This window comes from Ctenopharyngodon idella, chromosome 6 (genome assembly GCF_019924925.1).
Source record: "Ctenopharyngodon idella isolate HZGC_01 chromosome 6, HZGC01, whole genome shotgun sequence".
NCBI classification, from domain to species: Eukaryota; Metazoa; Chordata; class Actinopteri; order Cypriniformes; family Xenocyprididae; genus Ctenopharyngodon; species Ctenopharyngodon idella.
Window position 1 is genome coordinate 5,251,570 of NC_067225.1, and position 72,089 is coordinate 5,323,658.

The 72,089-nt window shown below is 37.9% G+C and overlaps 1 long non-coding RNA gene across 3 annotated transcripts; it reads left to right on the forward strand.

The window, feature by feature from the left end:
• The first annotated feature begins 17,978 nt into the window (after positions 1 to 17,978).
• On the forward strand, positions 17,979 to 32,313 carry LOC127514524 (uncharacterized). 3 transcript variants are annotated; one of them, XR_007930666.1, is made up of 3 exons: positions 17,979 to 18,117; positions 29,588 to 29,759; positions 31,445 to 32,313. It is a non-coding gene; the product is annotated as an uncharacterized LOC127514524 (long non-coding RNA). The 3 variants fall into 3 exon arrangements; XR_007930665.1 differs by having other exon boundaries at positions 31,442 to 32,312; XR_007930664.1 differs by lacking the exon at positions 31,445 to 32,313 and adding an exon at positions 30,008 to 31,024.
• The last annotated feature ends 39,776 nt before the right edge of the window (positions 32,314 to 72,089 follow it).

Genomic DNA, 72,089 nt, shown 5'->3' on the forward strand with positions numbered 1-72,089 from the left:
GCACCATGGCTTGTCAACAGTGGGTCTTTGCGAAGGGTCAATTCTGTGTGGTGCCAGTAAGGGTGCAGAAATAACACACTTCACTTTTAATTGTATAAACATCTGAGTAAATACACAGTTATCTATTACTCTTGACTCCAACCATGTCTCGACATCATGAACACAATGCCAAAAGATAAGCAATCAGTAAACATTTAACAGTGACATTAATCAATGCTTCTCAAATGGTTTTGCTTCAGGATGGAGATATGGGATGCAATCTCCAATTTATTTTTGTCCTCCAACCATGTATGATTATATGCAGAACGGTTGAGAACCACTGATGTAAATGACAAGTGTGCTTCTCCTATTGACAGAAAAGTAATTACACATATATAGGAGAAAATGATTTTGTAAAGTTACCATCTAAAAGTATTTTTATAAGTAAAATGGCCATCATTTTTTTTCTGATGTTCTTTCATTTTAATGCTCTTTTTTTTTTGTCCTTTGGAGATTGTGAACATTCAATTAAAATCAAGACTTTTGAAAAAAAAAAAAAATGCTTTTTTTTACAAGCTTCTTACAGCACACATATGTCATAAAGACATTGATACATTCTTGCATATAGTGCTGTCACTACAACAACAACAACGCATATAAATTAAAGTAATAGCTACAGCTTTAGGGCTCCTACCGATGAGAGTTTATGATGAAGCATCGACAGGGTCTGCGTCACAAATTTCAAATGCATCTTCATCCTTGTGCTGACACTGGTCCGATAACCCTATAACTTCATTGATTTCAATGGGGATGGAACTTACTCAGAATTTGAGACAGGCAGGTCCGGTTGTGCTTCCCAATACAATATGTTGTATTCCCACTTGATTTCAAACTGACCCGGCTGCTACCACACCATCTAAGCACGTCTTAAGCAGTCCTATCCATCAGACTCTCCATCAAAGCTTTCTTTAGTGTGTAAACACCCTGAGGGTGTGTAAGACAACAGAGAGTGAAATCGCTTAAATGAGTAGTGGGTGACGGTTTGCTTCTTTGTAATGGACATGTGCCATTTTCTGCCTCACAAGAAGTCATGACCTGATTCTTTTTCATCCCACCAGTTTCTCCTCTGAGCAAAGTCAAAAATGTGACCTCAGAGTGCTATCTGGGCTTGTAACTTGTGTCCACCCACTAATCCGACACAATCTACACTGTCCGTTTCCAAAGAAGTCAAACTTTTGATAAATGGGCGGATGTACATATCATCTATGTTGACATTTTAAGTGCTTTGGTAGTGTCTGTCAAAAACAAACTTACAAACTGTCTGCCAGAAAAGCTGACACCAGATATCTGCAATGGACACCCGTATGGAATTAAAACATGACCTTCTCATTTATCACACCCATAAAATGTACATGAAGGGCTGTCGGATTGAATTGATATTTTTCACTGGCTGATATTTTTATTTTGCCCTACTTGGCTTTCTCTAGTGCAATTTGTTGCATTATTAATTGACTGAAACATTCGTGTTCACTGCCATCTTTCTGGCTGACATGCCCACTTTGTCACACAGAACTCAGGAAGTCTGGATAATGGGACAAACAAGTGGATACGGACACAGACACACACACACACACAGAAGCAGACACAGTAAAATGGTTGAGCGATTCCGAAAACAAACACACAGACTCTCCTGGCTCAGTTTGATATCCCACTGTCCGGTGCTCTGCCACAGTCTTTCCTGCTAATCAGTGCAGGAATATGTGGCTACGTGGCGCACGGGTGTCAGGTGATTTATTGGCTCCTTCTAAGGTGCTGCTGAAACGGCTCAGAAAAATTACTTCACAAACTGATCTCGGACCAGCTTTTACTCTCACAAGAAGGTTAGTCCAGGATATTTTTAGGCGAAGGAGTCAGGAATTGATTTTGTGTCGTGCACCGAGAGTTTGGGCCTTCTTCATAATCAGAACTAGAGGTATTGTGTTTGGCAAGTATAATTATATGCTCCTTATTATTTGGTTAAAGGAATAAAGGAATAGTTCACTCAAAATTAAAATGTCATTTACTCACACTCACTTACTCACACTCATACTTACTTATTGCTCCATACTTGTATACATACATGTATACATTTTTTATTTTTTATTTTTTATTTTTTATTTTTTTTATGAAACCAAAAAGCAGGTGTTTTGCAATGATGTTTTACACACATTATTTCACATAATTTTGTAATTTACACAATAATTTAAATAATAAATGGATTCAAACTACACGTTTAAGTATTTCTTTAAAAATGGCTTTTATGCTCACCAAGGCTGCATTTATTTGATCAAAAAATACAAAACAGTAATGTTGTAGAGTACTGTTGTTACCATTTAAAATAACTGTTTTCTATAATATAAAATGCTATTTATTCCTGTACCGGCAAAGCAAAATTTCAAGCATCATTACATGTCATCATTCTAATATGGTGATGTGGTGCTCAAGAAACTTTTCTTATTATTATCAACGTTGAAAACAGTTGTGCTGCTTAATCTTTTTCTGGAAACTGTGATACTTTCAAAAGAAACACAATTTTGCTATCTGTATTTCCTTCTCCTTCCATTCCAATTCAAATTCCAATCTGGTAAAATGTGGCCAATTCAAATTCACACTCATGAATAGAAAGGAAGCAAGTTAAAATGATTCAGATTTTCCCATGGCATTTAGAAGTGTAGACTTGTTATGTATGTAATAACATTAGACTATACAAATATAAACTTAGGAACAGTGTAATATAAGGTAATGGAATAGAACAGAAGTAGTTGGGCAGGATTGAAAGGGCGAAACTGGCAGATGGTTTGATGCTTGATTGAAATCTGAGTGGAGAGCAGTACTTGTTCAGAACCATCACAAGTTGTCTGTAAAAACCAACCAAGACAATCAGACCACCTATGATTTTGTCTACAGGCTTGATACTTTGCTGTAGTTAGCCATAGGCTACTCGTCACTAACATTATTTCCGGACCAAAAATTGTACTGCAAATCATTTATGGCAATCATAAATAAATAAAACCATAACATACCATTTTTCCTCCACACAGAGTTACTGAATTGGCTTATGCCATAGAAAGATTCATGTCACAATGCATGTATAAATATATAATATTGGCAATATAATAAATATATAAGTATATATAATGGCAACATGGTTAGAGTCATATACTTTTTTCTGTTTACCTGCCAAAGTTCACTTAACAGCTAGTCATAGTTGTTGAAAGGAGGCTTGCTTATTGATTGATTGATCGATCGATTGATTGATTGATTGAATAATTGATTGCCACAGACTATAGTCCCTTTGGCTTGCTCACTTTGTAAGGCACCATTATATTGCCTTTAAAGCTGCGTTGGAATGATTTATATTATGAAAAGCGCTATACAAATACATTTGAATGGAATTGAATATTTACGATTTTAATCTGGACAGATCAACAGTGAGAGACTATTTTGAATTCTTTATTTTTTTATTTTTTTTATGTTAAGCAGGTATTATAACTGAAAATTCACAATTCATTTTCCAGGAATCGAAATTGGATTAATTTTGTAGCCGTACTACATAATGACACCTGAAGGTAATTGAATTATTCTGACCTTTGCTGGGAGAGAGGCTGGACCACTTACAATCCTGTGTAGTGTGTTGTTGTTAATTGTATTACTCATATATTAATGGTCTTACTCATATGGAATGGGCAGTTTTGACATGCATAATGAAACTATTCACATGGCAATCAACCTTTCAACGAGTGAAAATGTACTGAACAGTGTGTCATTAATCCATACCATCAACTTTTATAGAAACCTGAGTCCTTGTTGCTGCACGTGGCACAGCTTCGCTCTCTTTTTTGACATGTACAAGGACGCAGAGTTTTGCAGCTAAAACCCATTACAGCACTCACCATTGTAAAACTTGCATGATCCTGTAAATCTTTTAGCAATGCTAGTTTGAATTTCTCCTTGTGAAGGAGAGGGGGGAAAAAAGGTTAGGCACTGGTAAGCAAGTGTTAGTGCTCTGAAAGGTGCATATGTGATAGGACCTAACATTTTATTAAAGCTGAAGAACATGAGAAAACATCATCCTCAGAGGCCTTGTTATTCTATCCTCTGCTCACTTCAAAAACTCCCTGAATGAATCCATTTTTTAACACTGAGAGAAGATAATCCGATGTCAACGTTGAAATATTTAGAGGTGTTCACCTCTGTATTTGCATGGAATAGGAGTCCATGGCTTCCCAAGTGGTGTTGTAAGCTAAATTTGTTTTAGAAGTGGAGATGCGTTGGAGAAGCATGTTGCCCTCTGCGGGAGCCTCATCGAAAGATGTTACGATCACTGCCCACATGTTGCTCGAATTCAATTTACAATGCTGTATATACTGTATGTCCTTCATGATGCATTTAACATGAGCAAGTATTGCTTTTTTTCTCTTACACTTTTATAAAAGTGGTGGTAGAGTCGGCACAGAATTTATTGATTCAAAGTATAACTTGTGTTTCAGTGTTTTCTTTTAAAACACATAATTGTTACCAAGGATACAAATGGTTCTATCTAACAGAGAATACTTTTGCTTCTTGGCTGACAATAGAAATTAAAGTTTAAAGTGAAGGGAGAATGGATAGGAAAAGAAATTTGGTATGAAATGATAGGGAAAGAAGGGGTGAGAGAGCGACCAGAAACAGAGAAAAGGCAAATCCAATCTGTCTCTGGTGGGACAGTTCCTGCAAGGTGAAATGCATCAAGTGACCTAACCAGTTAATTGATAAGAACATTCTATCTTTAACTGAGGACAAAACTGTGATCATGGGATCAAATCCATTTGATGCTGTAGAGATGCTGCAATTTGCCTTGGTAAATCAGGGGAGTATTTTCATGTCTCCTATAATAAATAGCGACTACAATAGTGGACGATAATGCTCTGTTTATTCTAAGCGTGTGCTGCAGTTTTGTTGTCTGTCACTTTAAATGCTCAAGCTTTTTAAAGCAGGATGGATTCTGATTGGCTGTCAATGTGTTTATCATTCATCGGCTGGAAAAAAAAAAACAGTTCCGAATGTGATTCCAAAAAAAACCTGTTGTGTTGCCATAGTTGTGAACTCCACTATTCTCAGATAGAATTATATTGATTATTATTAAAACTTTATAGTTCTGATTAGAGCCCGAGCACCGTTGATTGCTCAGTCAATTATTCCTCTTCTCCGAAATTAATCGCATTTTTGAGGGCCTAAACATGCTCGAAAACTCATTAAACTTTGCACACGCATCAGCAGTGGTGAAAATTTACGTCTGATATGTGTTTCTGAATTAGTTGTGGCAAAATGGCAAGATAGCGCCACCTACAAAATTTCAGTTAAGCACCTTTCGCGCTACGTTTCACGTACAGGTATGAAATTCAGTAGACACATGTAACAGCCCAATACCTACAAAAAGTCCTTGGGTGCGAAATCTGAAAACCCAACAGGAAGTGAGATATTTTGAATTTTCTCTGCAAAATTTTTGCAGTTTTTGCCATTTCCAGATGTTGTACTTTAACAAACTCCTCCTAGAGATTTTATCAACATCATATTTGGTCAGTCTAAATCATGCAACACTTGGCTATAAGTGCTAATGTATGCGATTAACACCATGAAACATTAAGTTGTTGTAACTCAGGCATACGATCTGCTCCAAACTTCACATGTTTGATAATAGTCCTGGCCTGAAGACATCTACATGGCAATATTCAGTAATAGTCGAAGCGCGACCTGTTGGCAGCAGGAAGTGTGGCACGTCAAAATGACTTTGCCATATTTCTCTTTTATTTACTCGCTTACATGCATGTCACCCACTGCTCACTGTTTTCCTAAAGCCACGGGTGCGAGGGCCCTTTTATCGATGTTTGCAGCTTTAATTATAGTTATCATCCTTGATGTGAACAGGCCTTTAACCAGCCTTTGACAAAATCTTGCTTTATGTAGGCTACAAGTGTCTTGGCTAAGTGCACTTTAATGTGTTTACTCCTATTGTGACAATTAAATGAACAATTAATACAAATTGGCATGTGTTCAAATTCCAAACATGCATTTTTCCTAAAACCGATTTCAACTCTTAAATTAAAATGTATTTTCAGAGGACTTGGAATATAGAACTTTTGTGAATAAATAAGTCCTAATTTTTGGCAAGGCTTCATAAATTGGTGAAAAAGAAAGCATGTAGCATTTGAGCTGCTAAGGAGCAAATAAAGAGATAAGGCATAAGCTAGAAACATAAGACCAACAGGTTTTATTTTATTTATATTGCATAAATAAGAATGGAATGCATTGATAATATTTAAAAATGATGTTTCCAAAAAAAGAAATGAAGCTCTAGCGCAAGTTCTGCCGGGATGACTCAAATGTTACGTCACTCCCCACCACCACCAGGATGGTCCCTGTCCATACTTCCCGGGGGTCGACTACGCCCCTGCCTTCAGCTTCAGGCAGGAAACGCAAAGTCTGCAACCCTCAGGACGTGAGCCACGGACGGGGCCTACGCCAAAGAACGTTAACCTTTATATTCTGCTTGCTGTTTGGTAATAAATATCATTGTTACGTTATCTTGCCTCCCGAGTCTTTCTGGTAGAATTATGTATCATATTGAGTGTAACCAAATTTTATTGGTTAGATGGTTGGCTCATGTTTATCATTGGGTGCAAGTCATGCATATTCTTACAAGTCCACCTGTACAATACGATATGAGTCCACTCATTTTGCCAACTATATAACTTGTATTAATTATTCTTTCTCAAAATTAAGTTTTATAAACTTATATAAATTGCAAAGTAATTATTTACACCTGACTTGACAAACAACCAGATATGTCTCATTTGCTTTGACATTAACCCAAAGGAGTCTGAATTTGCTAGGGAATCATGTGTTTTATGCATATCAAAGTGCTGACTTTATGTTACTGCATACTTTGTCTAACCTCTACCTTCAAAGCGCAGGCGGACATCACTGTTGACAAAAGTTGACACTCTCTGGCATCACCTTACAATACCTGTTCGATCTTTTTAAGCATTAGGCACAACGCGAGTTTGAACTCTCTGCACGCAGGAATCCCCCCAACAAGTTTGATATTCTTTGACAACCCACTCATTGTGTGTGAGGAGTTACAAAATGAGACAAGGCAGCCGAGAAGTTTTTCGCTGCACTTAGTGAACCATCTTCCAAATCCATTTTATACACTTCACCCAACGTTCATGTCCTCTAATGGAATTGCCGTCTGAAGGCAGGGTGTCCTTATACTTTTTGGCCACTTCCATTTGTCAGGCTATGCAAAGAAAGCGAGCAGACACGTTCTGTAATGGCCGATGCATGTACTCGTCAGTGTGATCACCGTGACTTGGGCAGAACGGCTCCGATCATGAACTGTTACATTCTCCGTCAACAACAGTTAGAGAGAAACAATGTCTCACAATAATGGAACCAAATGGAAACAAGAGAGTCAATGCATTGCCTTTTTAATTTTTTAAGCTCTTATGAAAGAACACTGACTGCAGACACAGCAGCAAATGATCAACATCCAAAGGGTCCATGGAGCTTTTAAGGATTCAAGCTTGAGCGCAGAGAGTTGCTAAAGTAATGTTTTGCAAATCAAGAAAAAAAAAGGCTTATTTGTATGAGTAATGTCTCTGTTTCTTTGTACCGCTTAGGGACAGGTAGGAAGAGGGCAGACAGCTGAGTTGAGAAATGCTTTTACTCCAATGGTTTGTGAACACTACACATTTTACAGGTCTGCAGTATAATGTGCAGATCTAGTACACCTGATAAAAAAGCACTTATTGGGAACTGCATCTAAATAATTCAAAGCATTTTGTCAAGTTAGTTACAGTAGATAATGTACAGTTGAGTTCAAAAGTCCAAGACCACATTAAAAATGTTTTGATTGATTGATTGATTTATTCTAGAAAAAAAGTTTAAAAAATGCTTGAGAAGATCACCACCAGGTTTTGTTCATTTCAGCTTAAGTGCTGTTGTCATTAAAGCAAAAGGTGGACATGTATATTCTAATGTATAATATTACATGACATCACTTCAAATTCTTCAAATTTCATCCTTATTGTGAAAAGTGAATCAATATCCATTAGAAAGGGATCAATGTCTTTAAAAGATATACAATTGACCTAATCATTTTTTTTTTTTTATTCCATCAATTATTAATGTATTTGTCCAAATAGATTTAGAGAGTTAGTTTCCCTGAAACCATCTGAGGTTAAATCAAGGTCATGCAAGGTCACAAAGGCCAGTCCCTTAATGGGAGATTGAACCTTCATCGTTCAGCTTTCCACTTCTTTAATGACTGCACAACCACCACAATGTTAAGTGAAGGATAGCTGCCTTTGAATCGATATTTTACACAGCATGCTTGTAAGAGCATACAGGGAGCATTGTGAGTAAAGCTCTAATAAACAACATCTAAATTAAAAATAAATAAATAAATAAAAAACAACCCCTAAATGCTTTATGGTGACACATGAATGAATGAAAATATGGATGGATGGATGCATGATGGATGATAGATGCTCAAGCGTAGAGAAAGACAAACAATAGATAATGATACAATATAATTGTAAAATAATTGAAAAGCCTGCATGACTGAAAGGCAGGAACATTAACTATACAGCCAAGCATGACAGCAGAGTGACAGAAAGACCCAAAATAACATGATCCAGGTCAGTTCCCCATAAAATGTCCTCTAAGCACAAATCCAAGGGGACTTTGAATAAATTACTACAGGAAGAGCTTAGCGGGAGATGAGATGTGTGTGTGTACATGTGTTTGTATGCGTGTCTCCTTATGATCCCTGAGCCAAACGACTGAGGTTTCTTGCGAAGGGATTGGCCAAACAGGTTAATTCTTCGGTAGTCAAGTAATTCACATGAGACTGACAGTTTGAGGCCTCTAACCCTCTGATAGGCAGATTCCATACACTGTCAGGTGGAGACACACAGCCTCCGAGCTCATACTGCTGAGGAGTGAGAGATCACAAGGGAACAAGAGAGACAAAGATTGCCTCTTCCGAAAGTGAATTGAAAGAACAGAAAAAGGCTGAGGGAGGGAGAGGGAATTTCTGGGCCTCTTGAGACAAACAAAACACCCGGGTTGCCAATCAGAAGACGGTCCCCAAGTGATGCTCTAAATCTGGTAGAGAGCTCAGTGTGTGCTTGCATGTGTCAGTGTGAACAGTTGCATCTTATTGCACTCATCAGATGATGACTCAACTTCCAGGTCTGTAAACAACGTAAGAAACAACATTCTAGTATTTTCCTTTAGCGTTCATTCATGCAGAATGAATTAATGTCTTATTTGGTGAGTGATTTTACAATAAGACCAGCAGGGTCATTCTAAAACAGGTGTAAAAGATTTGAAACATTATATGTTTGGAAACGACTAAGTCATCTGAAAGCAGTCTGAATAGGGCTAAAGATTTTTCTAGTCGACTATTAGAGTATTTCTTTTAGATTTGAATTGGTTCGTTTAAAAGTAGACAAGTTTTCTATAGATACATTTCTCATGTCTGTGAGGCAAGTAGACTTTACTCTGAGTTTCCAGTTCAGGTAGACTGAAACAGCAGAAAGCACATCCTGTTTGTTTTCTTTATTTTACAAAGGCACAACGCTTTCTTGTTAACGTGAGTTTATGCAAATAAAAGACCCTTTACTGTTTTGAATGATGTATTACTCTTATCTGTATATGATGAAGTATTTTAAGTTGTTTCCACTGTTGTCAGAAAAAAAAATGCAAGTTATCACGCTGGCGCCTCCATGTCATGCAGTAAGCACTCTATACTTTAGTTTCCACACTCCACACAAGCACTTTTATGTGCCTAATAATAGCACACATTTATCTAGGTTAACGTAAGAGCAAGTAGCCATGTACCAAGTTGCTACTACTTGCATGTTTCAAATGAAAAGCCTTATTTGAGGTCGATGGATGGTAGGCGAACGTTTGGATTTCCTGCACGACATACGGTAGATACCACAAGGACCCGCTATTAATGATCGGTCTCTCACGGACTGCGTGACTTCGCCATAAGTTTTTTTTTTTTTCTGCGACTAACCGACTAATAAACTTTTGGTCAACTAAGCCTGTTCTAGTCGACTATTAGGGGGAGATATAGTGGATATTTCTACGTTTTTTTTTGTTTTTTTTTTTAAGCTGATATTTTGATATTTTCAAACTAACATGAACAACATGGATAGTTTTACAATAAAGTTGGAAAAAAATAATTAAATAATAAAATCAATTATATATATATATATATATATATGTGTGTGTGTGTGTGTGTGTTTTGGTGTTTTGGTAAAAAAAAAAAGAAAGAAGAAGAAGAAGAACATTTTGGTGCATCACTAAATAGCACATATAGCAAAAGTCAGCATTTGCTATTAATTTTTAATGTCACCTGATTGCAGAATCACCCACCATATTTTTAGGGTGAATAAAACAACAACAACAATAACTGAATGTTGTAAAACTGTGTTTTGTGTTTTGTACTCTAATTCAAGTGTCTTGCCACAACAACATGCTGTGCTTTACCCAGATGTCACTGTAGAGCTTAGAGAGAAACCAAAACGACCTTGTTTTGATATTTTCCTATTTTCATCTTTGTGAAAAAGCAAAGACAAATGTGCTTGCCTGCTTGTGCCTAATAGTTCTGCATATAATTTTTGGGAGATTTTGCATTTCTGCCCACAAAATAAGAGTACAATATGGCACAAAACAAATGTGGTTTCCCTCTTTGCAAACAAATTTGTTCTCCTCTCTCTCTCTTTCTCTCTCTCAGTTGTTTTTCCTGCCTGTCTGATGTAATACTGGAGAAGGTGCAGTGCAGTGCGAGCCTAGCATTACGGGAGACAGGGGTGATTTCCTCTGGGTCATGGCATTGATTTAGAGCGACCCTGGAGGCCAGGCAAGCAGCAGGTGGCACACTGACCTGAATTAGGTGATATGGAGCAGTGGTAATCAGACAAGTTCTACAGCATTTCTCTCAGTCCTAAAACAGACACTGAGATGTGAACATCACTATATAACCCTTGCTTTGCTGGCTGTTCACACCTGCTCAGATAATAACAAACCTCAGCTTACAAGCAGCCATCAGACGCCCTATTTGGAGGTTCATTATCAGGGTTATTATAGTTATTTTTATTTAAATGAGGAAAATTGTGACGTGTATGTTCCCAGAAGAAAAGTCCAACTACAATTGAGGCGTTTCAGGGAGTTCAGAATCAGTGGACACTGATATAGAGAATAATTCCCTTTGGAGTGACTTTGTGCTTTGTAACTTTGCAGACCTTTTTTATGCTCAAACAGCAACATTACACGCTAAAAAGAGTTGAAAAGCATATAAGACCTTGAAGAAATAGTTCACCCACAAATTACAATTCAGTCTCCATTTACTCACCCTAGGTCTTTAACTAGCAGGAAGAATTGCACAATTTACATTTCCCCATTTTAGAATGAAAGCTGTTCCACTGAAGTATCATGTCACTGAAAGCATTTATGATTCTTAAGAATCAAGTGTGCACTTGAGCAGACAACATGCGGCAGGTCAAGTATTGATCACTTGCGTAAAGAGCACTTGGCTTACTTTAAATTGGGTCTTACCTGAAGCAATCTGACTAACTCAAGTTAATGCACAAAACAATTATCCTTCTTAGCGCCCTGATTTAATCAGGCTCTGTGTGTACAGGGAAATAAAGGTATGCCTCTTGCGAAGAAAGACAATTTCACACGCATACGACCTCCCTCCCTTTAGAAAAATTAGAGCCAATGGAGATTACATAGAGAATTAAGCAGTTAGCTCTTACACACAAGTGTGTTTCTGTGCTAATGCCAATGCCATTGATGGCTCCCTGTGCAGAAATTAGACGCAAACACTTTGAGATGTGAGCATAATATATTTTTGGCAGGAAATGACAATGCGTAGGAATTGCATAAAGAGGTAAAATGCTGAAAAATTCTAAAAGAGTGCATTTCATGCAAAGCATCCTATAATAAAACAAAGGTCAGGAATCGGTGCAGAAGAATATTTGTGTGTGTGTGTGTGTGTGTGTGTGTGTGTGAGAAAGTTTTTTTAATTTATTTTCTGAGACAGCGATACTAATGCCGTTTATCGTTTGCAGCACTTACAGTTACTTTTTTACATAATTTAATAGGTTGCATGAAAGCTGAAAAAGATGTTCAAGACCAAGCAACATGGTAACAATGCATAATGCATAACATTGAATGCATATTTACACAGGCCTAATAAAGAATATTGTTACAGTCAAAAATGTTTACAGTCAGAAGTGGGTTCAGTGAGGCTTCAGGCAATCCCAGGCAATCCATTTGAATGTTAACAGTTTCCTTCAAGTGGACCATCATCCACGAAAAAAAAAAAAAAAAAATGAGTTTAATAATAAAGCATAAAAAATTCTCATGGGGCCTTAAAGCTAGATGGACCAAAATATATTTCCATTTGAACATAGGCCTACTGAGTAATTCTGTGTCCATATCATATTCCAACCCCTTCATTCACTGTTATCCGCATTTTTTGACAGATTCTCTTCACTCTAGCCAATTTGAATCTATAGTCATAAACTTGCTGTATGGCTGAGATCAATTAGCATATTTTAAAACTGCAGTCTGTAACTTTTTTTTTGGTAAAAAAATTATCCAAAATAAATTTTTTAACAAGTACATAACCAGTCAGTGTTCAAAACTATCTCCTTACCTTAGCCCGATTCACAATGGTAAGCTTGTAATAATGTTTTATAATAAAATCGGTACTGGTGGGTTTCAGCGGGAAATTCGAGCATGCGACCGTTCGTCTTTGCGTCATTACGTCACGTCTGTAAACAGAAAGAAGGAGTCCCAGCTAGTAGGCTATATGGTATGTGGAGGATGCTGCTGGTAGCAGATCATTTATAGCCTTTTCTCACAGCAGCAATAACAATTTGAGAACAAAATATAACAATAATAATAATTTGCACGGTTTGACGTGATCCGAGCTAAGCGATTGTTAGATTTAATCACCATTGGCAGCGCAACTGTAATGCTTTTTTCTCAGTTGGTCAGAACAAAAGTGGCAGTCATTTTACTTACTTGATCAAATGACATTTTCCGGTGAAAATTCTTATTTTGGTCATACTTCCAGGATGTAGAATCTGTATCTGTATTTATGTAGAGTATGCAAGCTTTGGGACATACTACCTTGTCATAATTGCGTCTTTAACGGACGTTCTGTCGCTTAGTTATGCAAAATGTAACTGTTTAAACTGCCCTGTCAATCATCTTGTCACAGTTAAAATCCTCCACATTCAATTAAATTTAATTTCCTACCGTTTCGGAGAGAAATGTAGTCGCATTGATTTGCCAATCATGGGTTTTTCATGCAGAGAACTCCTCATCTTTGCATAATTATGCATTTAAAAGTTAATGACCGAACGCATCGTTATAAAAGTTCACAATGCTGTTGCAGATGAAATATAATGTGGATAACATTAAATAAATATCTTTTCGTCAGGTTAGATACTGATTATTAATCACTCAAACCCCTTTATCTTAACCGCTCTGCTTAACCATCGGTCTCGCACATCCGTCAAGTTTGTAGTTTTATTAACACTTTTTATTCATATTTGTAGTTCTAACTGAATCCTCATCCACAGCGCAATGTGTTCTAGGCAATATTAGCCATTAGAGTGTGCAGAGATCTGCACTTCAGATTCTAAACGGAAAAATTAAACCATCCGGGTATCTTTGGAATACTCATTTCAACGTACTACGATTTGGGACACACTAATTCTAATTTCGAATACCATTTAGGACGGATAGTATGCGAATTGGGACGCAGCACATTTCTCTCATACTTTTTAGTATGCAAACCCTATTTAACTAATGTTCACTGTGTGTCCAACATCAATCTTGCTAACAGCAACTCTCTATTCATCAAAGAATCCTGAAAAAAATCACATTTTTCACAAAATATTAAGCAGCACAACACTTTTCAACAATGATAATAAAAAGAAATGTTTCTTTAGCAGAAAATCAGCATATTAGAATGATTTTTGAAGAATCATGTGACACTGAAGACTGGAGTAATAAAGTACCTCCGGGATGACGTGTTTTTGTAGGCCAACCCGGAAGTTAGCGTCATAAGCCAATCCATAGACTTTTGGAAAATCGCAAAAAATAAGCTCTGTGTTTAACATAGGGTTATGACACTTACACGTTTTGTCTATCAAGATAATCTTTACAAGTTAACATAACATTTATACATTTTGAAGCCTAAGTAAAGTCATCAGATATAAAAAGCTAACAGTAGGCTATAAACGGACTACAGCACACCATGGTCACGGATCAATGTCACCACCACCAAGCTTCCTCAAACTTTATTTAGAAAACAGCTTTATTTAAAAACATGCTTGCTGATTATGATCTGCACTGTGTATGAATACTTATCCACTTTTTCATGAGAAATGCTGTCCAAATAACCTGTTTGTCATGATGACGTCTAAACTCCCCACCAAAGGAAGTAGTCCCTTTTAGCAATTTGTTAGCAACCGCCGTTTTTAAGACACAATAAAGGTTTAAAAAATCACAAGCGGGTTATAACTGGTGTGTTTTATGTCATAGATCAAAACGTGAAAATATTTAGAGGCTTTGTTAACTACAGACCTTATTTCAGGCGATTTAGCAAAAACCCATTCAAAAAACCCATTGACTTCGGGGCGATGGAACCGGAAGTCCTAAAATGCTAACTCGCTTCCGGGTTTTGCCTACAAAAACACGTCATCCCTGAGGTACTCTATGGCTTTGCCATCACAGGAATAAATTATATTTTAAATAACATTAACATAGAAAACAGTTATTTTAATACATTTTATTATTTTGATATAGCTATTGTACTGTGACATATTATTACAGTTTTCACTGTATTTTCAATCAAATACAAAGATTTGATACAAATTTGAGATTTGAAGACCTTCTCTCTCTCTCTCTTTGGTGTATATATATATATATATCCATAATATATGCAGGACAAAAGTCTGTCAATACTTTTTTTTTTTTTTTTTTTTTACACATTTCAGTCTGAATGATCATATTAGGTTTGAGGTAATTGTTTCATGTGTTCCCTCTAGACCTCTATCATGTGGATATCCCTTGGATTGGTTTCCCATTCAGCACAAGTAATTCCAGCTGGTCCAGGTCAGGATGAGTTCAAGATCTCCCATGACCGTAAGCCCAGCGATCCCCAGCAGCAGCGCTAACCACCACAAGCGGCTATAGGCTGCACAGATGCATGTCAGCTCCCAGGTTAGCACCTTATCCCTTTTATCAAGGGGAAAAAAGTACCCGACGCAAAACCCCCACTCCCCAGTGAGCACGCAGCGTCTCTGTTACCGCACGTTTGCAGAAAGAGAAAAATAAAGAGACGTATTCAGCCTCTCCATCTTGTGCTCCAAAAGATCCATTAGTATTCTGAGCAAAGCTTAGCCAGTGACAAGCCATACATCACCGTCACAGCAAAACGCTCTCTCTCTTTCTCTCTCTCCCTCTCTCTCACCGCCCTGCAAATATGGGGAGCGCATGTTCTTTTGTTTGTATGCCACCCTCTGTCCTGCGAGTGTCCTCTAATCTGTGTCCGCAGACGGCGCACGCACACGTACCGCTTTTACAGCTCAGCCATTACCGAGGACGTGCCGGTGCCGGAGGAGAGAGATGCATTCTGGGAAGGTCCGTAAGAAAGGGGCACTTTTCACGAGTGTCTCGCCAAACGTTCGTCCTTGACTAACCTTGTCCTTTTACGGAGCTATTAAAGAGCGCAGTAAATTACATTGATGGGTCCCTCAAAAACGGCCTCCTGTTTTACTGTTTTCAGCCTGACCGACGAGGTCCAATAACGCAAATTATTAGAAAACTTGAGATGCTGAACTGCAAACACTACCGGTCTGTTGCATTCTGAATAATGTCTGCATTGTTATGCTGCTTTGAATGGCCAGGTAATACGAAAATGCACCCAGCGGAAGCATTATGATGAATAAGACAACACTTTTTGCCTCTAATATGTTTCCATGTGAACAAAACATAGACATTATCATATTTATTACTCTGCTCAGCTCTGTGGAGATTCATATCATGTAATTTACACTGTATGGGACACAAACAAAAGCAGCGAACACATTTTTTTCCCTCAGTCCCCTTCACTCTCAATAGACATGATGATTGAGCTCAGTATATAAGTGAAAGTGTCCAGCATGACTCAGCTCAAAACTGAATTCACATTAATAGCTCCTTAGAACTGACTTTGAGTTTTTTTTTTTTTTTTTTGCTTGAGGGAAATGGTGAAATAGTAGAGTTCGGATCTCCTCTGCAGTTAATCTTGGACGAATTATTGGAATTCCTGTTTGAGTTCTTCCTCTAGATATTTGAAAAAGATGAGAGAAATGCATTTCTCTGAAGTATTGAATATGTTTTTGAAAATAAAAAGAGGCACAGAATGCTTGGTTCAAAATAAAAGTGCTATTGTTCCTCGAAAAAGTCTCAAATGTGAACTTTGGTCTCTGTAGGAACAAGGCGAGGTGGGTTTATTTGCTTGTTTGTTTGGATCAGATGCTCCATTTGTGTCACAGCAAGGAGACGCATAAATCTGGGTTGCGTTTGCAGGTGTGTGTGTGTGTGTGTGTTTATGTGGGTATGTCAGACAGACCTGGCCTTGTTAATGCATCGCCCCTGAGAGTGTGTTTTTGGTTGGAAAGACTGATTAGGGATATACGAAAGGTGAAGCGAGGCAGGTGTTAAATCTGGAGCAAGAGCAGGGGACAGGGACACGCTCCTGTGCTTTAACTGACCCCATAGAAGCTGACTGGGTCAGGCATTGACCTGGTGAAAGGTCAAGGTGACTAGACCAAACAAGTGTCTGTTTGACCTCTACTTTAGCTGCGAGGTCAGGAATTGTGCTCTGTGGACAACCTCGGCATCACCTGCTTTTGGAAGTGACTGAACTGTATGTGGATCCCACTTGTCCTCTTTCTTAGAGTAACAAGTGCGCCAAATAAGTACATGTTTTACATTCAGGTGTTTGTACACTATACATCTTTAAGAGTAGTTCAGTCAAAAATGAAAAGTGTGTCATTTCACTCACCCTCATGTCATTTTAAAACACTATGAGTGTCTTTCTCCTGAAGAACACAAAAGATGATGTTAGGTGCTCCTTTTTTTTCTATAGAAAGGAAAATAAAAGGGACAAATACTGTAGAGCTCCAATTTGGCACAGAACACCATGGAAAAAAGTCAATACTCAGAGGTGTGAATGATGGGAAGTGTGGATGATAGCTTTGTGTGGAAAGCTATCATCCACACTTCTAGAAATTCAACTTGTTATTCAGCTATATCAGGTTTGATGTCATTGTTTCTATATAATATGATAAGGGGAAAAAAAAATCTAAACTATCAATGTACCAAATATACCAATATATGCCAAACAGCACCACCACATATATGTATATATTTTCTATCATTTATACATGTAATGCACATATTTGGTGGTGATATTTGGCATATATTGATATGTTTGGTATATATACATTTTTACAAACACAAACCTACTGCATGACTTAAGAATACTTAGTTATATGACTGTCTTTTTATCATTATAGAGATTGGCCATCATAGATATTCTGCATAGCACCTGTTCGTGTTCCACTGCAGAGAGAAAGTCATATGGGTTTGGGACGACCTTGAGGGTGCGTGAATGTTGACAGACTTTTTATTTTATTTTATTTTTGGAAGAGCTATTCCTTTTTTGAACAACCCAAATATGAGTAAATAATAGTGACAAGAGGACTGAGCAATACACCAGCTGTTTTTACTGACTTGTAAGATTGCAACATGAGTTTTTTCCCCTTCATATCATCTTGACTACTTCCTCATTTGTCCACTAGTGGGCACTCATACTACACTATGTCATTATGCAGAAACACCTCTGTTGTATCTCTCGTCTCCTGCATTAAAGCCGCAGGCGCCGTTGCTACGCAGAGCCCTGTGGAGACCAAGCCGTAACCCGGCTCACTCATCAGAGCGACAGGGAGAGAAAATGTCAGCCCGCTGAAGGTTGGTGAGGTGGCGACGTAATTAATTAATGTTTTGATTTGGTGGCGTTTCATTTTGGCGCAGCGCGAGAGAGTGGCATTTAAAGGGGGAGATATTAATGAATGCAGCGCTGTCGTTAAAGCCATCATATTGTGGATATTAATGAAAGGAGAGGAGGAGGGCATGCTGACACCGAGGAGGAAGAGGGAAGAGAGAAAATGACACAGATAGAGTTTTGAGTGCAGGCGCACAGGTGAAGATAGCACACCCTTTATCCCTCATTTCTGTAAAACCCAACAGCTTAAAGACATATTCAGTGCAACATTTGCTGTGCAGTGTGTAAGCAACGTCTGTAAAGTCTTTCATAGTTCATCTGTCGATTTCATCTGCTAGCTTGCGCCTCATGTATCCTTCTCAAGGCCATATCTGTGTGTTCAAGCCCCGGGCTGAATTCATAGCCTGATGTGTTCTTCACAAGCACTGACAGGCCTGTTTGAGGCATCATGGGATGGAAGAACCTCTTCAGCATTGACGTTTTTGTCTTCTTTTCTCACCGCATGCGGACGCCCGGCCTCACGTCTCTCCTTCCGAGCTGCCTCCGCTATCTATTCCGATCCAGCATTTGCCGAAATGTCTCCGAGCTCTTCCGCAGTCTCAATTACCAGTGATGGCAATCTGCTCGTGCAACCAGAGGCTGCTGCAGGTGGCTCGCCCCCGGGGAACAATATGGAGGAGGCAGGCTGTGTGGCAGCAGCGATTCTGTGAGAGCGAAATGCCTACACAGGTCCAGAGATAAAACAATGTAAAAAAGAGAGTAATGCAGAGTAAAGTTAGTATTTTCATGAAAGATTCCTTGGTTCTGCTCGTTTTGCACAGGTATTTTCACATTGAAAACCTGATCCACCTGTTTGGCATTGTAAATTAGTGATGTACTGAAATTTTACCAAAAGAAAATATTATGATTTTACGTATCTGCCAAATCAGTTTTGGAGGGCTGAAATCATTGAGCAAAATGATGATGTTTAATTAGCGATTCTCCAATGGCGCATTTTGACCGTGTCAATGACTATGCATGCACACTCATAATGCGATAGTAATGATATTTATGCAATATTGTGATTAAACTTTACCTAATGTAAACACAATACTTCGATCAAATTGATGCCAATAATCTCAAAATCATAGCAACCATAATCATAGTAAAATATGTAGCATATGCTGATTTTAATTGCATAGAATTTCCACTTTCAGCCTGGACAGATATATTACTTGTTGTAATTTACCATGCATCCTGGTTAGGACAAAGTGTTAAAATAATGGGATAGTTCACCCTCAAAAATTAATGTCATCATTTACTCAGACTTATGTTGTTACAAACATATATATCTTCAGTCATTAAACTTTAGATGGCACAGGCTGATAGCTCCTTTACATCCAATCTGCAACCAATCACACAAGCTGAGTTGCATCTGCTGATCCTGTAGCCAATGAGATTGTTTGCTCAACATTTAAATAGTCTGGTTCAGAGTTTGCTGTATTAGTCATGCAGCTCGCTATCAGAGTTCCTCTGAGACCCTCCACCTCCCCAGCTCCACCTGTCTAGATCTGCTACAGGATTTATGTATGTGTCTATTCATGCTCACAGCAGCATATCTCTATCTATTAGCAATAGAAAGTCCATACTTGCTCTGCAGCCACAGGAACAACAATAATCAACAGCAGCAGCAGTGTAGCAGATCTAGGACCCTATTTTAACGATCTAAGTGGATGGTGCAAGTGCACTTATGGTGTGTCCCAATTCACTTTTGCTAGTTTAATGATGGGAAAAATGGTCAGTGCACCCAGTGCATGGTTTAAAAGGGTTGTTCCCTTTCTCTTCGTGAGTAATGGGTGTGTTTTGGCCTAAATGTGCAATAACCCAATCAGAGTCTCAGTTTAGTTGCGCTCGCGCCATGCCGGATTCGCTATTTGCATGCTGGAACTTGCAAGCAGAATAACTGAATGCTTCTCTAGCAAGGAAACGGATCTGCTCGTGTGCGAAGTTAAAGCGCACGAGCAGACCATATACAGGACAAGCCAGATTCCACCAAAGCATTTTTATCTTTATGCACTCAATAATAATCTTTTACACTGTAATCCTTTTATTTTTAATATTTCGCATGTTTGTGTGCTGCTGCGCATCCCTGTGTGTGTAATAAGCAGAGTGTACGCCTGTAGGTGCATATTACTAACGCGCTCATTAAATAACTAATATATATATATATATATATATATATATATATATTGCACCATTGACTTTAGACCAGGTTTCAGTTGGTCAATGGCACAGTCTATTTCAGTTGCCTCCAAATAGCAACGCGCCAACAATGCACCTGAACACACCCTTATTTTTAGACCAGCACGCCCATGGGCGCACAAATGGGTGCAAATGAATTTGCTATTTAAACAGCGTGGTGCAGTATGTGAAAATGATAACTGTGTCGGGCTGAAACTAGCAAAAAACACTTGCGTCGTGCCTGGCGCCGCATTGCATCGGGTGTATTATAGGGCCCCTAGTCTGCCAAGAGCAAATACATTAACATTGCCATATTCAATAACATGCTAAAAATATCCAAGACTTGTCATGATTGATTTATAATTTATTTCTTTATCTTATCAAAAAACATTATCACCACTTTGGACATGTTTTAGTTTGAAAAATGCCATAAAAATGCAACATAAACCTGAAGAAAAAAGTTGTAATAGTCATTTTGCAAAGACTAGACAATATAATCTTTTTTTTCATTTGAATGAGAGCTTTTTCAGAACTTTCCAAAATCCAATTTTTATATGATTTTCCACATAAACCAGTTTTGTAATCAGGCTCTGAGGTTGGAATCAAAATTCTGTTTCTGTTCTGTCTCCTTTGGGTCGAGATAAATGCGATATCTGTATCGTTTTTCTTCTTCTATTAGATGTAAATTGCTCAGAAACTATACAGATGGCCTTTTTATAGACCGATATTTCTTATCTGCCCTTGACAGACCCTCTAAATTTAATTTCCCTGCATTTTACAAAAACTCCAGCAATGCTGATGTCATTGGAATGCATTTCTTCTCCATTCTTCTATGTTCTTGAAAGCCCACATTGCACTGCTCGCCATTACAAATTTGAACCCCGTTCCGGTCGCAATCAATTCCATTCTTCTGTGCATTATTGCTCTGGTGTTGGAGACAGGAATCCAGAGATCTTATTAGGCTAAAACAAAGTTATGCATTTCCTTGCCTGGTCTAACGATCCATGGCAATCTGTGAACGCTAAAGACAGGACTTTGACCATAATAGTACTCAAAATTGGGAGAACATGTTAGCAAGAATCTCAGAGAGCTGCTCTGTCTTTGATTTATTGAATGCTCACTCTTGGAAACTCTTGGAAGACTGCGTGAAAGCAGGCAAATGGAATTAAATTTTTAAATTTAGCCACCCTCCCTCCAAGGATGTCATGTTGAAAATCCCAATACTAAGTGACATGGTTTGGACGTGCACTTTGAAGAATTTGAGAATTAGGAGACAATGCTCAGTGATTTAAATTTAATTTGGTATAATAAGAGGGCACTTTCAAAAGTTATTTTTCACAACTGGACAAATCTTCACTCAGCGGCAAGGGAAAAAATGTCGAATGATCCCCTTTTTTTTTTTTTTTTTTCACCCACTGTCTTGTAATTGATTTTGATGAGATGACATTTAATCATAATCATTGGCATATTTGTCCTTAAAGGCTTTGAGTAAGAAGCTGAGAATTATGTGAATGTATTTATATAACAGTTAGTTCTGGTCCTCAAATCTTGAAAAGGCTGAGAGCCTTTTCCAGCCATGCGGTATTATACTAATATCACACAGAAGCGATTTCACAATTTGTATCACTCCACTACTGGAGTTTGTTTCGCTGAATGTAGTTTTAAGAGTTTTTTTAGGCAAGTATGTAAAAACATAGTGCCATTTTGAAAATTTGGGTAGCACTTTATTTTACAGTCCTGTTTCCCATGTACATAATATGTACTTATTATAGTAATTGCAATAACTGGGTAATAGGTACTAACCCTGAACCTAGCCCTAAACCTAACCTTAACCCATGTAGTTACCTTATATTAACCAATAATTTCTTATGTAAGTACACTATAAGTACACATAAGTGCACGTACTGTAAAATAAAGTGCAACCAAAATTTGTTTAGATGTTTTCATAACTTTCTATTTTTATTCAACTTAAAGGGGATGTCTAATGCTATTTCATGCATTCTGACTTATTTACACAGTTGGATTCTCATGATAAACATGCACAAAAATAAGTTGGACGTATGACAGAGTATTTCTGTGCCATATACACTCCTTTAGTGTTCGTATAAGTTTCGGAAAGTTTTTTTTTTTAGTATGGCCCTGTATGACGTCATAAAGGGTGAAATTCCTTAAATGAGCACTTCTCCCGGAAGAGCGCGCACACATCAACCAGGGGTTCGTTTCCCGAAAGCATCGTTAGCCAACTATGGTCGAAAGTGCCCTTGAGCTCTATCAGTAACGACAGAACTTGCGACCATAGTTTGCTTTGGGAAACGCAACCCAGAGCAAGAGCACTCCCATCAACATCCTACGTTTGGGTTATGGAAGTCGTCTTTTGACTTGAGTTAGGGACTGTTAGTGATTGTGATTTCAACTTCAGTGAAAGTTAAATTTTTACGCCATCAGATGGCGACAAAGACTGTCTTTATAAGTGAGTGAGCTTCATAAAGAAACAACACCTTATAAGACATCAACTACCGCTGTCATGGGAAATCCCCTTGACAAAGATATCGCTTTCCTCAGCGGACATTCAAACTGATTTTTTTATTATGAATATAAGATTTACCTGAAGAATAAATGCTATATCAGATGCAGACTGATATAGCATTGTCTGAACCCGGCATTGGTCGATCTCTCTCTTTCATTATACTATACATAATACAGTAAGCTTCAATGAAGCAAACCAGCATTCCTTCGTTAATAGTTCTAAAGTGACCTTTTTTGAATTCGTAACAGGGGTCTTGGGTCATCTGCTTAACTGTCAACTTGAGAAGTGAAAATAAGAGGGTTTTTAAAGACTATCTATTGTTGTTTCTTATTTATTTAGACACTTGTGCCATCGCACTGTTGTATAAAAGTAATGTCACACTAATAGTCTGGCGATATTGCTCATATATAATGCAACTGACCAAGATATCTCCTTTTAGTATGTACTGTATAAGAACCACATTCAGTCACATTCTACTCCAATGATCTGGTCAATTCTTCACAATTACTTTGTCTATTGGCAGGCGTTCTGAACCTTTGGTTTGATAACCAGACGTATAAATTTCAATCCCCTAGCTTTGGAGACAATTTAAAGCCTCATTTATTTATATATTTAGTTTTTTTTTTTTTTTTTTTTTTTCACAATAAGATATCCCACCTCCGAATGTTGGACATTTCAGGCTTTTTGCCATCATGCATCCTCTGAGCAGATATGAAAACATGTATCTCATAATAATTCAGATTTAGTATCATGCAAATTTGATTTCATGAATTTTCCCTGCATTTATAAAAGCAAACAAACATTATCTGCCAGTCATCTGTGTTTACTGTATTTGAATTTCCGTTTCATAAATTTTAATGTCATAAATATGCATATTTCTGATTAGATCAAAACAGAGCTGGGATGGGTAAGGTACTATTGTTATGGATACAGATGTCTTTAAGATTCTGAGAAGATGTCTGCTGATTCCAGTTTTTATGCATATGTATATAAATCTGTACACTAAGCTCAAGCATGCAAACAAAGACTGCAAAGCCTTCTGGGAGAAATGCTTGAGAAAGCAAACTCCATAGCTCTGTTCCAAAACCTAGTCAGCTGTCTACCTACACAGCATTTTAAGGCATCACAGATAGCAAGACTCAAAGGCTGTTATGACAGGTTGTTCCTTCTAAGATGCCTTCTTTTGGCCAAAAAGGCAGCATCAAGCATATGCTTCACACAAAAGGTAATCTCATGATGCATTGCTTCAAAAAGGTTAAATTAAAGTCAATATCAGACATTTTTGATTTTTAATACATTTATTTTTTGTTGCTTTTCCATGTTGAATGAAAACCGTTTTTGTGGCACGCTACTGTATGTAATTTTATGATTTGATTATCTCATCATTAGCTTACCAGCATGCTAACATCTCACTACTTTGTGTGATGAGTTTGCTGCTTAAGAGTTGCTGCTTTATGTAGGGATGAAAAAAATAGCAAACAAGCCTAAGGTGGATTTTAGCTGGTTTAAGCTTGCCTGGCTACATAGTTTGGCCAGCTGGAGTGTGCTCCTCTAAAACCAGCCAAAAGACTGACCAGGGGTGCGTTTCCCAAAAGTATCGTTAGCCATCGCAAGTTCCGTCATTACTAACATAGTTCAACGATTTAGTGTTTCCCGAAACCATAGTTCAAATGAACATTCACAAACTGCATCGCAAACTTGTGTGATTGGAAAGACAGCTCTCGAGCTGTGGTTAGAAGCATAATTTCTTGTTTTTATGACATTTGGACTTAATAAATCATTATCTTGATTAAAATAAGCAAGCTGACATTAAGTACATTGTATTATAAGGGCCCTATTTTAATGATCTAAGTGCATGGTCTAAAGCGCACAACGCAAGTGCACTTAGGGCGTGTCCGAATCCACTTTTGCTAGTTTAATGACAGTTTAACATTTTGGGTGTAGTGTGCAATAAACCAGTCAGATTCTCATCTCCCATTCCCTTTAAAAGCCACTTGAGCTCATGCCATGGCGGATTCACTATTTACATGGCAGAATTTGCAAGCTGAAAAACTGAACGCTTCTCTAATGAGGAAACAGATCTGCTCATGCGCGAGGTTAAAGCGCACAAGCAGACCATCTACGGGAAAAGCCGGATTCCACCGAAGCATTTTTATCTTTATGCACACAATAATAATCTTTTACATTGTAATCATTTTATTTTTAATATTTGGCATGTTTGTGTGCTGCTGTGTGTCCCTGTGTGTATAAGCAGAGCGTACGTGTGTTGTGCACCCGCCTATAGGCGCATATTATTAACGCGACTTTAGACTAGGTATTTGTTGGTCAATGGCACAGTCGTTTTCAGTTGCCTCAAAATAGCAACGTGTCAACAATGCGCCTGAACACACCTCGTTTTCAGACCAGCACGCCCATGGGTGCACAAATGGGTGCAAATGCATTTGCTATTTAAACAACATGGCGCAGGACGCGAAAATTATAACTGCGTCTGGCTGAAATTAGCAAAAAACACTTGCGTCGCACCTGGCGCCGCATTGCGCCGGGTCTATAGGGCCCACAATCTTTTATTTCGAATAAATACATATGTCATTTACATATTTTAGTTTGTCAAGAGATTTTAAGCACCGTTTTTGAAGAGTGCGCATGTGCGTATGTGCTCTGGTAAAGCAAAATAACTGAAAAAAATGAGAATTAGTCCTCAGATGCCAAGTCCGTAATAGCAAAAAATCTAGCATTAATTTGATCTCAAATAGATTTAAAGAAGTTATTACTCCACCACCTCCATGACATCATTCACCAGCGTGGCTGAACGATGGGTTTAAGACAATACGGTTTCGGGAAACAGTCGTAACTAGCTAGTTGATTTGTTCAGTGCTGCATCTTACTATGGTAGTGAAGCAGAGAGTTACATTGTTGTACGGTAAACACACCCCAGGCTGAGAGACTAGCTAAAACAGCTTAGTCTGGCTAACACACACACACCCTATTTTTTCAGTAGGGTTTTTCAGTACATGGTTGTTTTCTAGCTGGTCTTGAGCTCTAGACCATCTTGGACCAGCTACGAACCAGCTACCAGCTGGTCATTCTATCTTTAGTGGATCAAACTGGATTTTGGAACACGGTAACTGATCAACTGGCAAGCTTAAAACCAGCTACCACTTTTCAATTGGAATTTCCAACTGAGTTAGAGGACACTACAATGTATGTAATAAAACTACAAACCTGATTCCAAAAAAGTTGGGACACTGTACAAATTGTGAATAAAAAAGGAATGCAATGATGTGGAAGTTTCAAATTTCAATATTTTATTCAGAATACAACATAGATGACATATCAAATGTTTAAACTGAGAAAATGTATCATTTTAAAGGAAAAATAAGTTTATTTTAAATTTCATAGCATCAACACATCTCAAAAAAGTTGGGACAAGGCCATGTTTACCACTGTGTGGCATCCCCTCTTCTTTTTATAACAGTCTGCACACGTCTGGGGACTGAGGAGACAAGTTGCTCAAGTTTAGGAATAGGAATGTTGTCCCATTCTTGTCTAATACAGGCTTCTAGTTGCTCAACTGTCTTAGGTCTTCTTTGTCGCATCTTCCTCTTTATGATGCGCCAAATGTTTTCTATGGGTGAAAGATCTGGACTGCAGGCTGGCCATTTCAGTACCCGGATCCTTCTTCTACGCAGCCATGATGTTGTAATTGATGCAGTATGTGGTCTGGCATTGTCATGTTGGAAAATGCAAGGTCTTCCCTGAAAGAGACGACGTCTGGATGGGAGCATATGTTGTTCTAGAACTTGGATATACCTTTCAGCATTGATGGTGCCTTTCCAGATGTGTAAGCTACTCATGCAACACCATACCATCAGAGATGCAGGCTTCTGAACTGAGCGCTGATAACAACTTGGGTTGTCCATGTCCGGATGACATGGCGTCCCAGTTTTCCAAAAAGAACTTCAAATTTTGATTTGTCTCACCACAGAACAGTTTTCCACTTTGCCACAGTCCATTTTAAATGAGCCTTGGCCCAGAGAAAACGCCTGCGCTTCTGGATCATGTTTAGATATGGCTTCTTTTTTGACCTATAGAGTTTTAGCCGGCAACGGCGAATGGCACGGTGGATTGTGTTCACCGACAATGTTTTCTGGAAGTATTTCTGAGCCCATGTTGTGATTTCCATTACAGTAGCATTCCTGTATGTGATGCAGTGCCGCCTAAGGACCCGAAGATCACGGGCATCCAGTATCGTTTTCCGGCCTTGACCCTTACGCACAGAGATTGTTCCAGATCCTCTGAATCTTTGGATGATATTATGCACTGTAGATGATGATAACTTCAAACTCTTTGCAATTTTTCTCTGAGAAACTCCTTTCTGATATTGCTCCACTATTTTTTGCTGCAGCATTGGGGGAATTGGTGATCCTCTGCCCATCTTGACTTCTGAGAGACACTGCCACTCTGAGAGGCTCTTTTTGTACCCAATCATGTTGCCAATTGACCTAATAAGTTGCAAACTGGTCCTCCAGCTGTTTCTTATATGTACATTTAACTTTTCCGGCCTCTTATTGCTACCTGTCCCAACTTTTTTGGAATGTGTAGCTCTCATGAAATCCAAAATGAGCCAATATTTGGCATGACATTTCAAAATGTCTCACTTTCAACATTTGATATGTTATCTAAATTCTATTGTGAAAAAAATATAAGTTTATGAGATTTGTAAATTATTGCATTCCTTTTTTATTCACAATTTGTACAGTGGCCCAACTTTTTTGGAATCGGGTTTGTACATTTGTATGTAAATTACTATACTTTTCCAGCGTCTCCTATAAGCTGTGAGGATGAAGAATAGATATGTTTTGTGTATGAATGTGTGTGTGTGTGTGTGTGTGTGTAATACTGTATATGTAGGGTGGTAACCACCATTGACATTTAAATTACCATGAGTTGTTCAATAACCAAATGCTTAACTCTTACATTACCTTTTTTTTTTTTTTTTTTTTAATATTTGGTTACATCTTTGAACATATGTGGATTGGAGAACCAATACGGATTATGAGGGTTCTTTCAAGTGGTCTCAAGGGCCAACAAAGAGACCACAAAGAAAAAATCAAAAGGGAATTATCAAAAGGCTGATAATCATCAGGCACATAGATAAATTTGAATTCATTCAAAACACTTTGACCAAAAATTGTGACTAGAATCACAATATCTGTTCCTGTTCTGTTCTGACAAAACAAATAAGTAAATAAGCTCTAGCAAGCTAAATAAATAAAAGTCGATTTCCTCCCTTCACTGTGTGGATGAGCAGAAGTGAATGTGGTGCCAAGCAGACCATGAAAGGAGATTATCGGAGAGAGTGAGAGAAACGCTTCGCCTAGAGGAGAACACTTCCTCAAACAATGACGGTGAAGACTTAACCAAACAAACAGAGGAAGAACAATAGGAAATATGAAGAGAGGACACTCTTGAGACAGGGAAAGGTTTCCTCAGCACAGCATTATTTGCTGCTCGGCTGACTCTGTGGCTCGCCTTTACACCAGTCAGAAGGCACCGTACAATAGGCCTGTCTGTGATTATTGTGCTTCATAACTGAGATTTTTTTGAGCCTCATACAACTGACAAGAATCTTACAAGCTCCCATTTTGCTTGCTTCATAGATTCAGCCCGGCTCCTATTACAGTAAAATCGATTTCTGTCGATCAGAGGTTGAACGGACTGTTTTTTTGAGGATAACAATCAGAAAACTTTCATTTTAGGATTTGCTTTTGTTTATTACGGTTAGAACTTTCTGCTGTAGCTTTTGGTCCTTCACTTTTTTTAACTAGATGTGTCATATACTAATATGCCAGTATATACCAGACCAAGATTTTCTTGTTTTTCAGTAAAAGTATCTCAAAATCCTTAAAACAGGGTCAATTTATTTTAGAAGCAACACTGTATAAGATGGTAAGACTTACATTCATTGTATCTTGAATATTAATGTATTTTGTGATACTTCGCTGGCAGATTACTTTCACACTTATTTTTAATTTTATACTTAAACCATAAAAAAAACATCTGCCATTGGAGTAATACATTTGTATTAAGAATACATTCTCTGAAAGTAAGTTTTAATAACTCCTCAGGTAAATTGATTTTATTTCAAGTATTTTTTTTTTTTTTAATTCAATTGGAAAAGTAGAAAAAAAAATCTTATAAGTCAAAGTTTAAAGTGCTTTTGAGTCCTTGAGTGATGGCTGCTGATATCAAATAAAATAGTGAGTGCATTAAACTAAAAGTTACCACAGAAGTTCCTTTGTGGTAACCTTGATCTGTATAATTTAATTCATTTGTGTTTGCTAAGGCAAGCATTGCTAATTGGTACAGCTCTGAACAAGCCATTGCTAGGGCCCTGTTCAAATTATTTTAGTCATTTCTGTACTATTTTAATTGGTCAGTAGAAGGCTTTTTCTTCTGTCTTTTCCCTCTTCAAAATTATTGGCAACAACCAGGAAATGATGTTGACACATCATTTCAAGATAATGTTATCTCTAAACTGGACTAATTTGGCCAGTCATGCTAAAAGTTTGTTGTTTTAATAAAGGTAATTTTAGGGTTTGTTGGGAAAAAAAAAGAATAGCCTACATTTAGTGTGTAATAATGGCAATCCTGTATTCTTATATTGCCGACACTGTTTTGACTTGCAGTAAATGGAGTCGATTCCGTCAACTCCTACGGTGGGATTCGAGAATTGGAGTTGACTCCGAAAAACCTGGAATCGAACACCCCTAGCTACTGACAGGATGCTTTCTGTGTGCGCGCTCCAAGCGGAACAAGTGTTCAGTCAAATCCACACAATATGTCAAAATGCCCGCCTTGGTGAGTTTCCCAAATTGCTTTTTTGTTGTTCTCTTTTGGAAAAATACATTAACCAAAAATGAAAAAAATGGCTCCTGACCCCTGCCCTAGCATAATGACAATGGGTTGTGCAGGGTCAAGCACCAAAAAATCTTGTTGCTTTCATTTTGAGATAATTTTCTTTTCTTTAAAAAAATAATAGCCTACATTTAATGTGTAATGATGGCAATCTTGTATTCTTATATTGCCGACACTGTTTTGACTAACAGTAAATGGAGTTGATTCCATCGACTTCTACGGTGGCAGTTGGGAATCAGAGTCGACTCTGAAAAACCTGGAATTGAACACCCCTAGCTACCGACAGGATGCTTTCTGTGTGCGCGCTCCAAGCGGAACACGCAACACGGACAAGCATAGTATCCTTTGTGTTCGTGCCTAAACGGTAAAATCCACACATGTCAAAATGCCCGCCTTGGTGCAAAGTGCTTTTTTGTTGTTCTCTTTTGGAAAAATACATTAAAACAAAAATGAAAAAATGGCTCCTGACCCCTGCCCTAGCATAATGACAATGAGTTTTGCAAGGTCAAGCACCAAAAAATCGTTGTTTTCATTTAGAGATTTTTTTTTTTCTTTTATCATTTTCACACCTTTTTACCTTTGTCGTGAATTGTAGATATTTACTTCCACAACTTCTTTTGAATTGTAATTTGAGATTTAAAGACACACAGTCACCCATTGCAGTCAGATGTGTTGACACAATTTATTCGAAGCCCTTTTGAAGTTTAATGAAGCCCTGACTTGCATAAACAGTTTGGCTCTCAGCTCATGTCACTCTTTTTAATGTTGACATGGTGCTAAATATTATTACAAAAATGGTGCTAATATTCAACCTTGTCAAGCAATTCTATGAATGAATTTACATGAGGGTCATTAGTTAACTGTAATTATTATGGCCAGGTCAGTCTTGCAGCATAACCCTTCAGTCTGTTTTAATGAAGCTTTAATTATGGTTATGCATGTGTTTAAATACCAATGTTATATATTGTGGTTTCTCAGCTAAAGAATAAATGAGTGATACATGTTGCTGAGGCATGTTTATATTGTACATTATTGCTTTTTTATCGTGGGTTATATTGCACCATATTTTTCTGAGGAATATGTCTCATAATTATAGTGCATTACAGTGTAAGCTGAGCTGTCCAGATGTGCTTTACTAATGTTGTTAAAATGGCTGCTCTACCATAAAACCACAATAAATAAAAGCAGGCTGCATCTCAGTTACTGCACATATTGTTTTGTGGTTTGTGGAAACTAATCAAGGTTTGTTTCAGGACATATATTGATGCCTCAGAGTTTGGTCTTCAACAAAAGTGAAAAGATCAATCTTTCTAAATCGTCTTCTCGCTGCACATTGAGTGGAACAAATAGTACACATTACTGGTGATAAAATAGACAATGCCATGGCAGCCCACTTCTAAATGCTCCCAAGCCAGCTGTTTTTGCTTCCTGCCTTCAAATGCAACCTTGAATGTGATCTTTTTTTCCCCCTGTTCATAGCTACTTATTTATTTCAATGCACAAACTGTGAGCCTTTATGTTTGCTTTTGGGTCACAATGTCAATCCCTTATTTTTACTACAAAGATTACGCCATTGTACCACCGTGTTTGGGCCGTGACCTTTGCCTCTTTGTTTTTCTGAACAGCAGCCAGTTCCTCAACCAGAGTCGCAGACTGGAGCCCAAGAGACAATCCTGCAAGACTCCAGATCGCCTGGAACTGCTTTAGTCCAATGCTTCCAATGAACCGCTAGGAACAAAGGCAAGCATCCCGCCTTCGTGTTGGCCTCGGAGAAGGCAGCACATGTGGCACGTTGATAACTGCATGCTTGAGTGTTCATTTTATTCCAGCGTGTCCTCATGTGCATTTAGCAGCGTGTGAGGGCTGGCGGAAGAGGTTGAAAAGGTTTCAATTTAATTAAGGTATGCTGATTTGTAATTGTACACTGGACAAATAACATTATTGTTTAATCTAAAGAAGACGGATCCTGTTTAGGAAACTCAGTAAAGGTAATAGAGTGCTGCAGGGATAACCTACTGTGTTTTTATAGGCCAAAACCCAGGAAAAAAGTTAGCATTTTAACTTCCAATTCCATCGTCCCGAAGTCAGTGGATTTTTCCAAATGGGTTTTTTGGTAAAATGCCTGAAAAAAGGTCTGTGGTTAAACAAGCTCAAGATATTTTCATGATTTACTCTACAACATAAAATACATCATTAATACTGTACTTCCTTGTGATTTTTTTTTTTTTTTTTTTAACTTGTCTTGAAAAAACTGGTTGCTAACAAGTGGTTAGCAACCACTTAAAAAGTGGTTGCTAAATGTTGTTTGACATTAAACATCAAGCCAAAAAGATTTGCTCATCTAATTGATAGTTCACTCACACAACCTCATTGTGTTTCTGTTGCAAATTATTGTAACTCAACCTTTCAGGGAAAATGTTTTTTAAATAAAGACTGAAAGAGTTGTCGGAAGCTTTGTGATGGTGACGTTGAAGTAGGGATGGATGATTAATCAAAAAGTAATCAAAACAGAAATTCAGAACCTCTAACCGACGTAATTTCCCTATTATTTCAGTTTTTTAATCCTGTTTAATAATTTCCCCTTAAAAACATACTACCGCGTGTGTAGTCACGTGACTCCGCCCCGTCCAGTGAGTGGCATGGAAGCAACACGGAGGCGAATGCCGAGTCATGGCACGCGAGCGGTGAGTCCTGAAGTGAGATCACTTTCACTTGCGTCTTCACTAAACTTTGTCAATTGTATGTGTTTTGAGGTTTGCCAGTTTGGACATTGAAGAGATTTTAGACCATTGGATCTAATCATTATATTGAGCTACTGCGCTAACGCATTGTGGCACACGAACATTCATAAAGACAGCTTGCACATCACGTGAAGATCGCGCGCACAGAGAGGAGCGCAGAAACTCGTTGTCAACGCTGTTCTGTGATTTATCACTAAAGTAGCTTAGAAACTCAAACGTTATAACATATTTTTCCACTTTTGAAGTAACTATGTACAACCCACAGCTTCACAATTAATAGAGAGATGTTATGACTAATTCATACACTCAATCGCTCTCATTAATGCATTAAAATAAATTTACTAGTCTGGTACTGTGCAAATTTATCTTTATCTGATTTACAACGAGCAGAAATCTGTAATAAATTTTTACGAACCACAGATAAAATAACTGCTGAAAGTGGGCTGTTATGTTGGAGCACTCTTTCATTAGGATAAAAATATTCCACCTTTAGTAGTCAAGCATATCTACAGTACAAACCTTGTAAGTGAACTATGAGGGCAAAAAAATAAAAGAAAAAAGAAACAGACAAAATAATCGCTCATTAATCATAATCGAGGTAAAAAGTTCAATTATTCGAGATTTTGATTTTAGGTCATAATCATCCAGCCCTACATTGAAGTCATGTGACCGTATGTAGTTCGTTTACAGCCCACGTTTAGCTTTTTACTTCTGATGATGGTATTTAGGCTTCAAAATTCATAAAGTTTTTTGTTTTTCATTTCTAAAGACTATCATGATGAACAAAGCTTGTAAGAGTTTTGTTAGTCACTAAGCTCATTTTGTGCAATAATCCAAAAGCCAATGGAAAATTGTTTTTTTGTCAAGTGAACCAAGGTGATTGGCCTACGAAAATATGTAATCAGTTGATTTTCCTTATAAGAGATCAAATGCGTGTCATCTTTTCCCTTCTCTTTTTCAGACAGACCACAATACTGCACATAAAAACTTCCAAACACATTCCCATCAAATTATCAAATGCAGGCAACTTTCATGTCACAGCAAAGAGCGTTTATTAGAACTCATGTTTTGTGTTTTAGCACAGTCTCAGGAATGCAAATGAAACTCGTCCCCAGATAACTGCGTCTAGTGCGGGCACACCTTCTCTCCCACACATCACAAGAAGCGCTGCAAAGCACGGCGCTTTCATTTATTAATTATGCAAGGTGGGCTCCGCATTTGTCAACGCCACCATCAATTACTCCCTGCAAATGATGCAGACGGATGAGGCGACGGCAAAATCAAGGTGCCTGAGTCCTTTGCTGAGGATCATGGGAGGTGACAGGCAGCTCTGCTTTACACTCGCGCAACTTGAAACAGTTGCCAAAGGCGATATGTTTCTCATCACTCCAGTCTTGTCCACATTGGTGGAGGTGTTGGGCGAGCAGGTTGAATCGGGCGTGTTGCGCCGGCTGAGCTGTGATTGAGACGATGAGAGTTGGCTTCTAGTGTTACAAACACTTCACGTAGCCTTAAGTACATTTTTGCGTTGTTTGTGACCTGTTGAAAGTCTTGATTAATGGAGACTTAAGTTAGATTTAGCATTGCTTTCTGTTCTTCGTCTGCCCTGGTTTGTTTTTTTTCCAGTCATTACACATACTGTAGGTTTCTGGGCATAATGTAATAACAGCTAAACATAAACCAGATCATGGTGAGGTAAACATCCTTGTCATTACATAGTGCTTCACCCCCAAGGGGGTGATCATTAATGTGACAATGAAATGGCTGTTCACATCCCAATTGGCTTTTGTAATCTCACGTATGTGAGTGAAACTGGATGTTATATTACAACGTTAAATATGTGGGACAGGGATTTATTTTATCCATTGTAATTTTATTGGATCGTGCAAAGGGGCATTGCTGACAAAATGTGTGAGATTTGTTCGAGATTTGGAGAACTTTTTTAACATTTTGGCGAATTGGTGGCTAATTTGTACAATCTGCTTAGGTCCCATTGGTTGATATGTTTAGGGATGCAGTTAGGGGCAGAACTTCATGCTTGATGTTTTTGACCTTCATGTTTTTCTAAAAATCGTTTGAATTCATACAAAATCACCACCTCCAAAAAAGGTTACATTATCCTGTGAGATTTGAGTTGGTGTTGCATACCAGAGGGGAGTCAGGTGGTCAGATGGGAGAGAAGAGTAGAGAAAGAAAGATTTGTAACATTATCAAAAAAATGACAGTTCTAATATGTATGTTAACAGTGGCGGCGTAAGGCTGGGGCTTGCTGGGGCCATAGGCCCACCAAAATTTGCTTAGCATTGGCGCACAGGCGTCTTTAACTGTTGCATTTCGTCTGCTTTTTCAGTTTCTCATGCTGCATTTTCCTTCCTTCATTCCGCGTGTTCCTTCATTTAGCTCACTGCAGTTTTAAAGCCCTACGTACGCCTATAAGTCTATGGGACTTTCAATAAATCATTATTGGTTAATAAATAAATAAATAAATAAATAAATAAATAAATAAAATCCTGGAGCCACCACTGTATGTTGATGAAGAACTGTGAAAATAATAATGTAACTTTTATTAATATTTCTTACATTTTCAAAAGGACATCATTAACAGTAAAACTATGTTCACAGGCCATTTTGTTGTATTTGAGTGTAAAAAAGATATTCAATGTTAAATATCTAGAATATATAGAATCAATTTTATCTACTGGATCTTGATTAGATATCAAAAATTGATGGCTATACCATAATGAAGGCAGGTGGTTGGAGAGGAAGGGTTAAAAAAGTAAGACAGATGCCAGTCAAAATAATTTTTTTTTTTTTTTTTTGATGAATAGTGCACAGTACTACCAGAAATATGCAATACATTTATGGATTTTACTCTGACATTCCATTCCAAACCTATTTTACTTCCATAATATAGAATGTTTCCATGTGAAATTGAGTATTTAATGTGGAAAATTTAGGGCGTTTTTTTTTTTTTTTTTTTTTTCTTTTTTTTTTTTTTCTCCCATTGGGGAATTGATTTGACTTAATTTGAAGAGAGTAGCTGATGTCAGCCTGAAAAGAAAGATCATTTCAAAGGCCCAGCATGCCATTTTGATGAAAGACTACAAAGACGAACGTTCTTTATTTGGAATTACTAACATACTGCATGTGTAAAGTAAGACCAGGGATATATTTTTAAGAAAGGAAATAAAATCAGTTTTAGTTTAATGTCAAGAAGAAGTCTCTTGCTAGAGAAACAGTTAATATACATAGAAAGTGATTTTACACATGCGTCTTTCCTGAATAATTAAGTGTGCCATGATGGGAAGGGGAATTAGACGGCGTCGCTTAGGGAGAAACAATGATGGAGGCTAACAAGGTCAAGACCTAATCATGCTAATAAGACATGAAAGAATCTGTTTAACACACAGCCCAGACAGGCTCTAATTTCTGGCTTCTTTCCTTAAAGACGCCGCAAATGTCTTAAAAATGTCATCCTTGCCATCTCATTAGTGCTTTGGCCATGCAGGCTGAATTCCTACATTACGTCCAAATGCTCAGGGTGCGACGGAGCTTTTGGTGATTATTTATGCGTGACAAGTTGAAATGTGAAGGCGTACGCACATGCTCGCACAGAAAGAGAGAGAGAGAGAGAAGGAGGGAGAAGGACAGGAAAAGAAGCTGCAAGGAGAACACACTGTGTCTTTAGATGGGCATGTCAGCATCGGGCTGTGGAACTATAACTCAAACTTACTGATTATTCAGAGGATGTTGCTCAGCAGTGTCCAAGGACGGAGTCCTGCCGGGTGCCTCAGGAAAGAGCGGGAGGAGTGAGGCGGTGACTTAATGAAGGAATCAAAGGCCTCTATTACTTTAGGCCTCTCCAAAGAGTGAATACTGGGGGAAACTGGGCCACTCTGATCACAATAAGCACTTTCTGCTTTCAGTCTGCCTCTGCGTAACGTATTCTCATCACTTCTCTCGGTTTGAAAAGCGGGCATGTAACAGACAGAAATGCAGGCCGCTGTGAGAGGAAACTAAATATGAGATTAAGGCTACTTTCATACTAGTGCTTTTGGTGCGGACCAGAATCTGTTTGCAGAACCCTGTGAAACATCATTATTTTTCTCTTGGCTTCCAGTAAAAAAAAAAAAAAAAATCTAAATGTTCTTAGAAAAAGAAATTAACTTCAGAAACTGAATAGCATTTTCTAAGAATATATCTTGTTGAACTTATTTCATAAGTTAGCAGTTAGAAATCTAACAACTGAAACAAAATGCAGGTCAAATTCAGTAATATGAACTGGCATCTTGTCCTTCTGAATGGTTATATAGCAATAATAGCCAACATTTCCTGCTAGTGAATGGGAATACTAACAAATAGTGCAATGTGAAGAAAGTCCTCTAGGGGCAGAGAGGAGAAGTTGATTCACGTGAAAAGACCATTATCAAACACTTGTATAGGAAAACATTTATAAAAAAGCTTTGTATGGTTTCTAAGAGGTGTAAAGAATAAAAGGCTGAAACTTTACCAATTGTTCAACATTAATAATTAAATAGAGTTAAATGGGCGTGCTCCTGCGGCGGATGGGCATCATGTGCACCAATGGCACAGGCCATGTGAAAGGTTACAGATCCCACAAAAGAGAAGCTAAAGAAATGAAATCTACACAGCCACCTCTTCACTGTAAACTAACCAATGGTTAAAAACATCATGATCCAGAAGAAAAATCACATGGACTGAACTGACCTGTTTTAGGAAACTGAATGTAATGATGAAGGTTATCTATTGAGAAATCAGCTGAATCAAGACATTTAAAGGTTGTTGAGGTCAAAACTTATGCTGAACACTGTTCTTATAGAGCTTTTGTAGCTTTTTCATTGCATATGTTTCTTCTGATTGGTTCAAGGAATATACACCATTTTATTTCAAACATCCTTGAGAATATATCATATACTGTAGTCATATACTGTATTAAGACAACAAGCAGACAAGTAAAGGACTTAATCTTGAGAATGAGACCGATGCAAAAATACCAGAAAAAGTTTCATGTGTTTGTGAATTGGTCACGTTTTGCTCTGGTCTAATGAATAAGACTATTTAAATGGAGAAAGACCCTCAGCTTTCTTCACCAGAGACTGCTGTTAGAGCATTTAGATGGTTAAGTAGCCTGTTTTGAATATAATAACCTCTAAAGGTCTTTGTTAGGCTCTACATTGTCAGTGTTCACAATACCACGGCTCGGGCACATAATACTGTGTAACAAGGCCATAACCATGTCATTAACATTCACATGTTCACGGTTCTTATAGTTCTCTGGTCACATGACATGCAAGTAAACAGTCTGATCTTTTCTTAGTAAGAGTTTTATTTTATATATATATATATATATATATATATATATGGCTGCATGACATTTCATTTCACATGAAAATGTCTGATATTGCTATTGCCGAGACATACAGACAAAACACCAGATTATATACTTGAAGTGGCAGCCTTTGATTTGTTAATCACAATTTGATAAGATATATCACTATAAGTTTTTATTTTTTTTTATTTTTTTATTTTGATTAATAGTGCAGCCCCATTTGTTTATTTTAATGTTATTCTCACGAACCCCCATTTGGGAAACCCTGTACTAACCAATCAGAAGCTAGGTCATACAAAGCAAATTAAAGCTCATGTTCTCAGAAGTATATATGTCTAATTGTAGTGTATTTGTGTCATAGAACACTTGTGTAAATTACACCACTTTAATAATTTATTGACATCTTTAGAAGTGATGAAATGTGTCCTTTATGTGTTTGCCCTAGTCCCTCAATTCCGGGTTGAGATTTTAATAGCATGGATGTATAATAATATCTGCCTATTAAGCCTGACTGTGCTTTTGAAAGGCCTGTTTAATTAATGCGCCGGTGTCTCGGTTAAATGCCTTGTTTCTCTTCGTTTCTTCTTGTCCCGGCAATGACACCGGTCTCAAAGCGGCATGATGGCATCATTTGTTGACTGTTCAAGGGGAAAAATCTCAAAGTTTGCCTTTCCTCTGGTCACGTGAGCATAAGTCCCACCCTTCATCTAGGAGAAATACAGCAGGCCAGGGAGACAAATGAAGAGAACCTGCTATGCTAAATGGGTTCAAGAGACTGCCACTGTCACCCATTACAAGGTCACAAATGCATTTAAATGCTCCAGAGACGAGAGGGAGGGAGAGAAAGAAAGAGTGAGAGAGAGAGAGGGAGGCAAAATTGATTGAACAGTTCCAATGTCCCGCTCTCCTCATTAGATTCATTTCTCAGCCGCCCGAGGTTAATCACCACACACACTCACCTCACGCTGTTGTTCCAGTTACATCATAATTAGTGCGGTGGGGAAAGCAATCTACGGCTTATGAAGCGATAGCCCCCTCCATTCCTCCCTTGCCGCCATCAGAGTGCACACGCACGCATTCCCAATCACTATCGTGCAACCTCTCCCCTGAGCTTGCTGCATTTTGGGGATTGATTTCATTTCTTAATGACAGCTCTGGTAATGACCCTACGTGCCAGAGCTGCTGGTGTCAGCCTCCAGACGGTGTCTCAGGAATTGAAGAGGAGGACACGAGAAGAGCAAGGGAGGGGTGTGCGGGAAGGATGAGAACGGGGTGTGGAAAAGACCTCCGCAGCCTTTGCCTTTCCCAACCAGCAAGGACAGCCAGGTGGAAATTAATAACCTAGTAGTGGGATAATTGCGCAGTTCAAAGTTTGAACGTAAATGATCAGATGTAATATTATTACTTTTTTTAAGTATGAATTGCATGCCTGCTCTGTGGATCATTCCCGTCCCTCAAAGTATTTGAGTTTTCTTGAAGATTTCTTGCAAAACCTGCTAAAAAGAAATGCATCTTATTGCATCTTTTGCTCCAACAAGACTGTTTCCGATCAGCTAAATGCATATTTACACATTTATAAAAGTTTGGGTACAGTAAGATTAAAAACAGTAATATTATTACAATTTAAACTGTTTTCTATTTTAATATATTTTAAAATGCAAAACATTACTGTCGGCAAAGCTCAATTTTATTTACTCTCACTTTTGATCAATTTAATGCACCTTTGCTGAATTAAAGTATTAATTTCAGTATTAATAAGCAATTTATTAAATCAATATTTTTTCAGATAATATTTTAATAATCTGTTTTTACTTCAGTACATTAACAATGTAACAGCTAAATATTTAAATTCAGATGTTTTCATTATATTAAGCTTTTTTTTTTTTTCTTCAAACAGATTAATATCTTTTGATTAATTTATTGCATCTTTTCTAAACAAAAGTGTTATTAAAAAAATCTTACTTAGCCCAAACTATTGAACGGTAGTATTTATTTATGCTAAACATTTTATCTATATGTGATGGAATCAAACCCATGCCCTTCGTGTTTAACTACAGGAATAGCTGAAAACAAGGTGAGCAAAACCACAGTAACAGTTACATTACTCTTGTAAGGCCTCTTAGAATTAGCATGTCTGACATATATGCAGTATCATCTCATAATAATGCATAGATGTTATATTGAAATCCAGTTTGCATAATAATCTTACAATGGCCCCTGAATACAACTCGATCATTTCATTAATAATAAATGCATCACAAGGTTTCTGCTAACGCACCTTACATGTTTAGTTAGTGAAAACACTAAATCGGAATGTTATCAGCCCAATGAACGCTTGCATAATCACTGGAGGTGTGAATTTAGTCCGCCTGTAGCCCTTCACTCTCAGGCCTTCTTCACCCTTGAAGGGATGAAGATTTATTTGTGCATTTTACCTGCACTTGAAAAGGAATCTCAATGCCGTAAAGTCAATTATTGTACATTTTCAGAGGCAGAATATCAAAAGAGGAGATCTCATTTGTTATGGATAGCTTGAAATTCAACATCATTTTTTGCTTTTATCTTTGTTATAACTGGTTTAGCCTTGAGTCGTGCCCGCGGCAAAAAGCACTTCACTACGCTGGTTTCATCAATAAATCAAAAAGCCTCTCATTTATAATTTCTGAGTTAAGAGTTGCAGGGAGTAATGACAATACATGCATATTCTTTGTTCCTCTGTGGTGTACGCAGAGGTCTGATTAGTCTGGGAATCATCGCAATACATTAAGCATTATGTGTCCTCGTAATACTATTGCTCATGCTGCATTGTCTGATTTCCACTTCCGCAAGGTCCATGTATTGTCCTACGCTTATGAAATAATGGTAAACATGAAAAAGTACATATTGTTGGATTAGGAAGTAAAAATGGTTCATTTTCTTAATGGAATTGGGAGTGATCTGCACTGCAGGGCCTTATCTTTGAGACACTGGCATAGGGTCAATACTACACGTATTGAATTTGCATCGAGTTTGTAAGTGGAGTTGGCTCAAAGAGTGAATTACGCTGGATTGATGGGTGTCTCCATTGGTTGGGTTTCTCATATTATGTTGCTGTTGCTTCAGGAGGTGGAATGGTCAGCTAAAAAGCCCCCTAAAACCTTAATGCACTTCCTCTCACTTTGCTGAAGTGGTGGCCAGAGGTCAACACACTGCGGTTAACAGTGGAAGTTGTTTAAGAGAGCAGCACAGCCAGTCAAAGTTCAGTCTAAACAAGTATGTGCAGCAAACTCATGTGGCGTGTGTTGAATTCATTTACTCCCAGGAACTCAAATCATGCTTTGAATTGTACTACACCCGGGGGTCAAGGTTTGACTTAACATCGGCAGATAGCCTACTCTGCTGGTAGATGTCCAAAAAGCATCTTTCTCCATTAATGGCCATTCACATCCATCCATCCATCCATCCATCCATCCATCTGATCTGCCTAATCAGCACGAGAGGAGGCCTATATACTCATCTATAGGGGCTTTCACACCAAATAGTTCTAGGAACTCAGTTCTAGGAACTATAGTTCCCCGGGAACTAATTTCTCCCCTGGGCCATGTGTTTGTTGTGTGTCGTGGGTTTCGTGATAACGGAGATGGATGTAAATGCATAATCTATGACTGAAAGAGCAAAAAGTGAGGCTAAGAGACAAAATCTCATATGACAACTTTCAGTATTACATATCATCGAAGCGGAGGAAAGAACACAACACTGCAGACAACAGGTAGGCTAAATGCTGTTATCGCTGTTTTCCATGTTTGTGAAGTAAATATGCTTACACAGCTTTTTAAAAATCCTGGGTGCCGGTGTTTGACATGCGTTTGACCAATCAACATACATTCACGTCTCTGATAGTTCCTATAGTGCTCGTTTAGACCCTACTCTGAAGTAGGAGCTAATTTATTTCCCCCAAAAGGAGTTTCTAGAACTAAAATCGTTCATGCGGTGTGAACACTGCAAAATCCGGGTACTTCAGCCAATAGTTCTAGGAACTATGAAAAGGTTCCTCCGGTGCGAAAGCCCCTCATGTTCCTCGACAGTTTTCTGCATCCCTCCACCAACCCTGACTCCTCACTCTCGTCTGGTTCCTATGCTAGCTAGGGATACTGGAGGAGTACTCTGGGTTTGGGCCAAATTCTGAGCTCCGAGCCCTACCTTCGGACAGCACGCCAAATGCACATACTCTCTGATTATTTGTAAAGTGTGAACTTGTAAATCATCCATCCATCTATCCATGCCTCCAGTACATAGCTGATGTTTTGATATATCTGTATTTCACAGAGTATAATTTTTGTACCTGAACATATTGTGGGTTTGTTTTAGCTAAAGTCACACCTATCGCTGCAGACGTCCAGCCTGTGTGGTTACATCTGTTTTGGATTCTCTGCAGCTGACATTAGGCTAATCGTCTAGGACAAACCAGTCATCGATAGTGCCGGGGTCATGTTTCCCTGAGCACAAGCAGTTAATGCCAAATCCAGTCGGGAAGCCCTAGAGCCTTTGATCCCAGATTGCTTTGAAAGAAAGTGCTGACATTTCTGACCACAGGGCCCTAATCAGATTCAATATTGTAGCACCCGGTCTGTTTACTTATTAAAGCTTGTTTACATAATTGGGGATATCAAAGACTTCGATGGGATACATTAACTAGTCAGAATCTCATTCCGCCAAAGATTTTACACATGAAAGCGCACCCTTATATTAGAGGAGAGGAATAATAACGCAGCCCAATATTTTTGGAAATACTTTGACTAGCTTGAAAGCTTGAAAAAATACAGCACTCAGGAAATGCAACATATTGACACAGGTGCTGTAATTTATCAGAGCCTGAAGAAACATTGTGTTTTTAAAAAAGAAGTTTTGTTTCCATAAGTGGAAGTTTGACCTCAAACAGATGGAATGCTTTTAGCTGGAGAGGTGCATGAGGAGAAAAGCATATGCATTGCCAAACACAGCAGATATGAGCGATGAAGATCAAGTTTCAAAAAAAAAAAAAAAAAAGAAATTAAAAAAAATACACTAAATAAACTTTTTTTAAAAAGTTTTGTGGACTAAATAATAAAAGATGCATAGCAGCAGGACATCCCCAGTGCTTTGAAGAAACAAGCTTTCATGTTTGTTTCTTTTGCACAAGCATCTATAAAAATGATTAGGCCCAGAGAGCATGCCCAGTGCCACGAATGTGAATTATTTTTGAAATATTAAACATTTGGTGAGAAGGTCTTAATGTCTTGTTTGCAAGTATTATTTAAAATTCTGTGTCACAGACGTATGTGGAAATATGACTAGACAAAGCAAATAATATTAATTCTAATGTGCATAGAGCTGGCGTTTGTGAATTCCATCAGAGTTTGGATTGGGTGTGTTAACTGTAGCTGAGCTGGCATTTCATAAATATTGCATAGTACACTTTTTCCCTCGTTGGGAGAAAGAAATGCAAAGGAAGTTCTTGAAACATACTGTGAGCTGAATATGTACACATTCCCCAATTAAAAGAAGACGATTTACAACTAAGAAAAAAATAACCCTTCAGAATTATCTGTATTTTTGTATGTAATAATCCTAAATGTGGTTTGACATTAGAACAATGCAGTCTTACATAGCAAATACTGTATACAAAGCAATATTTTTATTGACAATGTCACGTTCATTTTTGGTTTCAGTGTCATTTTCATAAACTTTTAGGGTGCGTCTCAGTCAGCTCCCTAGGTGGTGAATCAGTTTATTGTGTTCACGAATTCTGGCACTGACTCACTACACCTTGGGACACTGATGGCTTTATTTCCAGTGATATAACAAAGTCCTCGATGTATAGCATCACTACTGGTATTTATGAATCACAGCAGCACATCTTTATTTGTTTATGTAATTTAAAAGTAGGTAACACGTCCCTTCATGGCCGCCATTCCAGAGTCTCATCCCGTCATGGCCGCCATTCCAGAGCCCTTATCCAAAATGCCCGCCGCACCTGTGCCCCTGGGAGTACTGGTGAAGTATGAGGGGATGTCTTGCAGCCCCGAGTTGACTCCAATCTCCGAGTCCATTCCAGTATGTTCTCCAGAGCCTGTTCCAGTATGTTCTCCAGAGTCTACTCAAGTGTTTGTTCCAGCCCCAGAGCTCAGCCCAGAGAGTCTTACCCTGTCCATAATGGCTCTGGCATTGTGTGTATGCTCCCTGAACTAGGGAGCTGATTAAGATGTACCCTTTAGTTTGTTTCTCATTATTTCCTCAGTTTCCTTGGTTGCCTTGGCTACTAAGTATGTTTTCATTGGTTTCATACACCTGTTTCTTTTTTTGATCATTAGTTTGCTCTGTATATATAGTCCTCAGTGGCTGTGTTTACACTGCAGTCACAGATCTGATCTTTTGACCATATCCAATTTTTTGGCCTGCCTGTTTACATTTTACTTTAGACACTGATAATTCCCACCCAAAATGATTGTCAGTGATCGCTTTACTACGCACATGGTAGACCCACGGGTTTTGAATGGCACTGCTATTAAAATTATTTATATATTCCACGTCGGGTGGCCAAGATTATTTGCCAACATGGATAGGCTAAGTTAATAGCTGTCATGGATGTTTTGCAGTGCAAAATCTGACTGAATGGATATAGACCGAAAAAAAAAAGAAAAAAAAAATTGTTTGTTATTTTATCTATGACTCGTTACATCTACAATTCTGAAGTGAAATAAAGTAGCATGGTAAGATTACATTTATTTGAATGAATTCGAATATGAATAACGAGAGAAAGAGCCAGAGAGAGCACGCGAGAGTATGAAGCTGGGAAGTTATCACCTCATTGCTGAGAAATATGTTTTCAGTAGTGAAGCTTATTTATCAAATTCACCAGGCAGAGGTTGAAAACTAGCTGCTGAATGTGTTGTGTGCGCAATTTCTTTCCTATAGGAAAATAATCTAGATATATAGAAATACAAAGTTCCCACCCACCTCAATAAAAAAAAAAAGCTGTTTGTTTTAGTGCAAGCGCATACAGTACATCACCTCTGCTTCATAACACATTAAAATGATATCTTTTTATAGGCAAATTTTTCACCCTCGCCTTGTGGTGGCTTGGAATTTCAATGGGAATCAGATATGCATATTTAGACATAGGTCGGATGTCCAGATATCGGATATGTATCTGATTTAAAACCACATTTGGAAGTGACTCAGATCGGATGCAAAAAAAAATAAAAAATTGGATCTTGTGCGGATTTTTGTGTTTACACGTGTGCAACAAATTCCGATCTGTGTCAGATGTGAGCAAAAAAATCTAATTTTTTGTGCCAGCGTAAACACACCCAGTTTGTTCTGTTCTTTGTCTAGTGTTGTGTTGTGCACGCTGTTATGACTGTTTGCCTTCATCTGATTATCTCTCTGTTTTTTTCCTTTTTTTTGATATATTAAAGTTAAAAGTGCTGCATTTAGATCCGTTTTACCTCATCTCATCTTCCTTGCCTGACCTGACCATGACAGACGAGCAGAATTGTGTGAACTTCATTTAAGGAAATGACCTCTGTTAAAGGGTAATTAGAATTTCTTTGAGTTTGGCCTGGAGTTTACATGATTTTGGTTACCTTTTGTTAAGTCTGTGGGAAGTAGGACTGCTGAGGATATACACCCCAGTGAATTGAAGATTTGCATGGAGATATAGCTGAACAGTTGGATATAATTAAAACTCTCATCAGTATGGAGATGATTAAAGCTGCATCAAAACCTTTAACAAAATCGCACATCAATTTACGTATTCAGTTCACATATACTCACACAAATGTATTTTAGTTTTATCACAGTTTTTTTTTTAATAATTAGCTTTTATTTTTATGTTTTTAATGTAAGGTTTTTTTTTATTAGTTTTTATTAGTTTTTGTGTGTGTGTGTGTTTGTGTGTGTGTGTGTGCGTGTTTTTGTGACATACCAGGACACAAATTTGTTTAATGACATGGGTATGACATAGGTATTACAAGGAGAGGGTGACTTATGAGGACATTACCCCATTTTTCAAAAGGCTTATAAATCATACAGAATGAGTTTTCCGTGATGGGTAGGTTTAGGGGTAGGGTTGGTGTAGGGCGATAGAAAATACGGTTTGTACAGTATAAAAAACATTACGCCTATGGAATGTCCCCACAATTCACAAAAACGTGTGTGTGTGTGTGTGTGTGTGTGTGTGTGTAAATTACTGCTATTCAGGTTTAATTTATTTTGATTTCAGTTTTAATTTTTATTTCCAAATAAATAATTGTAGTGCTTCAACTTAAACTTATTTCAGTTTATTACCAAGGCAACATTTCTAATTTTCATTTAATTTTTCAATTAATATTTATATTTTATTTCATCTTTATTTCAATTAACAGATTATATAAAATAATAATACTGGTGCTTCCCATTAAAAATGATGCTAGGTTGTTGTGGTGGGTTTTTATATATAGGTGCTAAAACATTCAGAGTGGTTTTAGTGCAATGCTTTGTGGTTAGTAGGGTGTTCTGGGTGATTGCTTGTTATTTCCCAAATCAAAATAAATTATAAAATATTATTTATATATCCCCACAAACGCGCTGCTCCTTTCAGCACCCTCATGTTCCCATAGACTTTAACTGATAACAGCCTGATCACAGGAGATTTTAATGGACCTCAGAGGAAGAGATTCTGAAGCTCTGAAGACTGAAAAGGGTTACAGTAGGATTTATGAAGAGTCAGGCTTCTATCTGTCCACGCTTTACAAATATCAGAAATTCAGCCCTATTGCTATTACGAGTGGGCATCCTGCTAAAGCAGCCCAAAGACTGTATGGATCCTCTAACAAGCAGACCTACCCTCCAATGACAGCTGAAGATCTGCAGGCTTCTTTTGCACTTCATAACATCCATATCAACTACCAGAAGAAGAAATAAAAACACCAAACAGTTGAACTCATGCCATGGGAGGCTACTGGTCATGTCAGGTTTGCTAAAATCCTTGATCTCCACTGTGGATTTGTATCCCTCACTCCCCCCACCAGGGAAAAGTACATCAAGACATCTGTCTGATATCAAGGGACAGTGCACCCAAAAATGAAAATTCTGTCATCATTTACTTACTCTTATGTCGTTCCAGACCCGTAAGACTTTCGCTCAACTTCGGAACACAAATTAAGATATTTTTAATGATTTCTGAGAGATTTCTATCCCTCCATTGACAGTCTATGCAACTACCACTTTGACGCTTGTAAAACGAATCCATATGAATCGGGCAGTTTAGTCTAAATTTTCTGAAGAGACACGATCACTTTATAAGATAAACAGATTTATTTTAGCCTTTTATTCACATATAAACATTCATCAATGATCAAATCAGTTATGGTAAATGCAAGCTTAAGCATGTTTGCTTGATATGCAAGAACCAATGAGGTGTGTTCTTGTGCGTCAAGTGAGTACGGTTGAGCTTTTATTTTTGCCTAAAATCAGTCTGTCATATGAAGCGATCGTGTCTTTTCAGAAAATTTGGACTAAACTGCTCGATTCCTAACTTCTTTTTCAATCTCTTTATGAACTTTTTGAAGTGTCAAAGTGTCAGTTGCGTAGCTGTCAATGGAGGGACAGAAATCTCTCAGATGTCTTTAAATACATCCGGTTGGTGAGGTCTGAATGCGCTCTGACAACGGAAGTGATGTCTCGCACTCATTGAAGTATAAGCACGAGACATCACATCCGTCATCCGTCATCCGTGCAGAAGGCAGTTGGACATAGTGGTGTTTTAGAGGTGAAAAATGATATAAATACTGTTCGGTTTCTCACACAAACCGATCGTTTCATGTCTTAGGACATCAATGTGTCGTCACGAGCCGCAGGGTTTAATTTGGATTTGTCTGTGCATGTTTTTTTGATTCTTATAGATGGAGTTACCATTGACAAGCATTATACGACTGACAGACCGCAACGGTTGGAGTTAAAAATCATCATTTGTGTTCTACTGAAGTAATAAAGTCACCTACATCCTGGATGCCCTGGGGGTAAGCAGATAAACATCAAATTTTCATTTTTGGGTAAACTATCCCTTTAAAAAGATTTTTTTATTTGTGTTCTGAAGATGAATGAAAGTTTTACGGGTTTGGAACGACATGTGGGTGAGTGTAAAGGATGACAGAATTTTCATTTTTTGGGTAAACTAACCCTTTAAAATGTTATTTGTCAAATTAAACTTTCTTTTTTAATTATGAAGATCATATTTGAGGAGTCATCCTTGCAGAAATACAGATCCTAAAGGGTTCACAACTGTCCTAACACAATAATGGCCTTAAAATTTGATTTGCCCCACTAATTTTTTCACCTCGATTAAAATTTCTCCATGTATCCCCTCCGTCAACACGTTTGTGCAAATTACAAAGTATTGATTTATTTATTCCGGAATTCATAAATGCATACAATGTATGTCCTAAAGCAGACAGCTTGAGGAAAACCAGCACTTATCCTGCAGGTTTGACAACATTTGTCCCTGACATGATTGAATTTCATGAGCTCGCTTTAACACCCCTAGAGTAACTAGGAATATTTCATTTTTAATCTTTCAGTCGAAGCTGAACAATTTAAGATAAATAGATAGTAGAGATCTGGGACAAAATCCAAATTAAGACTGTGAGTCAATGCTGTAAAATAAACAATAATAAAAAAAAAACATGAAAAAGTCCAGTGTGTGAAGGCTTTTCACTGATTCATAGAGAGAAAGAGATGCTGAAGATCCATCTAAGATCTATCCATTGTGCTCCAACTAATGATGGAATTATTTCTCTTTAGACAAAATGTGTCATGTTTTGATTTGATGCAAGTAAATCCAATGTAAATGGCCTAAAATGGATTTTATTTTAGATAAAATTGATGAGAAAAGGAGGAGCAGACGAAAAATCAATTAAGCCAGCCGAGTAAACCCTGATATGATCCAACCCCATTTGACTACCATTGTAGGTCATTAGTTCTTTAATGAAGCTTAAATGCAGAAAAACAGTTCATTCTAAACCATAGAAACAATATAGCTATAAATCTTCTTTAAAGGAATAACCTAAAAATAAAAGATTTGTCATGATTTACACATCCCATGTTGTTCTAACCCCCTGTGGTTTTCTTTGTTCTGTGAAAAAAGAAATCCTGTTTAACATCTATTTTTGAGTTTCAAGGAAGAAGGAAATATTGGATCGGAGCCACATGAGGATGAGTAAATGATGGCAGAGGACTCACTTTTTTAAGTGTCTTTAACTTCTACTATTTCTATTAATCATTTGGTACAATATACTTATTGTGTACATACATGCTTTTACATTGTGCTCCAAAGCAAAGCATCACTATTCTCTTGCAAGCTGCTGCTTCTTCTTTTCCTTCTACAGTACAAATTTCGGCATCTCACATCATTTGTCGTAAGTGTGCAAATATCATTGCACATGACGTCATTGCCGCACGTGAAATGCGGCTGGAGGGCAAGGAGTGATTTTTCTATATAGGAATCCTATCACAAACTCAAAATTGTTTTGCATCATTTATGGTTGCTCAAATCTATCAAACCAAGAAACCACAATGAGCTTTTATCATTTACGTAACTTTTTTAACTTTAGTTAAGTTGTCACCTTTTATAGCGTTTTGCGTCTGCTGATACTGAAATGAATATGGACACCTGCTTATCTTTTTTGTTTTTGACTTGGTTAAATAATCACATTCTTCATGGTATCGTTTGCAGGGAAGAGAAGATATTTTGTCCCATTGCATGATCATTTGGTGTTTTCACTGAAGTTTTGTAGAATTCCGTTCACAATGTTCATCTGGTTACCGTGAAAACAGTGGCACGTGCTGCTGCTTCAGCCATCATATGGTAGAAAAAGAAAAAAAAAGAAAAAAAAAATGTGTTCAACAAGCTGACAGAAGTCGATCCATTTCTTTGTTGGAAGGGTGTAAATGTAACTGTAGGTTTAATGTTTTCTTTGTAAATATTCACTTTCCCATATGACCACGGAAGAGAATCGAGGGACATTCAACGGACAGACACCGACACACTGTATTTTTTTTTTTGTATTTATTTCAACAAATGACAACCAAAATCAAACCCACAGAAGCTTGTGAACCGTTTTGAAGTGGCTGCGTGCAAGTTATGCTCTTTCACAAGCCGAGTGAGAGTCATACTGGCAAATGTAATGTTAATAATTAAACCAAACAAAATACAACACTTTCAAAAACACTCAGCTATGTGATTGTTTTATTGAGTGATAGGCAGTGGGTTATATCAGTGACATTATTACATTTGCTATACATCGTCTTCTCGTCACCTCCTCAACCTGCTTCCCTTAGTGTGTTTTTACACATAGAAAAGGCAAAAATTGTTTTACAGTTGTGAGATGTACGATGATGTGAGCTCCTGCTGCAGTTCTCGATTCAGCATAAATGACCTACAATGGCGACATTTTTCACAATCACGACAGAAAATCAAAAATACTGCCCTTAACGTCACTAGCAGAAAGGCAGCGCGATATAAACAAACCAGAGTAACTCGTGACGGCAGCTTCACATTCTTTATATCTACCTCCTCGATGGCAGTCAAGTCTTTCAATTGAGTAGAAAAATCGATCCTCTTCATAACATAAGGTTCACGTCCAAAATATGTTGTGATTATACCTTTCTAAACCAGCACAGTTCGGACTTTTCCCCATCTCTTCCATTCTGATTTTCACTGCTTGCCCTCCACATTAATTTCGCATGTCACCAGAACCACGTGATTGCAAACAACTTATTGAGGAGAACACTGTTCTGACTTTTAGGGTGTGTTCACACTTGTCATGTTTGGTTCAATTAAAACGAACCCTGGTGCGATTGCTCGGTTTGTTTGAACGTGTGGACGCTGCCATCCGAACCTTGGTGCGCACCAGACAAGCAGACCGAGACCGCTGAAAAGGTGGGTCTCAGTCCGCTTCCAAACGGGCTATCGGGCGTACAATGTTCACACAGCAGGTGAAAAATCCCATAGACTTAACATCGAACAGAACTTTGTGACATTGTATTTCCACATCAGAATGTCACAGAGAAGGATGGGCTCATTTCACTTGGCCTAGCAAGCAGCCAATAAATGTTGACATTATAACTCCATATATATATACCCTTGCAACCAGTTATAGCACCCTAACAACCACCCCATAGACTTCCATTGAAAAAAGGTGAGAGGGATGGATCAGAAAATCATAGAGACAAGTGGGTGGCCTCCTTTGACTCAGACTAGCAAGTACTCTTTAAATATCACACTAGAAACTGTCTACCCATGTCCTAGCAACCATGTAGATCACCCTAGCAACCGTATGGCAGCATGAATAAGCCATATCTCAGCACCACAACATCATAGAGACATGGGGATTGGCTCCTTTGATTTGGCTGGAAACCAGTCTCACCATGTATCACCATGGTAACTGTGTAGCCACACCCCAGCAACCATTTAGGCCATCCTAGCATCAGAACATTGCACAGACTTGGGAGTCAGCTTTCTAGCAATTATGCAAAATACCGTAGAAACTGCCTATAGTGACGAGTTTTGCCATGACAAGCACTCTGTTAAGAAAGAAAGAAAGAAAGATTATTAGAGTGCATTTTACAAGAAAATACTATTTCAGTTTTTGTACTTCAAAATTTCAATTCAATGTTTTACTTACAATTTCTTTGTAATTGTTTATGAAATTTACAAAATAGTTTCAAACTATATAGCATAGTAGTTAACACCTAATATTGGGACATAAAGCTGTCTTTATTTATTTATTTATTAACTATACCCTTAAGACTTACTTTCAACTTTATTTTTAATGAGAAGAAATAATTTTATTTGAATTACATCTCTAGTATATCTGTTGGCACTTTTAAACATCATGCATTGGCACAGAGCTTGACAGATTGGTGTAATCAATCAGCATATGGCACAAGGGCACAGCGAGGACGCAAGATTCTCAAAAACTTTACGCAGTCCAGACGGTAATCAAATCTGACCACTGTTGTGATTAAAATCAACAAGTGTTCTCTGGAGATAGCATTCTGTCTGCAATTAAATTCCCACCCTTCAATACTTTCTGCAGTTTGGCATTTGTGTGTGTGTGTGTGTGTGTGAGAGAGAGATTCTCCCATAAGCAGGTTAAGTTAAGCACAGTGTAATCTGTCAGTCTGTATGTTTGACACATGCCAAGCCATGACAGCCAGAACGTGTGCTGGTGAAAAAAAAAAATAAGCTGTGTTGAAGCCGAGTACATTTGAAAAGGCTGAATTCCATTTCCCATCTATCCTTCATCTTAACATTTTCTTTCACAGATTGCATTTTTGCTTCATCAGCATGAACAAATTGAGGCTGAAAAGAAGAGCAAAAAAAGAGCCGCGTTTCCATAGAGCGCTCGCTTCCGTCCTTTCTCACATATTCCCACATTCCCCAAAATCCCAGCGTACTTAATGGGGTCAGAGCATATATATGTAAATACAACTCCTTTTCCATCATGTTCTAAAGATGGCTTCTGTCCCCCCTCCTCCTTTTCCAAAGCTCAGTCAAGAATGACAGTCTCATTAAACAGTCATTTGGCTCCTGTAGGCCGGAATTTCGTCCTCTGAAAAGTCCTTAATTGAAATGCCCAGTCTCTGTGACCTTGGGATGTTAATCCACAGCTGTAACATTTATCTCTTTCTCGGCAGCTCTCTACCTTCTGTCTCCTAATCAAACACTTTGGGGAAAGCCGGGCATCAATCATGTCGCTTCTGTCATGCAAATTCGATTTATGAGGGGGTATCAGGGGAGCGATGTTGTTTTAAATGTTTACAGCCTGTGCGTTTGAGTATGTGTGCACATATGTGAATGTGGCTCACACAATAATTATTATCCTCTGATATTTCCGTCAGAGAAGGAACATCTGGGGTTGGCCAGAGAGAGCGATCCAGCTGTCTCTGTGTTTTGTTCTGCCCAGAAAATTTGTCTATGAATAGATTAGAAAATAAAAAACAACATCTGAGGGTTTGCAACATAGGCGTAGATTTGAGTGTGGGTGGTAGGGATGTGTCTCTACCAAAGTTAAGAGACTAGAGAAATATTCTTGATGGTATTTCTAGCAATTGATAGAGGGGTGAAAGGTGGTGACGATTCTAAGGGCCCCAGCATTCGGAGGGCCCCTGTGAGCATCCAACGCATGTTCCTTGATTGATTCCTTCATTCCTTCCTTCCTTCCTTCCTTCCTTCCTTCCAAACTTCCTCACAAACTTCCTTTCAAACTTTCAAACTTTCTTCCTTCCAAACATCCTAGCTTCCTTTCAAACTTCCTTCTAAACTTCCTTCCTTCATTCCTTTCTTCCAAACTTCCTTCTAAACTTCCTTCCTTCCAAAATTCCTTTCAAACTTCCTTCTAAACTTGCAAACTTCCTTCCTTCACTACATCCATCCTTCCTTCCTTTCTTCCTGTCAAACTTCCTTCTAAACTTGCAAAATTCCTTCCTTCACTACATCCTTCCTTCCTTCCAAACTTCCTTCCAAACTTTCAAACTTCCTTCCAAACCTCCTTCCTTCCTTCCTTCCTTCCTTCCTAACTTCCTTTCAAACTTCCTTCTAAACTTGCAAATTTCCTTCCTCCACTACATCCTTCCTTCCTTTCTTCCTTCCAAACTTCCTTCCAAACTTCCAAACTTCCTAACTTCCTTTCAAACTTCCTTCTAAACTTGCAAACTTCCTTCCTCCACTACATCCTTCCTTCCTTTCTTCCTTCCAAACTTCCTTTCAAATTTCCTTCCAAACTTCTAAACTTCCTTCCTTCACTACATCCTTCCTTCCTTTCTTCCTTCCTTCCTTCCTTCTTTCCTTCCTTCCTTTCTTCCTTCCAAACTTCCTTCCAAACTTCTTTCTTTCTTTCTTTCTTTCTTTCTTCCTTCCAAACTTCCTTCCAAACTTCTAAACTTCCTTCCTTCTAAACTTCCTTCATTCCTTCCTCCCCAAAACATTGTGCATCTTTTAAATGTTCGTTAAAAACTTTAAAACCGAATGCCTTTTGTTTGCAATCATATAGCTGACTTGAATGTATCTGCATTAAATCGAGAGTTACTGTATACATTTGTGACAGGAAAAGATGCAAAAAAAGAAAGGGATGGAAAGATTATAGGTAATGTCACTATTATAGTCCGATCAGAGGTGACAGACGGTCTCTGATTAGTAATTGTTCACCAAATGCTTTGTTATCGAACACCCTAATCCACATAATCACTGAATCTTACAATAGAAAATCAATTGCATTAACATAATGCCTAATTCACTCATTATTGCCTGGTGTTTGTACCACTATCTCTTCCTCCATGTCTGCACATTTATTTTCTATCATTGATTCAATGACATGAAAAGACACTTCTGTCATCATGGCTATCTGATGGTTGTCTGTGTGTTGTACGGATATGATGCGGCTCACATTGTGAGTGTGGTGACAAAGCAACACTACAATAACGGCTGAGCAAATGTTCCTATATGAGGCTTTTTTTGCAAGCCAAGTAATCAGAGAAAAAAACATAAATGTCTGTTTTATTAAATGCTTATAGTCTGTAGAGCCCATTTTAGAAACTATAGTTTGATTGTTACTGTCTTATAACAGCTATGAATGAACTGCATGGCACTTTCTTCAACTACAGACATTTTTTTTTTTTTTATGTTCCATGTACCAATTTTGATTAAAACTTAACACTTTTCCCCCCCATTTCTTTTACATGTATAAAATGAAAATATGTTTTAAGGATTAGTCTTATATAGGAACATTTCACATATTCACTTTGGAAACTTGCCCTCATTTCAATGCCTTTTATATGTAAATGTTACTGTTTATCCTTATATCAGACCTAGCTTCTCATTCTGAAAGACATGTATATTCTTTCAATAGTCTTATACAGGGATTCCTAACCATTTTTTTTTTTTTTTGTCAAGTGAACCCCTTTGACCTAAAATACATCCTGAGTACCTCCTTGTAACATGTATGTTATCTCCTGTTCCATTTTTGGATTATGATTAAAGACTGTTTTTGTTCTGTTCCTCATGATTGTGCGCTTGTGCATTGCAACAACACGTAACAGAATGCGTAACCTAAGAAGATTTTTTTGCTGAGTTTTTCTATTTTCTTCGCCTCTCACCAATGGACCTGCCGGCCTTCCAACTGCTCTTGCCATTGAGTGAAGGACTATACAAGGGACTTTTTAGATCTGGCGTGCTTAACCACTATCCTGACTGCTAGCTCTGTATTTATTTTATTTTTTATTTTTCTACCACACCAGCCTCAGCGGCACACGCACGCACACACACATGCACATTTAAATGCTTAGTTCACCCAAAAATTAAATTTCTCTCATTAAGTACTTACCCTCATGTCGTCCCAAACTTGTAAGACCTTCGTTCATCTTCGGAACACAAATTAAGATTTTTTTTTTGATGAAACCCTGAACCACATATAGGCAGCAACATCATTACACCTTTTGATGTCCAGAAAGGCATTAAAGACATAGTTAAAATAGTCAACATGACTGCAGTGGTTCAACCTTAATGTGAATACACTTATTTCCGCTAATATCTGTTTTCCATTCACTCATTTGATGAAATGGACTGTCATGCAATCCCCCTTTTTCCCCATGTCAGTCTATTGCTGTGTATTATTTTATATGATAAACTATTTCGGATAAACCCGAAGTTAAATGGCACATATGAATAAAGCGAACTGTGACTGGTTGCTTGTCATATCAAGCAGAAAGTTCTTTCCCGTTTAAGTGGCAGTTCTTGTCTAGAATAAACTGCAAAGTGAACGAGACTTTGTGACAGTTGTCAAAAGTCTGTCTCTGACTAAGTTATGCCCAACAGTAGAGCTGCAGAAAATTTTGCATGAAAAAGAGACTCACCAACAAAACCACCCACACGTCTCCATCGTAGAAGGGTCTGAGCGTAGGTGCAAGAAAAAGATTAATGTGTCATATATTGAATTAATTAAGCAGGTAATATGTCTCAGGCTCCATAAAACAGATTAATCATCAAAAGGTCTCAAATCATGAAATAAATAAATATAGAAGCTTCCTTAAATGCTATTTATTGGGAAATATTAATGATGGTGCGGCCACCACAAAGGTCGAAATGAATGAGATGAGTAGCTTCTCTTCAGTGAAATTACATTATGCAATGACCCTAATCTGTAGCTTTTCATTTAATCGTTTCTTGGGTATTACTCATTCTGTCTGAATCTAAAGCGCACTGTTTAGGGAATATGACAGAGTTCACTAAGGGGCAGAAGAAAGGTAAATGTGGCAATGCTATGTAGTCTGAAATACAGCACAACACAAAAAAAATGATTAGATTTACTTTATAGTCCATGTTCAATCATGAATACTTGTAGTCCCATACACAATTAATCAGTGCAAGGTAATCTAAAGAAAAGTAATTATTTTAATAATCTATAATAAAAATGTAGAGACTTTCTCCACCTCAAACAACATTTTGTTTCTGCATAACCATAACCAATGCTGTGCTGACAGAACATAACTTATAATATCCTACTTTAATATGAAATCTCACTATTAATTCATGAATTAAACTTGAAATCCTAGTAACTTTCCACGTATCCCAGTAGCTCTCCAAAAAAAAAAAAAAAAAAAAAGTATGATTTATTTTATATATACCACACAATATATTCTGTGGGCTAGCGGGAGCAACATTTTGGGCAATATTGTTGCTATACCATGTGTTAGTATGCAGATTAAATTTGCTGGCAGAACTAGCAAGTGTGCCTTTTAAAGTATTGCAGCATACTTTAAACAGAACTCCAAAATGCTTATGAGCCACAATTATGTGTTAGATTATGTATCTGAAACCAAACTTGCAATGTTTGCAACCCAGAACGTCAACCACAAAGTCTGTGCTAACAGTTTCTGAAAGTGCATATCGCACATAAGAGCACATTCTATTGAGATTCTCTTTGCATACAGTCAAGGTGACATTCAGAGGAATTCATTAAGCACCGGTTTGTAATAGTTTGAACTCCGACCTGAGTCCATTCCAGCGAAAATATCTGCCGACATATAAACAGCAATTCTGAGGTCACTGTCACCTGGGTATCCTCATGCATTTAATATTGAGCACTAAATAAACACCTCCAGATGTACATTTATCACGGCTCGCCGTAAACATCTCCAGCCTCTCATAACTTATGTGATCTCTGAGTTTTACAAACCGCCTAGCATGCTGCTGTAGTGTACTCAGAATACCCTTGTGGCCCTGAATCAATACACACGCAGTCACAGGCGAGCCGATAAACACCATTCTGACTCCACATGTTTTGGAGGCTGTATTGTGATAAAGAACAAGCCACGGGTTGGTTACATTTTTGAAAATAGTGACCCAGTCAGTTGCACACTTTAAAATTTCATTGCCTTAGATAAACCAAGTTGCATCTGCAAAAAAAAAAAAAAAGAAGAAGATAATATAGGTTCTTCAGCGGTTCTTTGGGGTGGTTAAGGTGCTATATAGCACTGCTGCCATACAAAAAGCCCATTAATCCCCTGAAAAATTCTTTGAAGGTTCTCTAACTCTCTCTTAGTCTCTTAGTTTAGTTAGGGAAATGATTAAAAAATAACATTGAAGTAGTGTAATTCCTATAAGGAAATATTCCAGGGCCCTTACCCAAAACTTTTTGACCTCAGAAAAGCATAAAAGTGATTCAAAAACGCTTTTGCCATTGTAGTAAATTCTCATTCATAGCAAACATATGAGAGTGGAGCAACATATCTAAAATCTAAGGAGGAAAATGGTAGGATGGATGGTAGGATGCAACAAGACAGTTCGGATACTGAGCCATTAATGTCTAAACCGCTGGCCACAAAAGTGAGTACACCCCTAAGTGAAAATGTCCAAATTGGGCCCAAAGTGTCAATATTTTGTGTGGCCACCATTATTTTTCAGCACTGCCTTAACTCTCTCGCATGGAGTTCACCAGAGCTTCACAGGTTGCTACTGGAGTCCTCTTCCACTCCTCCATGATGACATCACGGAGCTGGTGGATGTTAGAGACCTTGCACTCCTCCACCTTCCGTTTGAGGATGTCCAACATATGCTCAACAGGGTTTAGGTACCCTCAGCTTCTTTTGCAAGGCAGTGGTCGTCTTGGAGGTGTGTTTGGGGTCGTTATCTGCCCTGCGGCCCAGTCTCCGAAGGGAGAGGATCATGCTCTGCTTCAGTATGTCACAGTACATGTTGGCATTCGTGGTTCCCTCAATGAACTGTAGCTCCCCAGTGCCAGCAGCACTCATGCAGCCCCAGACCATGACACTCCCACCACCATGCTTGACTGTAGGCAAGACACACTTGTCTTTGTACTCCTCACCTGGTTGCCGCCACACACGCTTGACACCATCTGAACCAAATAAGTTTATCTTGGTCTCATCAGACCACAGGACATGGTTCCAGTAATCCATGTCCTTAGTCTGCTTGTCTTCAGCAAACTGTTTGCAGGCTTTCTTGTGCATCATCTTTAGAAGAGGCTTCCTTCTGGGACGAAAGCCATGCAGACCAATTTGATGCAGTGTGCGGCGTATGGTCTGAGCACTGACAGGCTGACCCCCCACCCCTTAAACCTCTGCAGCAATGCTGGCAGCACTCATACGTCTATTTCCCAAACACAACCTCTGGATATGATGCTGAGCATGTGCACTCAACTTCTTTGGTTGACCATGGCGAGGCCTGTTCTGAGTGGAACCTGTCCCCTGTTAAACCGCTGTATGGTCTTGGCCACCGTGCTGCAGCTCAGTTTCAGGGTCTTGGCAATCTTCTTATAGCCTCATGTAGAGCAGCAATTCTTTTTTTCAGATCCTCAGAGAGTTCTTTGCCATGAGGTGCCATGTTGAACTTCCAGTGACCAGTATGAGAGAGTGAGAGCGATAACACCAAATTTAACACACCTGCTCCTCATTCACACCTGAGACCTTGTAACACTAAAGAGTCACATGACACTGGGGAGAGAAAATGGCTAATTGGGCCCAATTTGGACATTTTCACTTAGGGGTGTACTCACTTTTGTGGCCAACGGTTTAGAAATTAATGGCTGTGTGTTGAGTTATTTTGAGGGGACAGCAAATTTACACTGTTATACAAGCTGTACACTCACTACTTTACATTGTAGCAAAGTGTCATTTCTTCAGTGTTGTCACATGAAAAGATATAATAAAATATTTACAAAAATGTGAAGGGTGTATTCACTTCTGTGAGATACTCTGTCACAAACTTCAGTAAAAAGGCTATATCCATATATTAACTGCTTTGTGTTATTTATGTAGTCAAATAATTAGGCTATATCCTGATGTTTTGTGATTTGAAGCATTCTGTAAGTCAAGTTTTCAATCAACTCTTATGGTTCTACATAGCATCATTTGACAAAGGTGCTGTATAGCACCTTTAAAGATAGGTGCTTTAAAGTGATTCCCCTATGATTACAAGCCAATGAACCACTTTTAAGGTGATGATACACAGGGCAACTTTTTGAGCAATGTTGCCGGGCAGTTTTGCTGAGCGATGTTGCTTGGGCACTTTCCCATTGAGAATGGGCAACAAATTTCAATCCAAAGTATCCAGATAGAAATTTGTTGCACATTCTCAAAGGGAAAGCGTCCAAGCAACATCGTTCGGCAACAATGCCCAGCAACATTGCTCAAAAAGTTGCCTTATGTCTCATCACCTTTAGTGGTATTTAGCACCATTTTTATAGTGTGTGCCACTTCTTTAGTCTTTTTTAACATTTTTTTCTTAATTTAGAACAATATATTTCAAATACAACAAACATCTTTTTGTAAAATATTTAGCTTGGAATGTGTTTGTAACATATTTCTACAAAATGCATGCTACTTGATTTGGTATTCTTTAAATAATGCAAAACCATGCATTTAGTATGTTTAAGATTTTAAGATGTTTAAGAATCCATCCATCCATCCATCCATCCATCCATCCATCCACTCGTTTTTTTTACAGAAACAGACAAGCCAACTGCAGTTCTGATGACAAAACCACAAATTTACAGGTGAAAAAAAGTGTGTCAGCATAAATAAGGTGACTATGAATAGAACTACGTGTATATATGAAGTGAAAGAAACATTGCAGCCAGTCCTATATATATAGTTTTGTTTTTTGTTGTTTTTTTCCCTTTGTCTTTCCTGCTTACTTGCAAGTAGACATTGCCATAATAAATAAACAAGAAAGCTGACTAGGGTAATATACCACAGTCTAAAGGCACAGCACAATAATTATCCTATTTTCTCTCCAAAATTGAGAAATCAGCTATCTTAGAACATTTCATACATTTCTTGACAGAGGGGTTTAGCTCAACTATGCTCAGATTCAGGGTAAAGATTGTGACAGTTAGCCTACTGTGTTTTGTATTTTTAAGGCTATAAGCTATTCAAACAAAGGACTGTACAGTGCATGACACAAGCAATCGACCATCAAGGGCAACTAATAGTTATAAACAGTAAAGGTGAAAAAAGTATAGGCAACTACATAGTTTGAAGGTACAATAAAATGCCTATTTCTGATATCACATGCTAAGATTTATACTTGTTTTTTTTTTTTTTTTTCAGTTTTGTTCGGCAGCAGGATATACTGTAATATGGTTGTTATTAAAAGACCACAGCTGTTGCTATGCAACAAATGACCTGCCAGATGCAAAAATTCAAGAGTGAACATTTATGCACAAATAAGGACAATTATTAGTTGGGCACATTATTTACTATTTTGCAAAGATGCTATAGAGGGTTTGAGGCTGACATTTGTTTTAATAGTTTATGGCAGTAAAGATGGATCAAACCAGATTTGCATTTGTACAACTGCACAGAAGATAGATTTCCTCAGTAGATCCTTCTTTCACAAAGTCCTGAACATCCCTTGTCCCTCGAGTGCTCATTTATTACATATTTTGCCTACTTTGATCATGCTCTCGGCTAGAAGTGAGCCTCTCAGCACTGGTTAACATTTTTACAATGCTTAAATTCATTCCGCTGCAATCTACAGGTTGAAAAATTCAATAAAGTCAGCAAAAAATGCCTGGACATTACCTTATACAACAAGTATTACTAAATAATTGTGAGATGTCACTTTTCACATTCCTTGAACAGGAAGTATTTCCCCGCAGGACACTCATGATCCACTTCTGTCTGCTGTGGATCAGTGACACTCACATTTATACATACTGGGCACTTAGTTATTAGATATCTCCTACCTGGAGGATGTGTTATGTACAGAGAGCACATTATAATTGGCTGGATGAGCTGTCTCAAAGTGACATGCATCAATAACAGATCTGTTCAAGGTCACAGCAGTATAGTTGCAGTGTGAAGTACAGTATCTCACTCATGCTTAGAAGAAAAGGATCTATATAGAACTTTAAAAGGCTCTGTCAGGCACTTTATATATAGAAACTTTTAGGGGTTCCCGTCATTTTATGGATGTAGTTTTAATTTTGTTTTAATTCATTTTTTTTTAAAAAACTTCATAAATTAAACAGCTTGTAAACATATTTTATCACTAGAAAAAATGAAATAAGCCATTAAACATGATTACTCAATAATTTAGTATGTAAGATTTCAAGCGTAAGTTTAAGTCTTGGCATTACTGGATGCCATGACCTGGATCTGAAATGGGATTGGTTGCTTGATGGCTTAGATGAAGAATAAATGAGAGGTTGATTTTTGAGATGGTTATATATATATATATATATATATATGGGTCAATGACGTGACGGGTCATTTTTTTGTCCAAAGGCCTTAATAATAATAAAAAACAAAGATATGACATCCAAAGTATATGAGGTAGTACAACTAGATCTCTTTTATTGAATCCAAAATGTTTTTAATTATATTTTGCTACATATAAAGGTATTTTAAAGATTTTGAAGTGTCAAAAGGTCATTCGGTTTAACCGACCAAAGGCCAATATAGCCTGTTCATTTGTGATTAAACTATCTTAAAATGTAATAAATGTATATATTTTTTATTCTGGCATTATTTTATAGCATCATATGTCAACATAGTGCAAAATGGTATTACAATTATGTGTAGAAGTTGTTGCTTTGTTATGAGAAACAATGTCTGGAAAAAATGAATTTCATTGATGTCATTCGGAGTAACCAATATAAAGGGACAATTTTGGATCAAGTCATGCGGTCAATATCTTGTGACAGGATGTGACATCAATCAGATACCTACGAAGGACTACATGGTCATGAAGTAAAGTAACTAATTCTCTTTTAACTGTTTGAAAAATTCATGTTTTCACTGCTCACACGCATGTCCCAAAATATCGGGTCATTCGGTACAACGGCTACAAAACATGTTGTAATATTTTAAAAACTTGTACTAAACATAACATGTTTGATTGTCCTTTTGTTAGCTAGCTAGATATCAGCCTGTTAGCATTGTTTGAAAATATCGTCATTCAGCATAACCAAAAGTGTCATTCGGTAAAACCAAAATTTTAGTTAAACCAAATGACTTTTTTTGTGACAAATTTTGTCCATCTTGTAAAAAATGACAAAAGCAGTGTTAATTGATTATAAAAAACACATAACCTCATTGTTAACACTTAATAAAACTTAAAAATTAATTATATCTCTATTATGTTTTTGTTTTTTTACACTTTTAAAAACCTTCTTCGTCAATGACCCATATGTCAAACTTATTAGAAACCATTTATTTGACTCGTTTATCTGTTGAATTTTTTACCCAATAAAAGTATATGTTATAATCGTATTGTTTATTTTCTATTATTGTTATTTTTTTAATTATTGTTATTTTATTATTATTTCACTGTGTTTGCATAATGTGCATAATTCCTTCAATGAATCTGGCACCAACTGTAAATAAAAACTGCTATCAGCAGCTGCAATTCATTCTTAATGTAACCCTCATTCTGTCTATTACAGAGCAGTTATGTAGCCTACTGTATATCTACACAAGTATATATATTTTGATCCATGTACTGTAATTCTTTTTTTAAAAGGATGTCATTCACATTTTATACCATTTTATTTATGTCTTTATCTTTCCAAATAAAACTCATGAAAATTGCTTTAAAACGTTGAATGTGTGTCCGTTCTTCCATCCAAGGTCACAGCTCTTTCGCAGCTCTGTTGTGCCGCGTGCGGTCGGGTGCCTGGGATGTGTTGTTTTCCCTCCGACCCAGTCGCTGTATCCTGGATTACATGTCATTTCTCCTTGTGTCCCGCTGGTCCGGCTGTTGTCCCATCACTAATCGTATTATGTATGCAGTCCTTTTCTTTTTTCGCTGTCTGTGTTGTGGGCACCCCCTGTGTACCGGGCCATTGTTTTTCATCTTCTCAGAAACACAAAGACACCGGTCTGTTCAGAATGAATATTTACACTCCCTCATCAGATGGCCCCTGCATCTTTTGTTAGATACAAACAAGGGCTTCAGGAAGATTTATTACAGCTGGCAGCAGGACAAATGTCTGTCCTTAATGAACTGTATTGTGTCCTAATTCACCTCAAGTGTTTGCTTCTTACTATCTTAAAGCAACTTAAGGGTATATTTTACACACCCTTTTGTTGTTCCAGACCTCTATGACTTACTTTTTTCTATGGAAAACAAAGGGAGAATTTTTGAAGTATATCCAGATAAAGTTTGAAGTTGTGCCCTAAAAAATTAGCCTCTTTTTTATATGTCAAAACAAATATAGTGCCATCGGATACATTGCATTTCAAGTTTGACATCAATAGCTACTTCTCATCCAAGTTGCAAATTTAATTTAAGAAAAAAACAAAAAAACATTATCATAATCACTTTGACTTTTACGATGATGATGTCATCAACATTCTTGAAATGGTTAATTATTGTGAAAAAAAAAAAAAAAATGTGTGGCAAAAAATGTAAACTATAAAGTGTTTCAATCAATCTGATTTTAGGACTGAAAGTGTTTTATAATCCACAGTCAGTAGAAGTGTGATATAGACTACAGTTTATTAAAAAAAATAATTTATTATTACAATTTACTAAACTCAAAGAAAAAAAAAAAAGACACAATACTTCAAATGTTAAGTGCCACCCCTGAAATTTAAAGAAGTCTTTTGCCAGTAAAGAAAACGATCTTTTGTTCCTTGAAAGGGATCATCCATCAGGGATTAAAAATGGGCACAGATGACCCTCAGCCTTCCCCATTAGCACTGCTCCGTGAGAGCAGGAAACATTCTCGACACCGGCTTCTGTCCTTGCCAAACTTCCCCAACCGCAGTCTGGTCCACAGCCTCAGCAGTCTCCGGCTGTCTCTCTCAGATTAGTAAAGGATAAGACACTGTCCTTGTCTTCTCATCTTCCTCTCCTGCAGCCCAGGGCCTGATGGCACACATTATCTCCTATTAACTAATCACCCAATCAGAAACAGAAAACACTCCCCAGGCGCACAGTCTCACTGACGTAAATCCAGAGTGACAATATGGCTGATCTGCAGCGAGGAGAACAGTTGAGAGAAGCGTTCCGAGAGCGGAGACTCGTTAAGATCCCGGCGAGCGCCTGCTGCGTGCGTAGTCACCCTTCCTCCGGGGATTCAGTCAGCGATTATTTCATTTGACTTGGCGTCAGAAACGGGATTACAGAGATGTTTAGCGTGTCATCACACTTCAGCCCCCCTGGCATGGTGCACATTAAGCAGGACAGTTAGGGAATGATGGCACTGACATCACTGTGTTTCTTCGCTGAAAGTGACCTTGTTTTTCCTCATTCTCTCCATCTCAGGGAAGTGTTGTCCCAGAGGAAGATTTTATTGCTCAAAGGTCATTCTCTTATAGCCTAATGAAGTTCTCAGTTACGTTCTATTTAACTATCAGCATTGCTAAAATTATTTTGGAGCAATGCAAATAGCACAAATGCGAGTGTAAAGCTGTGAAATAAATTTGCACAGCAGCTCGGATATTTTATTCTTGGAGGAATATGATGATAAATGTTCATAAAAAGTTTTTTTTTTTTATTGAAATCTCTTGCTAATAATTGCAGACTGGCAATTATGAGCCCAGTTTAAAGGGTTAGTTCACCCAAAAATGAAATTTCTGTCATTAAGTAATCACCTATATGTCGTCCAAAACCCGCAAGACCTCTGTTTGTTTTCGGAACACAAATTAAGATATTTTTGATGAAATCCGAGGGTATCTGATCCACACATAGACAGCAACGACATTGCACCTTTTGAGGTCCAGAAAGGTACTAAAGACATCGTTAAAACCTGCAACGTGACTACAGTGGTTCAACCTTAATATTATGAAGCGACGAGAATACTTTTTGTGCGCAAAAACAACAACAACAACAACAAAAAATGACTTTATTCAACAAATTCGTCTGTCCCCTGTCATACTGCTACGCTATTTTCGTTGCAGAGCTTCAGTGTTTACGTCCGAATGGCGGCTCAATACTAAGCCCGTGTTCAGACATGAACACTTCATTTTTGGTTGAACTAACCTTTTAAGACATTGTTGAAATCTCTTCTTCTGAATCAGCTTCTGGTTCAAACATATATAGCTGAATTAAACCAGTATTTCCACTTGCCATCGTGTAGTGCTTACTACAGTAAAGTTTACCGAGTGGATCAGGTATTCTGAGCTTGTGTGATTGAGAGGAGGCGGGGACTAATATGCATATTCATGGGTCCGTGTATACTAAATGAAGAAACGGTGTAGAGTTACATTTAAGCTATTTTATGGCATGAAAAAAAAAAACATTTAAATACGTCATTTTGGTGATCAAAGTTTTAAGGGATGAAATGATTGACTACAGGGGGACTTTAAGTACTGGCGTGTTCACGTAAAATGTCGTTTGAATTGATCGATCATGATTGGCTGGCACTTTGAGAGTTCCACGGCAAAGGGGTCAAACACTAAAGCTGTTGCTTTGCATTGGCCAAGTTTTCCTAAAATATTAACAGCGTTCACTGCCTTCAAGTTCTGGCATTTCCTTCAGGAAATGCGTATCTAATGCATGATTGATTGACTCAGTCACCTCTGTGTCCCATATCTGTCTTCTTGAGATTTTGTTTGGGGACAGTTGCTATTTTGGAATGCACACATGCACACATCAACACAGAATTTTGCAGCTTCACCCCTGGCAAAGATGGCAAGGCCAGCACTCGTGAGGATAATGAGCTGGCCATTAAAGCGTTTTTAATTAGCGAGGTGCCCCGCGATCACATCCAAGTAACATCTTCAGGAACGGTATGCAAATAAGACTTGAACTCTCAAACCAAACATGAACATTCTGCTCGGCAAGTTATCAGATAGCATTTTTGGGTCTGTAGCGATTATAGCCAGAACGCATTACAAAGTATTCTGGCAAAGAACTAAGTTACGGATCAGTTACTCAGGGCAAAATGTAAAGTAATTTTGCCTCTAGCTCAGAAATGAGACTGTGTGTTCCTGTTTTGGCTCAGAAAAATAAAGCTCTGGCCATCGCAGCTTGTATTGCAGTTTGTGGCGATATCATTCTTGTTATATGATCCCATAAAATAGATAACAGATGGAGATTTGTCCCCTGAGTTTCTGTTAAAGAAAAAAGAAACAGCAAAATGACTAGCTGAAGGGTAAGCTCTGATGACTGCATCATATCTAACAAGTCTGCTGTGAGCTATAGAGATGCTGACCTCTATCATGTAACACGGCAGCTGTACTTTTTCACCGCAGATTTTATGACAAGGTGGAAGGAGCTTTGTGCTGAGACTGATAAGACTCCAGTCTACAGCCCCTCTGTGCTCACCGACCAAAGGGGCTTTGGATAGGACTTAATGAGCCGAGCCAATCAATGCCCAGCCAGATGGCTTTGATTGATGCCTTTGAAGAAACAAAGTGTCATAATGGTCTTAAGACCACCAAACAGAAGGGGAGGAGAAAGTATTGATGCATCACCCCTAGCAGAGGTCACGATGACCATCTAACTTTGCGGCTTTGCATTGTCCCAAGGTGCCGCTCCTTGTTTGTGTGCCTGAGTCACCTTGTGGGGAAATTAATGGCGCTGGAGTGCTTTGAAACAACCTAACTCGAAGTATTCAACTTTGGTGCTTCATTTTTACCGCACCATTTGTGCTACAGGCTTGAGTGATGCCTTAAACCATGAAGCTTGTTGTGGAGAGGTGTGCAGGCTGCAGGGGAAAAAAAAAAAATTCCATGCATCTTTTGACTGGCCCAGTAATCAACCTCCCAGAACACCCTAGCAACATCCCAGAGCAATCTAGTTTCATGCATGTGAGTTTTGCACGGGTAAGTGCACTTCATATTGAGTGTATTTACATGTACATTCTTAAATCAATTAAGCTTAATAAGCCGACAATGTGTGGGGTCATGTAAACGCGTTAAACCATTTTTCTTTATCGGCGTAAGGTCATAAATGGCTTAAGAATAAACCAATCGACACCATTAGATTTTTGCTCATTACCCCAATTTCGTACTGCATGTAAACACCTTAACCTACATTCTGTCAGCTTATTGATGCGCATGTGTGATTTGTGACAGGAAAGCGTCCTTATATGGCAGATTTAAGCACATCTACACTGTGATTTGTTATCATAACATTTTTTCTTTTGTCAAATCAACTTAGATAATTAAAGGAACACTCCACTTTTTTTGAAAATAGGCTCATTTTCCAACTCCCCTAGAGTTAAACAGTTGAGTTTTACCGTTTTTGAATCCATTCAGCCGATCTCCGGGTCTGGCAGTACCACTTTTAGCATAGCTTAGCATAGTTCATTGAATCTGATTAGACCGTTAGCATCTCGCCCTAAAAAATGACCAAAGAGTTTTGATATTTTTCCTATTTAAAACTTGACTCTTCTGTAGTTACATCGTGTAGTAAGACCGACGGAACTCTTCTGTCATTTTTGAGGGAGATGCTAACGGTCTAATCAGATGGAAAATGAGCCTATTTTCAAAAAAAGTGGAGTGTTCCTTTAATGTAGTTCACATAACATCATATTTTGAGTTTCTGTTGATTAAACCAATCGCCTTCATTGTATTAACTTAAATTTTTAATTTTTCATTGTATTAACTTACATTTTTAATTTCAATGAACTCAAAATTTTAAGGCAACCAGGTAACTTACTTTTTTAAGTTAAACCAACAATTCTTTTTTTAAAGTGCAGCCACAGCGAGTGTTTCAAGGTAGGGGAGAAATATATTGCAAACTACAAAAATTCTTGACCCAAGAAATATAAAAAATGTGTTCTCATCTCGTGCAGCCAAAGGACAAGTGGTACAGGTGTAGAGGAGAATGAGTCTGTGCAAGTTTCCTGCTGACATTTTGAAATACATGGGTTTTGTAATGCTTTTAAACTCACATAATAAATAGAATACTCTGAGTGAAATACATGGATGCTTACGTTTTGACATCACCACTGGGAAATAACCTGTTTTGTTGTTCTTGTTGTTGTTTTAAAGGGTTAGTTCACCCAAAAATGAAAATTCTGTCATTAATTATTCTCATCAGTGTCGTTCCAAACCCGTAAGACCATTCATCTTCAGAACACAAATTACAGTGTTTTACATTGTAGCGCTTCCGGGTTCTACGTCATAACGCCGACTCAGTATACAGTCTTGAAAACACAGAACACTTGCATTTTTGTGGTTATTGATTTGCATGTAGGCTAAACCAGCAAATCGGGTTATTTCAATTAACTAATTTTTGGTAGTTATCAGCATATTGGTGTGCATGTAAACATGCTTATTGTCTTCAGAATATGTAGAATTCTAGCTTGTACTTCTTTCTTTACATTTCAAATAATTAAAAATTATTTATTGACTTTTCCAATGACTAGCCAGTCAGTTTAACTACATCAATCAAGACTTAATTCAAAATGGCTTCCAGAAAAGATTAGGTGAAATTGGACTATTCATCAAGCTAATAACTCTTACAACACGCAGCTGTTACCAAAGATTGTCACATTTTTAGACACATTCAAGCATCTGCAATGACAGGAAACATCATTTCCTCACTCATCAGTTTTGGAGTGTTAAGTTTCAGCATGGCAGTGTTACCTGTACCATGATATCTCTCTGAAGATATCTTTTATTTACACAATCTAAGGCAAGCATCACTATAACAATTGTTCATATGTCTTTTAGGGGGTTAAGAAAAACTATTACTGTGAATTTATAATCTAAATTCCTACCATAGACTCCGATCTTCTGGGTGTACCCACAGGGATGGCCGAGCACCCGTGGAAAAACACAAGATATTCTCCATTAATTTTAACCAATCAAAAATCGATTGAGATTCGAGAGCCTCTCCGTGCTACCTGACCAATAAGGTGGAGCTATATCGGGTGCCGGTGGCCATAATACACACAATTCTACTGTTATATTTATCATTACAACATAACTACCTGACGCGCAAGATTTCTGCTTTCTGTTTAATGAACAATGATAAATTGCATTTTAAGTAATTAACTCCAAAATCATGAGGTATATCAGTGAGAGAGTGACTCAAGACAACACTCATGAAATGAATGTGTGAATGATGATGTGTTTAGTTTGGTTGGTGATGTATTTGCAGTCTGTGTTTTTCTTTGCGAGACACAACTTTTGAATTCATGAAGTGCACCATGGCACGGAGAAAATGACTACTCTTGAAAAACTAACATCAAGTATAATTAAGCATTATGAGCTATTAGCATGTAAATAAACAATGTTAAATGAGCAAGTTAAAATGCTTGGGGTTAATCAGATTTTTGTTTTTGAAAGAAGACTTATGTGCACCAAAGTTGCAGCTCACGAGTGCTGGCCTTGCCATCTTTGACGGGGGTGAGCTTAAAATCTAATTTATACCTAATATGCTGATTTGGTGCTCAAGAAACATTTCTTAAATGATTAGTTCACTTTCAAATGAAAATTACCCCAAGCTTTACTCACCCTCAAGCCATCCTAGGTGTATATGACTTTCTTGTTTCTGATGAACACAATCGTAGATATATTTATAAATATCCTGACGCATCCGAGCTTTATAATGGCAGTATGCGTTACCAAACGAGTATGAGCTGAAGAAAGTGCCTCCATCCACATCCATCCATCATAAACATACTCCACACAGCTTCGAGGGTTAATAAAGGCCTTCTGAAGTGAAGCGATGCGTTTGTGTAAAAAAAAAAAAAAAAAATGAAGTAAATGAAGTTATGAAGTAAAATATGTAGCTTCCGCCAGACCGCCTTCTGTATTCAAATTATGGAAAAAACGAAAAAGTGTCTCTGGATTTATGAAATATTGTTATTGTAAGTCAGTGGTGTGAAATTTTTCATTATTCATAATGTTTTCTTTTTTGTTCCACAGATTATTCCACAAAAAAGCCATACCGGATTGGAACAACATAAATGATGACAGTGTTTTCATTTTTGGATGCACTTTAACAATTGTGCTCACTAGCTGTCCAGTAGAAAAACAAACAAACAAACAAACAAAAAAACAGCCATATTGGGTCTTTTTAGTGCAATTTATATACACTTACTGTGTGTATCTTCAAGAGCTAGTCTTTCTGGGACTCTGTGCATTTAGAGAATGTGAAATTGGCTGTGAGATTTTCTGTCAAACTGAAAGTTAACTGCACATTAAGGAGGTAGATGGCTAAACGTTGATGCCACGAGCACTGGGTTGTTTATGAGTGTAGAAATAGCTGCATAATGGTGCCATGCATGTTGAAGATAAATATGACAGATTGTCAGGCCATTCCTAATGTTTTAAACTGTAAATGCATTATTAAAAACTGCAGAAAGCAACTTAAAAATCCGTATTTGCAATATTTATTTGCAGGGATACTTTAAAAGAACAAAACCTGCTGCTGTTTTTTGGCCTGGTTTTCTTGTTTGTTGTTGTTTGTGCTGTCCCATTCTTATCCAATCATGATTTAACACTCCTGCCTGTTTTATCTGGCCTCTCACAGGCCCAGACAGATGGGTCTGCACTTGATTCAAACACAAACCTCAAAACTAATCCCCCAAAACAAACCTCTCGCTTTCAGATTCAGCCAGCTGTGGGAGCTGGATCAGATACACGGCAAACCACTGCAACATGTGCAAATGACTTTTTATGATTACTGCAGTTTCTTTGACCAACATAAACACGAACCAACTGGCCATGGATGAACTCTGGGTTGGTTATTGGTTGCTTATCTGTTGGAAATGTTTTATAACTGCAGTTTGTAAGGCTGCTCTACCCCATTTTATTGTGTCCCTTGACGTGAAGTGGACTGTTTTATACAAACCTCAAGTAATAGTTCATCCAAAAATGAATGAAAAACCAAAAAATTCTGTTGCTATTTACTAGAGGTGTAATGATACCTTCATGTCACGATTCGATACATATCACGATACTGAACTCACAATACGATATTATTGCGATACTGTAAGACATAGTAAAAGGTTAACAAAAAATGTACTGTTGATTAAAAAGCTAAATTAGGTATTACATTGGGGTGGAAATGAATAGGCTTGGACTTGGTGCTGGTAACCCACTGCACAGGACAATGGTGACACCAGAATAAAAATATTCATGATTCTGACAAGGAAACACAGATTTATTTTAGACTAATACACTATATTGCCAAAAGTATTGAGACACCCCTCCAAATCATTGAATTTAGGTTTTCCAATCACTTCCATGGCCACAGGTGTATAAAATCAAGCACCTAGGCATGCAGACTGCTTCTACAAACATTTTTGAAAGAATGGGTCATTCTCAGGAGTTCAGTAAATTCAAGCGTGGTCAACTGTGCAATAAGTCCATTCATGAAATTTCCTCACTACTAAATATTCCACGGTCAGCTGTTAGTGGTATCATAACAAAGTAGAAGCAATTGGGAACAACAGCAACTCAGCTACGAAGTGGTAGGGTGTGTAAAATCACAGAGCGAGGTCAGCGCATGCTGAGGCACACAGTGCGCAGAAGTTGCCAACTTTCTGCAGAGTCAATAGCTACAGACCTCCAAACTTCATGTGGCCTTCAGATTAGCTCAAGAACAGTGTGTAGAGAGCTTCATGGAATGGGTTTCCATGGCCGAGCAGCTGCATCCAAGCCTTACATCACCAAGTGCAATGCAAAGCGTCGGATGCAGTGGTATAAAGCACGCCACCACTGGACTCTAGAGCAGTGGAGACGTGTTCTCTGGAG